This window comes from Bicyclus anynana, chromosome 17 (assembly GCF_947172395.1).
Source record: "Bicyclus anynana chromosome 17, ilBicAnyn1.1, whole genome shotgun sequence".
NCBI classification, from domain to species: Eukaryota; Metazoa; Arthropoda; class Insecta; order Lepidoptera; family Nymphalidae; genus Bicyclus; species Bicyclus anynana.
In genome coordinates this window covers 9,908,002-9,971,294 of record NC_069099.1, presented here as the reverse complement: position 1 = coordinate 9,971,294, position 63,293 = coordinate 9,908,002, and the positions used below count along the sequence as shown (strand labels likewise).

General features: G+C 36.3%; 2 protein-coding genes across 2 annotated transcripts; both read right to left on the bottom strand.

Moving 5' to 3' along the window:
- Nucleotides 1-13,406: 13,406 nt before the first annotated feature.
- Nucleotides 13,407-18,883, bottom strand: LOC112057746 (acyl-CoA Delta-9 desaturase-like). The gene is made up of 5 exons (XM_024098285.2): nucleotides 18,700-18,883; nucleotides 17,288-17,418; nucleotides 15,393-15,598; nucleotides 14,408-14,593; nucleotides 13,407-13,647 (listed from the first exon to the last, which is right to left on the bottom strand). Exons 1-5 carry the CDS (start codon nucleotides 18,881-18,883, stop codon nucleotides 13,407-13,409), a joined length of 948 nt encoding a protein of 315 aa, XP_023954053.1.
- A 5,306-nt stretch (nucleotides 18,884-24,189) lies between these two features.
- LOC112057745 (acyl-CoA Delta-9 desaturase-like) lies at nucleotides 24,190-32,592 on the bottom strand. The gene is made up of 5 exons (XM_024098284.2): nucleotides 32,409-32,592; nucleotides 31,106-31,236; nucleotides 28,750-28,955; nucleotides 25,449-25,634; nucleotides 24,190-24,597 (listed from the first exon to the last, which is right to left on the bottom strand). Exons 1-5 carry the CDS (start codon nucleotides 32,590-32,592, stop codon nucleotides 24,339-24,341), a joined length of 966 nt encoding a protein of 321 aa, XP_023954052.1. The 3' UTR covers nucleotides 24,190-24,338.
- Nucleotides 32,593-63,293: the final 30,701 nt, after the last annotated feature.

The following is a 63,293-nucleotide window of genomic DNA, read 5'->3' as shown; positions in this document are numbered from 1 at the left end:
AAATGTACTTAAAATTCTCTAAGAATTTTTAAGAAAAATAGTCAAATTGTTTTTTTATACAGTCACGAGAGGTTCATCCTCTAAATAATATCTTCAAAAGAAAAGCAAATTAAAAATAACGAATACCGTTGAGCAGAGGCGACGCTAAACATAAATAATAGCTCCTCATTTGCCCTCGAGGCCCGTAAAGACAAGGCTATTTCATAAACCTCCGAGGCATTGTAGAACAAGAGCCTGCGTTAGCCAGACATGCTGCATGTATGCATGTACATATTTTTTGCCTCCGGCCTCCTTGGCGCAGTGGTATGCGCGGTGGATTTACAAAACGGAGGTCCTGGGTTCGATCCCCGGTTGGGTAGATTCTCTTAATCGGTCCTGGTCTACGGCTACGGCCGCGGCTAGTTACCATCCTACCGGCAAAGACGTACCGCCAAGCGATTTAGCGTTCTGGTACGATGCCATGTAGGCACCAAAAGGGGTGTGGATTTTCATCCTCCTCCTAACAGGTTAGCCCGCTTCAATCTTAGACTGCATCATCACTTACCATGAGGCGAGATTGTAGTCAAGGGCTAACTTGTAAATAAATAAAAATGCATTTTACAAAGTCCGTGTTTTTTTCCTACTATAGGTAAGTAGCCAATTATGGGGTTTCTACCTTGGTGGCTTTGAATGGTAGCCGGTTTCAAGGCTACAGATTCTCAATTGTCCATCATTATCATTAACATTCCATATTCGGTTCACTGTTGAGCACGAATCTCCTCTCGGAATGAGAAGGGTTAAGTTAATAGTCCACCACGCAGGCCCGAACCGGCCATGGCATGGCAGACTTCACACACGCATAAAGGAAATTCTCAGATATGCAGGATTCATTACGATGTTTTTCCTTCACCGTTATATATAATTTCTTAAAATGCACTTAACTGAAAAGTTGGAGGTGAATGCCACGAACCGGATTCGAGCGCTTCATAATAAAAAATTTGAAAGTCTGAAACTTGAAATCGTGGTCCAAACTCAATAACTGGTTACCTTATTTACCTATAGAAGGAGTAAACACAAATTTTCAGTGTTATTAAATTAAGTATGTCTGGCTATCGCAGGCCATTGAGCTTGTTGAGCAAAATTCGACAAACAAGCGCTTTGGTTCATTTGAAAATTTTATATAAACATCTTCTCCTAGATTGTATCTCGATGATATATTTTAATCAAGTTCTACCTTATTTCTCTCTATCTATTTTAATATCAGTTTCCTAATCAAAACTTCCCTCCCCCAGATACCGTTCGTGGAAATAAATTTTCACTTAATAATAATTTCAATAAGTTTATAAGTTGATAACATATAATAATTAAGTCTGTAAGTTTTTTGTGAAACTATTTATTTACTAATTAATTATGCTTCTTTCACAAAAAATAACTGTATTTTTTCGATCATCAGGTTTTAGAGTTTGATGATGATGTCATCATCATCAACGAAATTCACCATCACAATAGCCGATCGATATCAACTGCAGAATATTTATAATTTATTCTTACGTAAAATATAATTATTAATTATTTTACGTAAGAATAAGTTATAAATATAAAGTTTGTTTTGAAACATTGTTATTAGGCTAATTTTTTGATCTGTATAAAGGTAATTATTATTATCCACTGCAGAAAAACATATCAACGTCGTCAAGATGAAAAGTCCAGAATTAAAAAAAAAAGGATAATACTTAAATGAGAATAAAAACATCATCCAAGCGATAGAAGATTGTACTAAAATATAATATGATACAGCTACAGCGCTGAACAACAAACTACAGTAGCAAGAAAAGAAAATTTCCTCAGCTCTCTACGTGAAGTTTTCAAATAGTTTTGAATATTCAGATATTTCGAGCAAATTGGATAAATTTTAAACATTCAATAAACAATTTTTTTCCTCTCAGAAGCAAAAATTTTCCCAAATGAAATCCGCTACAAAAAGGTCTTGGCGCGTCGCTTATTAAAATATCTGCAAAGTAGGCAGTTGCCTGAGGCGTGGTGTATATTTTATTATTCAGTTTTCCTTAAAAATACTTATTATTATCGTATCTTTATAAAGTTTACATGTTACTGACATACCAACAGCATTGGATAAATCGTAAATCGCAAATTTTTGGCATCTTTTGCGATCCCCGAACAACGAGAATCTTACTACGCTGGCTGAGTGTCTGGACTGCTCTGTCTACAAGCATTGGCTCTCAGTGCCGGATAGAAAGCAGCAGAACATAAGAGTAATAACTCTAATAGAGTCATATACTCATACTAGTTAGCCAATCAATTGTTTTTAAATTTAAAGACCGAAAACCGAAAACCGAAAGTCACACCCTTTCGGTTTCTACACGACATCGTATTTTCATCCTCTTCCTAACAAGTTAGCCCGCTTCCATCATAGATCGCAGCATCACTTACACTCAGGTGAGATTGTAGTCAAGGACTAACTTGTAAAGAATAAAAAAAAGAATCTTTTCAAAGTTTACCGAATCGAATGACTTTTAGTTCTAACAATTGAGTCGACTTCTTCCTTCGGGTAAATACAATGCAATTTCAATTTGCTGGAGCGTGCAAACAGCTATAGTCCGATTTAATCGAGTTAAACACCATTTAAAAGTATGAAAAGTTTCTTATTGGAATACGATTACTAAATTTCTTGTCCAGTGCTATACAGAATGTTTCCATATTAATTCTCAATAATATTTATTTTTAACGTAAATGCAATGTTTTTGTAGGTTTTGCATTTGACTTAAAGCCTGCGATAGCAGACATACCTATTTTTATTAAATAGAAAGTTTGTTAGCTTATGATCCTTTATTTTGTATAACCTACCAGTGGCGAACGATGGAATTTTTGACGAAGGTAAGCCGTCTAAACAGAAAAGGAAATTCATACCGCTCGATACTACTCCGGTTTCTCATACATCCATACATATGTATTTATTACAATAAAGAGATGAATACACAATAAATAATAGAATATGTATGTATGGATTTTTAAAAGGTAACCCGACGGGTAGTACTTTGTCGGACCTGGGTGACGTTGTCGCATGGGTTCGTCGGTTTTTTTTTTATTCTGTACAACTTAGCCCTTGACTACAATCTCACCTGATGGTAAGTGATGATGCAGTCTAAGATAGAAGTGGCCTAACTTGTTAGGAGGAGGATGAAAATCCACACCCCTTTTGGTTTCTACACGGTATCGTACCGGGAACCGGCATCGTACCGTATTTTCGCGGATGATAGCAAAATAAATAAATTATTATATATTCATGATGAACTTCCGCAAAATAACACCTGCTTATATCCAATACATTATGGAACTTATGCTAACTTAATCTAATAACTATACAAATCATGTCTACGTGGAATGGTGGCAAGAATACTGGCTGCATATCCGCGCTGCCGGCTAATTCACTATCTTTGACTTAAGTTAGTTGACATATAAGTAATTGAGATTATATGTAACAAATGTCATCCGGTGCCTACTGGTGGATATCTTATAGTAGGTAGACATTTCGTCAATTAATTTGATGTTAATTTTAATAAATTGACAATAAAGAACAAAATATTGAATGGGCCAGTTATAAGACATCCAGTATTCTTGTCATGAGAGTTGACATTTATTTTCTCGCGTTCACTAGTCAACAGATAACATATTACAATTACCAGTTACATAGTACACAAGTCCACATAAAAAGGTTTCATACAATTTAGCCTTCAACGTAACTCAGTTAAAAATCAACGTTTTTGCTTTCTGTCCGTTTTGACTATAACCCTTTCTACACCATTGTTTGTAGCGGCAACAAATTCTCTTGTATACGGCACATCAATCACTGTCGACTATTGTGTGATATATGTATAGGCGGAGTAAGAGAAATGGTCCCAAAGGCGATACTCCAAATAGTTCTAACAATACGTGAAAGTCATATAGATACCAATATGCGTAGTGTAAAAACATCTAAGAATGTAGGTCGTATTCAGAGATTTAGCTTTTCACATCTTTTTATCATCATATGTCATCCTCCTTATATAGAAGCCATGGACCAATGAAATTATATCTATACTATTATTATAAAGCTGAAGCGTTTGTTTGTTTGTTTGATTGAACGCGCTAATCTAAGAAACTACTGAAAACCACGCGAGTGAAACGGCGCGGTGTCAGCTAGTACGTTAATAAAATCAGCAGTGGTATTTAGTCTATTTCCCCTATATCAGAAGTGGGATTTAGTCATTCCACGTTATCAGAAGTGGGATTTAGTCATTCCATGTTATATACATATTTTTTATTCAAAGACAAGCTAGCCCTTGACAACGATCTCACTTGATGTTAAGAGACGATGCAGTCTTAGATGGAAACAGGCTAACTTAGAAGAGTTACAAGTTTATTTGACGGTTTCTATGCGGCATCGTACGCTAAATAGGCGGTACGTCTTTGCCGGTACGGTAACTAACCATGGCCTAAGCCTATCATCAGACCAAACCTGAGCCAATTTAGAAAATATCAAATCCTAAACTGAGCTGTGCTAAACACTACCAAATGCGCCGGAAAGGTCATCAACATATTATTATGAGTCCTGTGTACATTTTCCTTTATTCAGTAGAAAACCCCGACCATGCCGACGTTTAACTTTGTGATTAATTGGTTGACAATTTGACTTGTAAATTGTAATTCAAAAGCTGCTGCTCGAACCAATTGAAGGCTTCATAAAATATTTCACAACCTGTAGTGAGTTACAAAAATTTCCAGTTCATTAACATCCGCACTGAACACGCTAATGAGGTTATGATTAATCATTCCACAAATGCGTGTAATTAGAATGTGCGCTTGAATTAGGTTAATTTATGTTACCTTCGCTTTGTGAGTCTATGAGGCTTTGAATGGGTTTCAGTCGTGGTGTGGGCAATAAATTTTTCGAAATATTTAGCTCACTGCTGAACACGAGTCTCCTCTCAGAACGAGAGGGGTTTGGCCAAATAGTCTACCTCGCTGGCCCAATGCAGATTGGCAGACTTCACACACGCAGAGAATCAAGAAAATTCACAGGTATGCAGAATTTTCACGATGTTTTTCCTTCACCGTTTGAAATAGGTGATGTTTAATTTTTCTTATGATGCACAAAACTGAAAAGTAGGAGGTGCATGCCCCGTACCGGATGCTCACCTACAGCCTCCAAAATCGACGGCAGAGGTCATATCCACTGGGCTATCACGGCTCTCATGAATGAAATAAACTAAATCAAACAAAATACAGCTTTTTCTCCAGTGGCAAACTACATACTCATTATCAGCGAGTAATATAAGCTATAGGTAAGTATTTAATTCCAGTTAGGAGTATCTCTGCGTGATCGAATCAGAAAAAAAGCGCAGTGTTGGTCGACCAGGTGGACTGACGACATCAAGTGAGTCGCAGGGATTCGCTGGATGCAGGCGGCATCGTGATGTTTGGAAGTCCCTATCAAAGGCCTATGTCCTGCAGTGTACGTCCATCGGCTGATTTATGATGACTCTTGTTTACATAATCAGACATTACTATCAATCTAAGTTCACTAACCTACATTTGAGAAGCGTGGTGAGTTTAAGCAATGTGATTCTTTTTTGAAGCCTTCGGATTTATAATAGAATAAGCATTATTATAATTACACTACCAGTTATATCATCGTGCAGTAAAACTATTTTCAGAAGATACTTCAAAGATTTCCCGTGTGACCTCATGGTATCAGCTAAACTATTTATTTGGTTGTGCCATATGAATATCAAATGGAAAGAAGTTTTCGCAGAAAAGTTACCAAAGTTCCGAGGGACACGAAAGTTTGGACCTACAATATTCTTGTAAGGGTTTATTCATGGTATGAATTTATGTGAGTTAAATATTTACTAGTTGATGACCACCAATATTAAGGCATACTTTCTTGAGATACTCGACGACATACAAGGTCTGCTCATTAATTTAATAATAACCTATAATGGGCTCACTGTTGAGCACGAGTCTCCTCTCAGAATGAGAGCGGTTAGGCTAATCCATCACGCTGCATGCTGATTAGCAGAATTCACACATGTCACACAATTCTCATGTATGCAAGTTTCTTTAGGATGGTTTTCCTTCCCCGTTTAAAACACGTGATATTTAATTTCTTAGAATGCTCATAACTAAATATTTGGAGGAGCATGGATCGAATTCAAACCTACACCCTCCAAATCGAAGGCAGAGGTCTTACTCACTGGGCTATCGCGGCGCCTTAGCAATCTATCAAGGTATGCTACCTTGTGTTTATCTGCCGCGTTTCAGTGAATCCAATAATTTCCTCTTCTGCTCTTTTTCTAGTAATTAATACATAAAAATACGTTTTTACTTGGGCAATCTGAGGGCCTAGTGGCAGTTTGATACTGTTACTGTCACGTAACGTAAACGCGAATTTCTAAGGAATTGAAACAGCGCCATCTAGTGGCACTACTGCACAACTGTTTCAATTCCATATAAATTTGCGTAAACGTCAACGTGATAGCAACAGTATGAAAATATTGAAAACTCCCACTAGGCACACTGGTCCCCAAAGTGTTATGTGGATGGATGGATGATGTAAGAATACTCTATTAATGAAATAATCAATAATAATAAATTAGAAAGGAAGTATGATGTAATCGGTACATCAATGGAACTAACTTAAATAGTGATAGCACCTATTACAGCCTTTCTTATTATTTCGTTGTATGAATTCATGCTATTGGGAACCCTCTACGATTATATCCAACAGTTATTACCTATGTAGCAAAACCTTTTCTGTGTAATAGCAAGCCAAAATGTACCACGTGCGTTTTATTTTGGGATATAAGAACCTTCAGTCGACCTTTTACCTTTTGGCCCAATAGAACGGAATATTTGTTTACTCATATGCACCCCTTGAAATTCTCTGTAATTTTGAACTTTATGTCCAACTTATACAATACCTGGTACACGTGGTTTGTCGATAGAAATTTCTAACATACATCGCTATTTAAAAATACTTAAAATATAATTCGTCTCTATCTCTCTGTCTGAAGTTGTGTGAAGAAGTGGCAATGGGCGAGGCACATAGTTCGAAGAGTTGATGGACGTTGGGGTCCCAAGGTGCTGGAATGGAGACCTCGCACGATAAAGCGCAGTGTTGGTCGACCCCCACCAGCCCACCAGATTGACTGATGACATCAAGCGAGTCGCAGGGAATCGCTGGATGCAGGCGACTCAGGATCATGATGTTTGGAAGTCCCTACAAAAGGCCATTGTCCTGCAGTGGACGTCCATCGGCTGATATGATGATGATGATCTCTCTGTCTTATACGATAAGTGAAGACATTCGAAGCTCACGAACTAAAAACAACCTTCTGTTTAATGGATGAAAAGTGTTTTATATCAAACTTAGTACTATTTAGGCCAGGAGATTTTTAGGCAACCTGCGCGCAGTATATTTTTTAACTTACTAACTTAGATAAAATACTTTTCATTTAGTAATAAGGCAGACAGAATACAGAATTAAATTTCTAATTCCAATCTCCTACTGTATATAAACATCGTTACATATTACATAACAAAATTATGTTTACCAAAAATAACTACTAAATAATAATTATACAAAATTAAAAAGTATACAAAAATAGAATTGATTAAAATTTGCAGCTTTGAAGCAGTGCATCTACAAACACCGTGACACAAATTTGGAATATATTAGAATCAACTCAAAGTAAAAATCCGTGACCGATAAAATTTACTTATACTGAAAGTTTAGCTTGAGTTTTCTGTAATTAAAGTTTGCGACGTCGCTCGACTCAGCTAATTCTCTCTACAGTTTTGATCAGCGAAGCTTGGGAACAAATTAAATTTAAAATCGTGGAACGTAAGCGTTAAAACTGCATATAAATGATAACGAGCATCTAATTATTCTAGTTCCATAAATGTCAGCATTATTTAGTTCATGGACTGAACACACAAAACGTTTTCATTCAGTGTACAGATCGGTGAAGGTCGTCTTATATTCGGATCCTCTACCAAGAGGTTGATAATAATAAAACGTTGAGGTTTTCCCAGCTCCTCGTGTTTTTATAATCACCGCGTTTAAACATCATTATCGCTTTAATGAATTCGGGTCTCCGTTTCGGTTTGCGTTTTATCTTTGATGTTACAATGTTGCAGCGACTTTGAGATAAAGTAGTAAAACATAATTTAAAGGAGCCACCGCCATTGAATTTGTTATCTACAACAACAACAGTTCGTAATTAATTAGACCAGCTGGTCTTTTCACTATTTAAGTCTTTATTATCAACCTATTGAAGTGGACAACAAAGTATCATCTACATACTATATGATATCCACCGTAAGCACCGGATGACATTTGTAATTTGTATCATAATGTGTGGATGACATTTTGTCAATTGATTTGTTTTTTATTTTGATGAGTTGATAAATAAAACCAAAATAGGAAATAGACCAGCAGATGACCCTCGGGCGGGCAGCTTTCTTGCGTAAAGAATTTCAATCGTAATTCAACGCGGGAATGCTGCCTGCTGCTGCTCATGGACCTAGTGTCTCGACGCCAAACGGGACGAATTTATACTCGGCGCCGAGACAACTGTTTTTCAGGAACTCTTGCCGCTCCACGTCTGCCGCTGCCCCAGCACGTCCGCTGGTCGACTGAATGTAAGACGCTATATTACTATATTACTTGTTATTTAATTTTTAAAGTAAATAAATTATTTCACTGAGTATCACACTAATATTATAAAGGCGAAAGTTTGTGTGTAAGTGTGTTTGTTCCTCTTTCACGCTGTGGTTACTGAAGCGATTTGGCTGAAATTTGGAATGGAAATAGATTTTACTCTGCATTAACATATAGGCTACTTTTTATGCCGGAAAAATCCAGGGTTCCTGCGGGATTTCTGAAAAAATGAATTCCACGCGAACGAAGTCGCGGGCGTCCACTAGTTTAAGGTAACACTTGGTTTTAAAAATTCTTGAATCACATTATATTTTCCTGAAGATTTGTGAACAATTTTTTTAAACTGTAACTCTAAAAATGAAGAACTTTCCATATAAACTTTTAAACCCTATTTCCCTCCTCTGCTATTTTTATTTTAGGGTCAAACAGTACTCTCTGTTTTGCTCCGAAGTCCCATTTACCATTATACCAAAATTCATCTTGATGGGTTAGCCGTTTAGCCGTGAAAAGGTAACAGACAGACATACAGACTTACTTTCGCATTTATAATATTAGTATAGATTGCTTCCCGTTTATCTCGTATAAAGTAAAGGTTAGATGTTAGACCTACCAACATAAACAGATGTTTATATTGGTAGGTCTTAGGTAGGTAGGGAATTTATAATGGGGTTAAAAGGCATAAACATTTAAATAATTCTGCAGTCAGTACCAAATAACTGGAAATTTCGATGGTTTTATTATACGCTTATGAGAGTACTATTGTTAGAAATTATTGATTTATGCGGAGAGAATGTCTCTCGGCTTCCATATCGAATGACTTTCGCAATCTAGATGCCATTCATATTATTCATCGGATCTATTATCTTCAAGTAGGATCTTGAATATTATTATGTTTACTAACAATCGATGAATAATGATTTTGTGATAATATTTATGAGTATAACACTATCAGTTTACTCTTTTCTCAAAACATTATTTATCGAACAGAAAGAAATTCATACATATAACGGAGAATAACTAAATCCCACTTCTGATAACGGAGAAGCCGTGTCCTCATTGAAATAATTACGGGCAGAGTCGCTGACCTGACATTGGTCATCGGCACTGCTGTTTGCTCTAGGTTCACTTCCCATATCCCTACTAATCGCTTACACAATTTACCACCCAAGTCACTCTCCCCGCCTATCCCATAACAACCCATGGTTATTATCCAACAAAAGTATAGACGGATCGAACGCCACGACAAAAATGAGCCTTTTTTTTTTGGTTGAGTAAATGCCGTTGGCACTTAAGGAGAGGAGTGCCTGAATGTGCTCTAAGAGGTGTTTAATTTGGTAGTTTGAGAGCAGTGTGATCGGCGGATGGCCGGACTTGACATACTGAGACTTCCATGTTAATGAGCTCGGGAGGATCGAGAGGAGTGCAATGAACCCTTATGTGATAAATAGCCGTACCGTCCTACCTTTGGGTGATCTGGTCGTTTCTAATCATTAAGTAATTCCCTATTGTGGGATTGCACTAAACAATCAAATAACTCACTCGTGCCAACACAATGACATGTATCATACATCCTCATCGAAAATCAAACTTTGAACAAAATAAAAAATATTTTAGTCTCTTAAAAGTCTTAAGAATATAATTCTTCCATGAGATTCGTATAATACTATGTAATATGGAATATGTATGTATTACAAAAGAAAAATCACATTAGGTACCTTAAATAAAAAATATTTTTTTCTATAAAAATTAGAGTGTAATATATATAAATATCAATACAATAGTATCCAAAAATGGAAAATCACCAGAAGTGAAAAAAAAACTACATACATGAATAACTTTTCAGTATATTTACGCATATTACGTAACTTCCATAAATAAAGATTCAATATGAGAATAAAATAAAATAGCAGATAACAACTGCGACAAATCCATTTGATGTTCAACAACCGAAGTTGATTCCGCAATTCCAACTCGTCACGGACAATAACTCCGTAATGCTGTGTAAATGAGTGGTAAAAATAAATGAAAGCAGATAAAAAGCATTACCGCTATAAAAACCTTCGCAATCGTACTTTATTCCCGTATTTATTTTTTATGTGTATTTTTTTGTACTTTAACAGATAAAAATCGGAAGGCGATATTGTTTAGTTGTGTGTGTTTAAAAGATTTATTTTTAGACAATAGAACCTGTGATGCCGGACCTATGATGCTCAACAAAAATTAAGTTTTATTTTTTGAAAATAATAGGGTATTTGACTACTTTTAAATATATTTATTTTTTGTGATCATCGGTTTTCCGAACACGGAAAACGGATTCGGAAAAAAAACGGTTGTCTGTAAAGTCGGTTTACTGGCGATAGTTAAACGTGACAACTTAAGAAAATACTGATGGAATGGTTACATTTTTAAAAGAAAATGTTCGTTTTTCTAAAATACTGCTTAATAATCTACATTTTCGGCCTCCGTGGCGCAGTGGTATGCGCGGTGGATTTAAAAGACGGAGGTCCTGGGTTCGATCCCCGGTTGGGCAGATTGAGATTTTCTTAATTTGTCCAGGTCTGGATGGTGGGAGGCTTCGGCCGTGGCTAGTTACCACCCTACCGGCAAAGACGTACCGCCAAGCGATTTAGCGTTCAGGTACGATGCCGTGTAGAAACCGAAAGGGGTGTGGATTTTCATCCTCCTCCTAACAAGTTAGCCCGCTTCCATCTTAGACTGCATCATCACTTACCATCAGGTGAGATTGTAGTCAAGGGCTAACTTGTAAAGAATAAAAAAAAAAAAAAAAAAACATTGACCAGAATATAATTTATTTCTTGTAAAAAAGTTGGCAACCCTAGAGCAAGGGGACGACGCATGACGTCATCTTTTTCGAGTGTGCAGCCGGCTCCATCGAATTATAAGACGTTGTCACGTCAAAAACGAATGTTTGCAGCCAGCCTTAGAGGCTTAATTTTTTAGGTTAACAATGATTAGTAAATGTTTGCTTTAGTATGAATTCGCATGACAAAACTCGATGCTCTTCTAAGTCAAAGTCTCTTAACTAGACTCCGAGAATAACAACTACTTCCTCTCTGAATTTGAATTAGCTCGCTTAACTTGTTGAATAAATAAATCATCTCTGTATTAGTTGCACAAACGGCATCAGATATGTCCGCTTCTGATGTATTCACCACACCTAAAGGGATTGGTATGTACTTATGTTATTAGTAACAAGTATGTCTCAATATTTTTAAAAATAAATTAATAGTCTCAATAATTTCACGTTTGTTAAAAATAATTCAAATTCATTTATTTTAAATAGGCTTTGTTTACAAGCACTTTTGGAACTTCAAGGTTGACCTCATTCGCATGAGTTTTTTGTTTTTAACAGTCGTTAAAAAATTGTTCAAATACAACAAATGGCAGGCACATGTTCACACGACAGCATTTTTAAAGCACAACGTTTTTTCGAGCAGAGTTGCGTTTTCAATTGTGGGCGTTGGAAAAAGACCTTAATTTAACTTCATACTATATTTGAACGCTTTTTTAACGTCCGTTAAAAAAACTCTCGTGCGAATGAGGAATACAGACTCTACCACTAATTCAGGAGGCAGATCCTGCTAAAAAGAGCCAATAAGAAACTCAACAGTTGCTTTTTAAAAACAAATCATACAGTATTTATTATAAACTCATCAATTGTGTAGTAACATCGACGCCGTTAGGTAAATGTTAATTAATGTTAATAAAGTTTAAATGTTCGATCGTGGCTCACTTCTAATATTGTTTAAAATCTTTTGGTCGTATAAAAATATGACAATAATTGTTCTTAATAAAAAAAACAACGGCAAAAGAAAACATTGCAAGTTAACTAGACCAGAATTTGACCAATATTCTTTAAATCCTGATCGTTGATAATTATTTCGGCAAACGCTTGTTTAATGTCCATATCATACCTCACCTGTACAGCTCAGAAATAACGGCATAGTGCTCAGAGTTATTTTCTGATATAGCCTTCTAAGCGTTATTCACGTTAGGTCATTTCATATGTAATTTTTGTTCAAGGGCTTGTAGTCTATTGATAGGATGAATTTGGGATGACGAATTGCCGTCCAAACTATACGTAACGCTACAGTCCCCTTGAAAACGTGTGTGAAATTTCATCATGTTCGCTTGTTATGAAATAAATAACGAAAAGAAAATTGTTAATTTGACTGATAAACGATAAACGATTCGATAACAGTTATAATCCGTAATATAACGTAGTATACAAAGTAGTACGATTAATGTTAATAATTCGAAATTAACTGCGAACATAACTGCGTAACTGGTTTAACGAAACGCATTTGTAAAGCCACAAAATTAATTTGCATTAAACTTCGATTCGCTGCTTCAAGCTCTTTGTCGGCAAAATGGTAATGACAGCATGAACTACTGTTATTTAATAAAAATGAAATTATACATCGGCCATTACGAGGGTTTTAAACTATTTGAGGGAAATTATTTTATTTTATTGAATTTTTAATATTGTTTTAATATTAAATGTCAGTATGACCGAGCTATCGGTGATTTTTTTGTAGCACATAGGTAGGTAGATACAACTTTTTGGCAGCATAAAAAGTAACTCAATAATATTTTGTTTAAATGGTCTGTTCTTAGGTGTATATAGTGGATCTTTGAATAGGTCGTTAGGATGTGTTAATGTTGAAAAAAAGTTTATTATCATTTATTGAACTTTTTTATTTCCTAGTCTATCTGCAATACTATTGATTACCGCAGGAGTAGGTTCACGCAGATCATAAGCCCAGCCAATTTTATTCAAAATACGGATGGTTTTTGTAGAAAAATTGAAGAAATCGAAGTGCTCAGCCGCCTTGTAGTCAAAGGGGAACACGTGATGGTAGTTGTGACATCCTTCACCAAAAGTGGCGAATGCTACAAAACGATTTTCTTTGGGTGCGATGTGTCTGAAACAATAATTCATTATTTACATTTGAAAAATTTGCGTAGGAGTTACTGGTCTAGACTAGTATTTGTAAAGAGTGATATAATATTTTATACAGTTTGTTTCCTAATATCTACTTTATCTATACTAATATTATAAAGAGGAAAACTTTGTTTGTATGTTTGTTTGATTGTAATGAATAGGCTCAAAAACTACTGGACCGATTTTAAAAATTCTTTCACCATTCGAAAGCTACATTATCCACAATTAACATAGGCTAAATTTCATTTTGGAAAAAAATAGGGTTCCGTAAGATATTTGGGGTTTTCGGACACAAGGTGTAAAAAGTCAACCAGAAAAGTTACTTATTTTGCTTACGCTGCCTAAACTATAAAAGATAGAACCATAAAATGTTCTAATTATTTGTAGATCTTATAAATATCTACAAAAAAGTCCGCAACAATCATTTTCTTATTTAAAAGTCTTGAATTTTTTATACTACAAGTAAACGCATATTATTTTACTCATGCTATTAATCCTTATCAAAATTAATTATTAGGTAGGTAGGAGTAGGGTAGGGGTAGGGTAGGAATAGGGTAGGGGTAGGATAGGGGTAGTTGCAAGTTTACATCGAGTTTAACGCGGACGAAGTCGCGGGCGTCGGCCAGTCTGAAATAAAGCGTTTATTAAATTTACAGATGTTAAAAACTCCATAAGACCTTGAGCTATCTATCACTTGCTCATAGGCTATTAAACATAATTGATTTCTTAGTAACTCTTACTTGTTATAAGGCTTGTATCCATAGAAATGTGCAAGACTGTTGACTGTCAATTCGACGTGGAACGTGATGAGGAAGCGGAGGAAGAACTGCCACGCTACTACACCCTGCCAAGTCTCTCCCAACAGGTAAAAATTAACAATGAAGGGTATGACGTAGCAAAACAATGTTTTTAACCAGATAAAATTTCTGAAAGTGAAAAAAGTCATAAAATATAGCATACTATTTAATAAATATTTTATATATGTCGTAGAATAATTAAAGTCATTGATAAAAATGTGGACAGAACCTCTGACCTAACCTTGGTCATCGGCTCTGTCATTTACAATAGGTACACTACGTATAACCTCACTAATCGCTTACACAATAGTTAACACACAATATTAAGTTTACTATTTACCCTGGTATTTGTGGCAGAGGAAACACATCGAGCAAGTCCCAGGACTTGTGACAAGGGTGTGGTTTAAAGACATCATGTGGTTTAAATCATAAGATTACTTGATAATAATTAGAATCGTAATAACCAAGAGTAAAAATGATAATTGTTAGTTTTCAAGGTTATTGATTTTTAGGTTAACCTTGCATCCGCGACATATACTATGTTCATAATAATCTAGAAATGGATAATCAGGAAACTTTAATGCTTCTAAATCAAGCCAGAATTCAATATATCACAACACAACTAACGTGTGTTAGAGCCGTGATAAGTCAGTGGGTATGATCTCTGTCTTCGATTCGGAAGGCGTCAGGTTGATATCCGGTCCGGGGCATGCACCTGCAACTTTTGAGTTGTGTGAATTTTAAGAAATTAAATATCACGTGTCTTTGAGACTATGTGTTAATCCAGAGTAAAATCTATTTCCATTCCAAAATTTAGCTAAATCGCTTCAGTAGTAGCGGCGTTAAAGAGTAATAAACATCCAAACATCCATAGAAACTTTCGCGTTTATAATATTAGTAGGAGTAGGATTGTGGCTTTACTACTCACCTGTCAAAGTATCTAAGTAACGGGTCGCCAGTAATGTCAGACATGTCGATGAGTTTCCCGGCTTCAAGCACTTGTTCGTTCTTCTTCAGCATCAACCATCCGATGTGCGAGAAGAACAGGCCGCGGTTGACGTTGTGCGGGTCAGCATCCGTGTCGCTGAATTTGTGGTGAACGCGATGGTCACGCACCCATTGATATAAGGAATTCTGAAACGTGTATTTAGAGCATATTATTATTTTGTTTTTATATATTCATACCCTATAGGATATGACAATTGAATGTCCAACTTTATACTTTTATATCAGATGGTTATTTCGATATCTACAAAAATTTGACTAATTGGATAAGGATTTTTCTTTTCTAGGACTAGACCAGAGAAATTCAAAACAAAACAGATGGTCTTGTTCGTAACGGATTGTAGTTAGTCGATCAAAATTTGTGACTTGACGACTTGACTGTGTCGTTTACATCATCATCTACATCATCATCATCGTCATATCAGCCGATGGAGGTCCACTGCAGGACATAGGCCTTTTCTAGGGACTTCCAAACATCACGATATTGAGCCACCTGCATCCAGCGAACCCCCACTATCTTGATGTCGTCAGTCCACCTGGTGGGGGGACGACCAAAACTGCGCTTTCTAATGCGGGGTCGCCATTCCAGCACTTTGGGAGCCCAACGTTCATCGGCTCTTTGAACTATGTGCTCCGCCAATTAACACTTTAGCTTCGCAACTCGTTGAGCCATGTTGGTGACTTTGTTTCTTCTTCATTTACTTCATCGGTAGATAAAGATAACGACCCAGCTCTCATAAGCTGTCTTTCCTGTTTGTTAAAAGCGGCTTGTGCTTTGGAGTGGGACGTTACAATAGACGAATTGTAATGGCCTCTTATCAGCCTTGTCACAAAAATCATCAAGCGTCTTCATTGCCATCATGTCTTGCAAAACCTCGCGGTTTCAACCGCGTAGTTCCCATTACGGGAATACGGGGATAAAATACAGCCTATGTTACTATTAGCTTATAGTTAAAGAATATATAGGATTTTATTTATTTTGCTATCATCCGCGAAAAGCCGACGAATCCATGCAACAACGTCATCCAGGTCCGACAAAATACTCTCTACGTACGTTTCAACCCCGAAACCGGAGCATCCTCAGGAGATGTTGACTTTACAACGTGCTTTTGCACGAATAATAAATTATTATATATTCATGATGAACTTCCGCAAAGTAACGCCTGCTTCTATCCAATATTTATAGTTAAAGATTTTTTCAAATCGATCTAGTAGTTTTTAAGTTTATTCGTTACATACAAAAATACAAACTTTTCCTTTTTAGGACTACTAATAACCATTGTCAGTGATGACCTATGGTTCCGAGACTTGGTCGCTAACTATGGGCCTCATAGGAATGTTCAGAGTCACACAGCGGGCGATGGAACGAGGTATGTTAGGAGTATCTGTGCGTGATCGAATCAGAAATGAGGAGATCTGCAGAAGAATCAAAGACACCGACATAGCTCAACGAGTTGCGAAGCTGAAGTGGCAATGGTCGGGGCACATAGTTCGAAGAGCCGATGGACGTTGGGGTCTCAAAGTGCTGGAATGGCAACCTCGCACTAGTAAGCGCAGTGTTGGCCGACGTCCCACCAGGTGGACTGACGTCATCAAGCAAGTTGCAGGGATTCGCTGGATGCAGGTGGCTCAGTATCGTGATGCTTGGAAGTCCCTACAAAAAGCCTATGACCTGCAGTGGACGTCCATCGGCTGATATGACGAATAACAATTAGTATAGATAAAGCTAAGCTAAAATCGTATAATAAATCTAATACCAATTTTTGTTTTAATTATTACTTAACTTACATAAACTGTTAAATTACTTTATGAACTAACTTGACCGGTTGTAGCGAAACCCATTAGAAGTAACAGTTGCAAAGGTAATTTTGCTTTGTACGATCTGTGTGACCACAGACGGTGCACCCCGCCCGTGATACCGAATCCAGAGAAGTAGAACATGGATACAGCTTAAACATTAACACAATGTTATTTTATTTTTACAGTAATAATAATATCTGCAAAAAAAAAAACAAATTAATTAAGTAATAATAACTTCATCATTATCACCCATATTCGGCTCACTGCTGAGCTGAAGTCTCCACTCAGAATGAAAGGGGTTAGGCTTTAGTCCACCACGCTGGCCCAATGCGGATTGGCAGACTTCACATACACAGAGAATTAAGAAAATTCTCTGGTATGTAGGTTTCCTCACGATGTTTTTCCTTCACCGTTGGAGACACGTGATATTTTAATTTCTTAAAATGCACACAACTGAAAAGTTGGAGGTGCATGACCCTGGCCGGATAGATCATATCCACTGGGCTATCACAGGTCTCAATAATAATAATAATAATAACTTATACTAACATAATTCATACCATCTGAGGGAAGAGAAAAAGCTATACTACACGCTAGTGTAGATGCAATGCAATGGGCTAGTTGACACTTTTTTCAATGTTCTTAAATAGTTCATTATCGTACTACTACATTGAAATTTTTTTTATATTTTACCGAGACGAGATAACATGAAGGTTTTAAATATGTTTTTGACAATACGAGTCAAAATGCCTGTTGGCCATGATGGTCTATATTTCAATTGTTTCATGACGTCACTATAACAAATCCCTTACAAACGGAGCGTTTGACGACACAAAATAGACGACAGCGTTTTTGACGTTTGGAAAATTAAAAAAAAAACATGATTTTTAAATTATTTTTTTTTGGAAATCCTTAACTAATCTTACTAATTAATCTTACTAATATTATAAACGCGAAAGTTTGGATGTTTGTTACTCTTTAACGCCGCAACTACGGAACCAATTTGTCTGAAAATTGGAATGGAAATAGATTTTACTCTGAATTAACAAATAGGATACTTTTCATCCCGGAAAAATCCATGGTTCCCGCGGGATTTGTGAAAGACTGAGTCCCACGCGGACGAAGTCGCGGGCGTGCGCTAGTAATCAACAATTCCCAATAAAAAAGTACTCCATCTTATTTCTTTAGTTTTTGTAAACAGTTCTAAAATATTTAAATATTTTAAAACTGTTTACGCCATTTTTCTTGAATAATATTGAAAATTACTGATCCGACTATTCGTATATTAGTTCGTGTCGTACTGACTCGAGAATGTATTACTTTTTGATTTTTGTATTTGGAGCGGCTACGACACCGTCGTGTTCCGTACGCTCCATCTGTATATTATTGATTAATCTGTGGGTAGGATGTGCAAATTTTAAAATACTTACCATAAATTACAGTAGCAAGTTTTACTGGAAATGCGTAATGGTAACACCAGTAAACACCGATTACATGATATAGAATTAGAGCAATGGCGATTGACCATTTTATGGGATTCTTAAAACCCAAATATCTTTCAAATTTTTGAAAAATTTCACTGACTGAGGGAAATTTTATGTTCTTTACAGCCATTTATAGCGAATTTTGAAAACAGGATGTGCGGTCTCCAAATGGAGTGTTAAAACTGAAAATTTAAAACATTTAATTTGTGTTTTATAGTAATTATTTGAATAACGTTTATCGGTAAGAAAACCTTGCTTGGAAAGTCTTAAAAAGTGTCCACGTGTTGACCTCAACAACCTATTTGTTTTTTTGATTTAGGGTTGCTCACCAGGTAACAGATATTAATTATACAGAAATGTATATATTTTTTTCGTGTTGAGTAAGTGCCGATGGCTCCATGTGGGACCACTACGGCGTCACCGGGGGGTTTTGGCGAGCGCAGAAGCATCGCCTGATGAGACCCGATGGCTGAAATAAAGATAGAGGACAGAACGACTCTCTAAGGGCGTGTCCTATGGGACTCGGACCTCGGCTTGGAGGGCCATTGGAGAGGGGGTAACCCTGACCTAAGAGTCATGTATATTGTGATGCAACGTTTTTATGTGAACTGAATTAGTTTTGATGTAATTTGGGCGACTAAATGTTCAGTTGACTTTAAAGTGAATCTTCCCCGTTTCAGAGAAAAGCTGCTGAGCAGAGCTGCGGCTCGCGGTGTTACCTGCAAAAATTAAGTCATCATCATCATTATCAACCCATATTCAGCTCACTGATGAGCTCGAGTCTCCTCTCAGAATGAGAGGGGTTAGGCCAATCCACCACGCTGGCACAATGCGGATTGGCAGACTTCACACACTCAGAGAATTAAGAAAATTCTCACGATGAATTTCCTTTACCGTTTGAGACATGTGAATAAACATTTAAATTTTAGAATTTAAACTATCGTGAGTGTTATTCATATTAATTGATTATGAAACACGGCTAAAACTCACGTGATATTAAGTCGGAGTATGCCCGACTAGTTTCGAACCCAGTTTGGATCATGCAGCGATGCAAGAACCAGCTCATGACTAAGGGCCCCGTATGGGTTCGAAACTAGTGAAAAATACTTAACATTTTATGAATAAAATTAACTTTGTGAGATTAAATATCATAAAAAAACATTTAATTCTTTCATTTTATTAATTTTGACAATTAATGTTAACCATTTATCTGTATCGGAAACAGGAAAATATTAATTTATTTTATTAGTAATACTGGTTGTTTTTGGTGCATTTGCTTAAAAAAAACGCACGCACTTCGCTGTGTCTGCAACTGACTAGCGTATCAATATGTGTAATGTGTTATAAAACGTCGTATGACATACGTGCGCTTTGATAATTACAGCCTCTGCTTCCTTACTATAGCTCTCGCCTTTAGCTCGAGCTACAATATAGTACACTTACTACATAATGTACAGTATCTTACCTGGAAATGTGAGAGTGAAATCGCAGGGCGTCTGCTTGTCTTACATATTAATTTTCGATTACGGAACTACCAACCATGTGAACATGTCAGGTACGTAAATGTTTAAATTTATTAACTATGTACATATAAAGTACAGTCTGTATAAGTAATATCATTTATTTATATAAAAGTTAGGCAAACTGTTGAATGTATTGACTAAATTTAAAATTCAAATTCTAATAGTTCACTAACAAAATGTGACTAAAGTTTACCTTTACGTAAAACAGGGTCACAGGCACCCGCCAGTATTTGTTAATATTAACACAACACCGGCTTAGCACCGCCTTCAAACTGATCATCAGTTAGTACATAATATGATATGTAGAACTTGGAATGATACTATTTTTCGCTTTTTAGTTTAGTCAGTATGTTTTATGTTTCTGAAGTCGGTTGAATATTTTTTTTTATTAAAATTTTTCATTAATACTCATAGAATTGTACTTAACTGAAATTAGAATTATAAGATTGGTCGTTACATAGTATAAATTGAAGTCGCTTTCGCTGTCTGCTCGTTGTGATCTATTAAACTATTAGACGGATTTTACTGCAGTTTTCAGCAACAGATAGTGATTCAAGTGGAAGGTTTCATCATCATCACCATTAACAGCCGATGGACGTCCACTGCTGGACATAGGCCTCTTGCATGGACTTCCAAACAAAACGGTCTCGAGCCGTGAGCATCCAGCAGCTCCCTGCAACCCGCTCGACCAACATTGCGCTTTCCGGTGCGGGGTCGCCATTACACCTTAGGACCCCAACGTCCATCGGCTCTTCGAACTATGTGGCCTGCCCATTGCCACTTCAGCTTCGCGACTCGCTGAGCTATATCAGTGACTTTGGTACTTCTGCGGATCTCCTCATTTCTGATTCGATCACGCAGTGAAACCCCAAGCATATGTGGAAGTGGAAGGTTTATATGTTTAAAAAGTACATACATATTAAAGCACTGAAAATATACGAGAGATTTAAAGCGGAGGCACAGTGGCTGCCGGGCTATACGTTTCGTCCCGATAAGCAGCGGCACAGAAAACATATGTACGTTTCGTCCCGATAAGCAGCGGCACAGAAAACATATGTACGTTTCGTCCCGATAAGCAGCGGCACAGAAAATAATGTACGATTCGTCCCGATAAGCAGCGGCACAGAAAACATATGTACGTTTTGTCCCGATAAGCAGCGGCACAGAAAACATATGTACGTTTCGTCCCGATAAGCAGCGGCACAGAAAACATATGTACGTTTCGTCCCGATAAGCAGCGGCACAGAAAACATATGTACGTTTCGTCCCGATAATGGACGATAATTCAATATTCTCCAGTGTAAAATTTGTGATTTTGGTTTTTGCCATTCCTACTTTTGGTTTTGCTACTGTACGTGTACGGTCCAATTATTGTGTTTTCTCCGGGGCGCCTTGCTCCAATTTGACCATTAAAGTCACCCATTACTATTAAGTTTTTATGTGCATAATTTTGAATAGTTCTATGTAGGTCGAGGTAGAATTTGTCTATGGTTTCCAAATCAGACTGTTCTGTAGCCGAATATATTTGTATTACTGACCACAGATCTTTGTATCCTGGTGTCTTCATATTCATCAATGCTATGCGCTCTGATGTTCCAATAAATCCTTTTATATAATTCGCAAGGTGTTTCTTAACAATAAAGCCAACCCCATGAATATTAGTAATAATTAGAAAACGAAGTAGGGGTAGTGTAGGGCTAGGGTAGGGGTAGTTGAAAGTTTACATCGAGTTTCAAGCGGATGAAGTCGCGGGCGTCCGCTAGTAAATAAATAAAAATAAAAACTGTTAATTTGACTGGTAAACGATAAACGATTCGATAACAGTTATAATCAATTTAACGTAGTATAAAAAGTAGTACGATTAATGTTAATAATTCGAAATTAACTGCGAACATAGCTGCGTAACTGGTTTAACGAAACACATTTGTAAAGCCACAAAATTGATTTGCATTAAACTTCGATTCGCTGCTTCAAGCTCTTTGTCGGCAAAATGGTAATGACAGCATGAACTACTGTTATTTAATAAAAAATAAATTACACAACGGCCATATGAAGGAATTAAAACTATTTGAGGTAAACTAATTAATTTAGTTCAATTTTCATTATTGTTTCAATACTAAATATCTGCATGACCGAGATAATATCGGTTATGGTTTTGTAAGATCACATAGGTAGGTAGGTTTTTTTTAGGTAAGTTTTTGGCAGCACAATTACAATATTGCCAACACCGATTACAATATTGCCAACACTTAGCAAGGTCTTTGAAAAAATCATATTAAACCAACTTTTATGTCGTTTTAATTTAAATAACTTGTTTCATCCTGAACAGTATGGTTTTACAAAAGGTCGCAATACAACTGATGCAGGGGCTAAACTTTTAAAACATATTTATGAAGCATGGGAAAGTTCTAAGAATGCTATTGGTGTGTTCTGTGATCTGTCCAAGGCGTTCGATTGTGTTGACCATAACACTCTTTTACTCAAGTTAAGCCACTATGGCATCAAAAGTGTTGCGCTTGATCTCATTGCCTCTTATTTCAGTGATAGAACACAAAAGATATGCATAAATGATATAAAGTCGCACGGTTCCACTACCAAAATGGGCGTCCCACAGGGTTCAATTCTGGGTCCTTTTTTATTCTTAGTGTACATAAACGATTTACCATTCCATGTCAGCGGCATATGTGAGATTGTACTGTTTGCTGATGACACATCCTTAATTTTTAAGACGGACAGAAATAAAGATAACTCTGACGACGTAAACCGTGCCATGTCGCATGTGTCGCATTGGTTCACTGCAAATAATCTACTTTTAAATGCCAAGAAAACTAAATGTATTGAGTTTTCATTGCCAAATGTAATAAAATTAGAAAAGTCTATAATGATCGATGGTGAAACACTGGAAATGGAGAGTTCCGCAGTTTTCCTGGGAGTGACCTTGTAAACTTCAGTGGGGTGCTCATATAGAAAAACTGTCTGGTAAACTCAGCTCAGCGGCATTTGCAGTGAGAAAAATAAGACAGTTCACTGATATTGATATAGCTAGGCTAGTTTATTTTGCGTACTTTCACAGCGTAATGTCTTACGGTATTTTATTGTGGGGCAAGGCTGCCGATATACAATCTATATTTGTACTTCAAAAAAGAGCAATTCGAGCAATATATCAATTAAAATCACGCGAGTCCCTTCGTCAAAAGTTTAAAGAAATAGGTATACTAACAGTAGCCTGTCAATATATATATAACAGTATAGTCTATGTAAGACAAAATATCAATTTGTACAAACGAAAAGGAGATTTAAACCCACTTCTTACTAGACACGGGCATAAGTTAGTTATTTCTGCATATCGTCTCCAAAGAGTAAAAAAATCTTTTGTAGGTTTGGGTGTACTCTTCTATAACAAGATCCCCAAGACTGTGATGGACCTGCCAATGCATAGCTTTAAGCAATGTGTTAAAAAACATTTACTTAGTCGAGGTTACTACAACATTGATGAGTTCCTTAAAGATAAAAGCGCTTGGAGGCCATTGGATCAGCTTCCACCTTCACACAGGAAATAAAACTATAAGAAATTGTAATTGTTATCAATTGTAAATTATAATACTGTATGACTTTTTCAAAAGAGCAACTGTTGAGTTTCTTGCCGGTATCTTCTCAGCAGAATCTGCCTTCCGAACCGGTGGTAGAATCTTTACAAATAGTCAACTGACGTGTCAAAAGTGCTTGTAAACTGAGCCTACTTGAAATAAATGATTTTTGATTGATTGATTGAGCATAAATAGTAGCTCAATAATATTTTGTTTAAACGTGATAGTATGTTATGAGTGTAGGTTGGTTGGTAGGAGTGGGTCTTGAGAAAAAGCCGTTAGGAAGTGATAATTATAAAAAACAGGTTTATTATCATTTATTGCACTTATTTATATTGTATAGAAGCAGGCGTTAATTTGCGGAAGTTCATGATAAATATTTATTAATTTATTTATTTCGCTATGATCCGCGATGTCGCATGGGTTTGTTGGCTTTTCGGGGATCATAGCAAAATAAATAAATTAATATATAAACTTATTTATTTATCGGAAAGAGTACTCGTGTCCCGTCTCCTAGCCTATTTGCAATTCTATTAATCACCATAGGAGAGGCTTCACGCAGATCATAAGCCCAGCCAATTTTATTAAAGAGACGGATTAACTTTGTACTCCAATTCAAGGTATCGAAGTGCTCGGCCGCCTTGTAGTCAAAGGGGAACACGTGATGGTAGTTGTGCCATCCTTCGCCAAAAGTGCAGGTTGCTACAAAATGATTTTCTTTGGGTGCGATGTATCTGAAACAATAATTCGTTATTAACATTAGAAGAATTTGTTTGGGATTTACTAGTCTAGACTAAAGAGGGATATAATATTTTATACTGTTTGTTTCCTAATATTTACTACTAGCGGACGCCCGCGATTTTGTCTGCGTGGAAATCAATGTAAACTTGTGAAATAGGGCTTGAGCTCTATTTCACCACTTTAGAGTTTGAATTTTTAAAAATTTTTGAATCCCATTATATTTCATATTTTTTTATGATTTATGAACAAATTTTTTAACTTGTAACTCTGAAAATGAAGGACTTTCCATACAAACTTTCAACCTCTATTTCAGCCCCTTCTTATTTTATTTTCGCAATAAAAAGTATTCTATTCTACCTTCTCCGTATTATGGTCTTAAACCATGCCAAGTTTCACTTGAATTCATTCAGTAGTTTCAGCGTGATGCCCGAATAACAAAAAAAAACACGGACAGACAGACAGACAAACAGACAAAAATCGAAAAAAAATCGAAAAAATTCGACAGAATGTACAAAATGTACAGAATTCGTGTTAAAAGTATAGATTCTAGATGGCGCTAGTAGTACTCAATACCACGTTAACGTTTGTTGTTACAAATTATATAAGTAAAATCTCAATTTGGTCTCAAACTTTGGTCGAATTCTACACATTTATTAATGTGTAGAATTCGACTAGTTTTGATATAAGTATAGATATCTGAAAAAAAGCAATTCTAAATTAACTGATGTTAAAAACTTCATAAGACCTTGAACTACCAAACTTTCTGCTCATATAAAGTGACAAAGATCTATGTATTATTGGTTCATAGGTTATTAAACATAATTGATTTCTTAATAACTCTTACTTGTTATAAGGACTGTATCCATAGAAATGTGCAAGACTGTTGACTGTCAATTCGACGTGGAACGTGATGAGGAAGCGGAGGAAGAACTGCCACGCTACCACACCCTGCCAAGTCTCTCCCAACAGGTGAACATTAACAATGAACGGTATTACGTAGCAAAACAAAATTTTCAACCAGATGAAATTTCTGAAAGGGAACAAATTCATAAAATATAGATACAATTTAATCAATAAGTATGATACATTTATACCTATCTGGATACGGATAATCAGGAAACTAATGCTTCTAAATCAAGATTGAGTTTTACATATCGTAACACAAGTATCGTGTAAAAATGTAGTATGTCTTAGTTTCGACTATGTTTGACGGCCTACGAGGCGCAGTGGCATGTGCGGTGGACTTACAAGACGGAGGTCCTGGGTTCGATCTCCGGCAGGGCCCATTCAGGTTTTCTTAATTGGTCTATGTTAGGCTGGTGGGAGGCTTCGGCCGTGGCTAGTCACCACCCTACCGGCAAAGCGATTTAGAGATCCGATACGATGTCGTGTTGAAAACAAAAACGTTGAGATGTGCATTTTTATCCTCCTCCTAACAAGTTAGCCAGCTTCAATTTTATATTACATCATCATATAATATCATCCGGTGAGTTTGTAGTCAAAGGCTAACATGTATAGAATAAAAAAAATGTCCAATGTGAATACTTAAAGCATAATAACACACTGGTTTGGAATTCTATGCTCAAGTATCCAAGAAATTTACGCTGACAGAAACGATATCCAAGGCTGGGCTCCCACTACGCCGGACCGGGAAATTTGCCGGACCGGTAAAACTGTCGAAACTGTCGGCTGTACAGTGTACAATTTATATGAAGCTATTCATCCAGGGCCTGGCAAAAACATCGATCCCGGCATTTTTGCCGGACTCTCACCCGTCTTAATTCAACTAACGTATTCGACTAAACGATTTACGTGTTGGATCCGGTATAATGTGAACTCCTCTGTCTGGTATTCAGCAAATCTGCCGGTGCGGCGTAATAGGAATCCGGCTAAATAGACCAAGATCATTGCGTAACTTACATACGAGAAAACATACAGACGAATTGAGAAGCCTCCTTTTTGTTTTTTGAAGTCGGGCAGCATCAACTGCCGAAAGGATTATTTTAGTGGAGCTTTAAACTGTACGACAATAGTTTTGGTCAATGAAAAGTGTCTGACATTTTTATTACTGCTACAGAATATTCTACAAAACACATATAAAAGCTGTGTAAATTTGAGCTTTTTGACGACCTCCGTGGCGCAGTGGTAAGCGTGGTGGATTTACAAGACGGAGGTCCTGGGTTCGATCACCGGCTGGGCCGATTGAGGTTTTCTTAATTGGTTCAGGTCTGGCTGGTGGGAGGCTTAGGCCGTGGCTAGTTACCACCCTACCGACAAAGACGTACCGCCAAGCGATTTACTGTTCCGGTACGATGTCGTGTAGAAACCGAAAGGAGTGTGGATTTTCATCGATGACGTTTCGAAAGAGCTTGTGACGACTCTAAGTCTTACATACTATATAGGTATAATACAAATTATGCATACTTATGAAAAAAAAAAAGAAAGATTTTTATCAAAATAAGCTCAGCACATGAGATTAATGATAAATCACTGGGAAAAATATTATTTGGAAAAATTAAATTATTTTTAGCAGATGACGCCGAGAGCGTGTTTACTACTTTACTGGGAGCATGCGGGCTGACGCCTGTGACGCTTTCAGTATGAATAGCTTGAACAGCTGACTGAATGCTTGATGTATTCTACCCGTGCTTTTCCATCGTATGATGGAAGGATAGTACGAAGTCGGTTATTTGGGCGACCAGTAGGGACTTTTATGGCAAATGATGATGCAGCCAGGAGTGTCTTCTCATGAGGGGAACTCCTTGATGCTTAAGAGCATATATGTGAACCTTTACATAGTTATTGAGTTCTAATGGCATATTGTTTATACACAGGGCCGAGTGGCCTATGGTGTAAAATTTGACTTATGAGTCAAAATGATGATGCAGCCAGGAGTGTCTTCGCATGAAGGAACTCCTTAATGCTTAAGAGCATATATGTGAAACTTTACATACTAATTACCTTCTGATGGCTTATTATTGATACACAGGGCCGAGCGGTCTATGGTGTGAAATCTTTTAGATTTCTTTCGAACGCATTACACTCTCTTGAGAGTAATGGATACTCTGAAAGTTAAGACTGCCAGTATTACACTAGTTATACAGTGATGCCTTGTTCTGCTTGATATAAAGATGATGTTGGAAGCTAGGCCTGTATTTATACGGTGTTAAGGGGGGGGGGGGGTCCTGGTTCTTAAATAAACCTAATCTCACCAAATTCAGGGAGAGGACCACCGTCGTTGTGCGGGAGTTGGAGCCAATGACCATCTTTTATTAAAAAGATGCCACAACTAATCTCACTCGCTCACCCAGTCTCACTCGCTCACCCAAAGCACCATTACCTTCTGTGAGTTTGTTAGAGCTACAGAACCAGCAATGAGAAGTAATACTGACGTTCAGGGTAAACCTGAATGTTGTGTTGCCACTCGCTGTCAATGTGGTTTTATATGATTCACGAAGGCGTAACTATTTAAACGACCTTATCAACGTACTCACAGTTCGTGTTTTGATAAACCACGAAGAGTTCATGTATCGATATATCACGAAGAGTTCGTGTATTGATAAACCACGAAGAGTTCGTGTATCAATTATATTTTAGGGAATCCGTGATACGAGAACTGTTACCTCTGAGACTTTAAAGTATTTGTGTTATTATGGACATAACGTTCATTAATGGGTTCTAATCAATAGACGATCACACATGCCAATTAAAATATTTTAACCTTTGGAAGATTAACACTTCATAAAATGTATGTTTTATGCTGTTATATTTATATGAGGCATTTTGAAACAGTTACAAGCTTGTAAACTAAGCCTATTTGAAATAAATGAATTTTGACTTTGACTTTTAACTTTGACATCCTCCTCCTAATAAGTTAGCCCGTTTCCATCTTAGACTGCATCATCACTTATCATCAGGTGAGATTGTAGTCAAGGGCTAACTTGTAAAGAATAATAAAAAAAAGAGTTACATAGCACTTTTTTGTTGTTAGCTTTCTTACGTACCTGCCGAGGTATCATAGAGCAAGTCTCCACAAATTCGCAGGCATTCAAAGCACATGAGACGCTACTGAAAACCCAAGGTTTCATCTGTGTGAGATTATGATGTGTCAGATCGCTCTGGGCAAAAACATTGTGGCCACTCACTTGTCAAAATATCGAAGTAACGGGTCGCCAGTAATATCAGACATGTCGATGAGTTTCCCGGCTTCAAGCACTTGTTCGTTCTTCTTCAACATCAACCATCCGATGTGTGAGAAGAACAGGCCGCGGTTGGCGTTGTGCGGATCTGCGTCCGTATCGCTGAATTTGTGGTGGACGCGATGGTCACGCACCCATTGGTATATGGAATTCTGAAATATATAATTAGAGCCTATTTTGTTTTCCTAATGCAGTATAGGATATAGCAATGTCCAACTATATACAATGACCATGTATTTAATATGTCTTGCGGCCTTATTTCTAAACATGGATTAGGAGTTAACCCTCAAATTTCTTCAAAGTAAACTTTGAACAGTAGTGATTAGGTCCACTTTTCTTATAAGGAAATTGAGGTTTAAATTTTCATCTGTGTTTATGAACTTGGGGGGAGATTCATATTTCAATATACATAACGAGTTGTCTATTTGGATTAGTCCTTGCCTTTTCAAGACAACAGCAGAAAAAATCAAAACCAAATCTATGGTCTTACTCGTACATTTAATAATAATTACAAACTGTTCACCATAAAAAAGAACAAATTAAATGGAAAAACAAGCGACAGGTTTGAAGTAACGGCGGCCTTATCTTTACAGTGATTTCTTTCAGGCAACAGTTATTAAGGAGTATCAGTTTCCAAAGAGAGGTGGTTGGTGCGCGAATGTAACCTTAAAACAACATAAACTAAGTTACACATTAAAATACATAAATACCAATATGAACATAAACTTAATATAATATAATAAATTCATAAAATATATATAATATATTAAACTTACATAACCTGATATTACATATATAAATATATTACTGCGATAAAAAGTAGTTTTTAACTGACTTCCAAAAAGGACCTCCTCCTTTCTACGTTCGGCTGTATGTATGTTTTTTTTTTAAGACTACTTTTAAATATATAAATCGATTTTGAATGACGAATAACCCGCAGCACGGCATACCATAGTCTAATCGCCTTAACTTATTTAGTTTCTGAGTTCGACTGAATAGCATGGATCGATGATTTTTAAGATGTTAGAACCGCTAAAACCTTTATTTTAAGTACAGAGGAGAATAATAATGATTAAGGATATAATAAAGCAATGAGAGTATGTGAAAATTACGTCGCTGAGATATAGCCCACCATTTTACTTACTCGTAGGCACGAAACTCAGAAATGCGGTATTTTTTTTTTAAATATAAATCCAATAACTAAATTTTGGAGGTGATCTAACTTGTTAAGGAGATATTGTTGCAAGTCATAGTAATAAGAATCGGCATAATCAAGTAATGGAAGAAGAAGCGATTGAGTAAAAGAAATTTTAAATTAAAAGGAAACAAGTTCTTCCACTTTCTCAACCTACCAATCACAGCAAAGTTCTGCAGACTAACAGCAGCAACAACATTCATAATGAGTTGTTTACTGAACTGTTTATATTTAATTTAGTTCCATCTTATAAAAGAAGAGGAAGAAATGAAGTTTTAATTTTCGTTTGTTGACGTAACCCAATCAAAATGGCTTGCAATTTTCTTACATTTACCGCCAATCTATAGGATTGTCTCCAAGTACTGACTGTATTAAAATCAGTATTTAGACTAGCTATTGCATTATGAGCGAGTCAGCAGGTGATGTCACGTAAATTTGCAGATCGTCAGCATATAAATGGAAAGAGAATGAGAGTTGCTCAGAGATAGAATTAATAAAAATAGAGAAGAGTAACGAAGAAAGAAAACCACCCTGAGTCACACTCTCCATTTAAATTGCTCGGAAGAGATAGTTTTTTATCAATCATTATCAATACATTAATTTCTACCATAAAGATAATACCGAAACCAACCCACAGCTTCAGGAGAAATATTAATTGACTTTAGAACTGCTTGGAGTATCTCAAAATCGACTGCGTTAAAAGTTTTCGAGAAGTCATAAGTCATAAGTCATAGAAGTCAAGTCATTATCAAGTAAGGTAACAACACTTAGGCTGGTTATCGATGGCGTGTTTAATGTTGTCACAAATTTTGATAAGGTTTTCGCTGCCATTCTTTTCACAATGAAACATTCTACATTATAACACTCTAGCACTACTTCGTGGTTTAATCCCCTTTGTTCCCATTCCCGTGGAAATACGGGAATATAGAAATTAAGAGTTTTTTCAAATCGATCCAGTAGTTTTTGAGTTAATTTCTTACATACAAAAATATACATCTTTCCTCTTTATAATATCTATAAGTAATACTATACTTTACAATAATACCTATAATCTAGATTCATAAACCATTAATTTAATTATTAATAATAATAAAAAAATAAACTAACTTGACCAGCTGTTGCGAAACCTGTTAGAAGGAACAGTTGCAAAGGTAATTTTGCTTTGTACGATTTGTGTGTCCACAGACGGTGCACTCCGGTCGTGATACAGATTCCAGAGAAGTAGAATAAAAGTACAGCTTAAACATTAAAACGATATTATATTATTTTTACAGACAAAAAATAAAACAAATAACATGTAAAAAAAACTTAATAAGACTTTTAAAATACACGCTTGTGCAGATGTTCACAAATAAAAGCCGATGAAAAACGAGGGATTATACCAGGATCACGATCTTTCGAAATGAATGAATGATAAGTTGAGTTGAAGTTGACAGTAAAATACCTTTATCAGTGACAGTACAGTACACCAGTAACACCTGGCAGGGCTCAACAGAAATACGTCCTAAAATGCACTACTTTGATTCATTCTATGTACCTAAGGCGTTCAAGTTCTAAGCAAGTATATCTTTACTTGCAACCATACCGTTCCCTTTTCCTTTGGTTATGCTATAACTTCAGAACAACAACTCTGCAGAACATTTTCCTTCTGAGCCCCTTGAAAATTGTCCAACAAGATTGCCACTTGGTTTTAAATATCTTTCTTTAGTATTTAGCAAAAATCGGCAGTGAGGTTGTAATATTATTTTTCTATACTAATAATAATAATTAATAATAAGAAACGTGATAGCCTAGTGGATATCATTTCTGCCTTCAGTTCAGAGGGCGAAGGTTCTAACCCATTCCAGGGCATGCACAGCCAACTTTTCAGTTATGTGCAATTTAAAAAATTAAATATCTAGTGTCTCAAACGGTGAAAAAAAAATATCGTGAGGAAACCTGCATACATGAGAATTTTCTTAATTCTCATGTAATAATTTGTGAAGTTTGTCAATAATTTGTGAAGTCTGCCAATCCGGCAATTTGGCCAGCGTGACGGACCTAACCCCTCTCATTCTGAGAGGAGACTCGTGCTCAACAGTGAGCCGAATATGGGTTGTTAATGATGATGATGATGCTAATATTATACAGATGTAAAGTATGTGGTATCGTAGGGGGTAATCTTTTTATAAGCTGAAACGATTTTGAGAATTCTTTAACCATTAGAAAGATACGTTATTGTGTGAGTGCCATGGGCTATATTTTTTAACTGTTTTCTCACGTATGCATAAACAACATTACCGATATTGTAAATTCTAAAATAATCACTATAATTATCAGCCTTTTTAACGGCTCACACAGCCAGGCCTTCCTGCTTATAGGAGAGGGAATATGGAGCTGATTATTGCATATTGTAAAATAAAATACTTACCATAAATTACAGTAGCAAATTTTACTGGAAATGTGTAATAGAAACACCAGTAAACACCAATTACATGATATAGGATTATTGCAATGGCATTTGGCCATTTTATGGGATTCTGAAAACCCATATACTTTTCAAAGTTTTGACAGATTTCTCTGACTGAAGGAAATTTTACGTACTTCATAGCCATTTGTAGTGAATTTCGACAACTGGGTGTGCAGTCTCCAAATGGCGTGCTTAATCTGAAAATTAAAAAAAGGGCATTTGTATTTTATAGTACCTAATTACTTGAATAACGTTTAGGTATAAATTAGACCACCTCGCTTGATAAAAAAGAGTCACGTGTTGACCTCAACTATTTACCAATTTTTTAGGATTTAGAGTTACTCACTAGGTAACAGATATTAACCATATAGAAATATTTTGTGATGCCTCTTTTTTATGTAAGCTGAAGTAGTTTTTATATGATAAATGGGCGACTAAGTGTTATGCTAAATTAAAATATCAATCAATAAAAATTTAATAAAGTGACTCTTTCCCAACAGTGTGAAAGTGTAACATAAAGACAAATAAAAGGTTGTAAAAACAGTACTATTTTATGTTTCTTCAGGTTAAATCCTGCATCTTAATTTTGAAGCAGATATCTTCAACCAATTGTGCTGTTTTTTTTTTAATTTGTTAAATTTGGATGACAATGCATGGATAATTTTGTGATGTCATTCAAAATCCAACATGGCGGCATAATTAAGATGGCGGGCTAGTTATTTTAATGCACTTCTAATGTAGGGTAATAAATGAAAACATTTGCTAAGAATAATTTGAAAAATTAACTGACGTCCAAATCCGACATGGTGGCATATCTAAAACTAGCTGCACCTCGCGGTGTTACACATAATTTAATTTTAACTACAAACTTTAAAAAATAAGAAGGTTCTAGATTCAACACGTACGTTTCTGTAATACGATCCGATATACCTTGTCCCGTAGGAACTCTATAATTTTCCGGAATATCAGCAATCTCGAAGTAATTTCAGCGTAGCCCGAGACTCCGAACTAAACGGGAATTGTGAAATCGCAGGGCGTCTGCTTGTCTTACATATAATAAAAACTAGCGGACGCCCGCGACTTCGTCCGCGTGAAATTTAATTTTCACAAATCCCACGGGAACGATGATTTTTTCCGGGATGAAAAGCCTATGTGTTAATCCGGTGTAAAACCTATTTCCATTCCAAATTTCAGCCAAATCGGTGTAGTTGCGGCGTTGAAGAGTAACAAACATCCAAACATACATCCAAACATCTTTACAAATTATTTATTATTCGAGTTTATAATATTAGTAGGATTATTAAATTTTTGATTACGGAACCCTGCCAATCGTCTGAACAGATCAGTCACGTCATTGTTTTAGTTTATAAAATATGTACATATAAAGTACAGTATCTAATATCTTTATTTATAAAATGATAACTAAATTTATTGACTACATTTAAAATTCAAATTCGAATAATTCACAAACGAAATGTGACTAAAAGTACTGTTACAAATAGTACCTGCTTCCCGCCTATTTCGTATAGATAAGTGTCGCCGCCTAGCGTATAGTAGCGTCATTTCATTTCATACTTTTATGACTTCCGGTTATTATAGTTAAATTTAATTAAGTAACAATGATTATCAATCCGAACAGTGGAGAGGTTATTATTAATTATTGATATAAATATAATTATTTAATTAACATTATATAAATTCATCATTGGTTATTTTACTCGTAACAACTATGACGTCACGTTATGATTTAGTTTGTCTTTAATTTCTCAACTTTGTGTTTCGATATTTTAATATTATTTTACGATCGTTATAAATATCTTTTAATTATTAATGTGTTTTAGTTAGAATTATAACGTTTGGTTAGTATAACAATACTCCGGAACTATTATTAAAACGTACTTGTATTGTTAACATATTCGTGCTACCAACAGTAGACACTAACTTTGCAAATATTATAAAATAGAGGGTTGTTTAGCAGATTCATTGATATACTACCATCAGCGTGTAATATTAACATTATAGCGGAAGCTATGAAATTGTTATCGAATAAATTTGTGTACAGTGAAAATATTATTTTACTTCTCCCACCTTCTGTTACATCTCAGAAGTGGGATAAAACTGTTGGGATCCTACGCTACAGGTCTCGGCAAGAAGAAGAATCGAAGAAAGCAAAAACGGAATTTTTTTTTCTTCTTCTACACCACGCCCTTACCAAGAAATCAACTACATGTGACGCTACTATACGCTAGGCGGCGACACTTATCTATACGAAATAGGCGGGAAGCAAGTACTATTTGTAACACTACTAAAAAAAAAACTAAAGTTTAGCTTTTGTATAGTACCTACTTTATCTATTTGATTTTACGACTTTGTTAACGTTTTTAATGTTCATACTTAAGCTAAGTTACAGCTTATTAGTGGTAATAATAGTATCTGCGCTAAACCACGGACAGACAGACAAACGAGCGCGGACAAACGGACGGATAGAGAGACAGATGGACATGGCGAAACTATAAGGGTTCTTGTGGACTACGGAACCCTAAAAGTACGTACATTATAGCACAGAAACTATTAAGCGGGGGCACAGTGGCTACCGAGCTGTACGTTTCGTCCCGGTTAGCACAGGTCGGCGGGCGTGGGGTGCACCATAAATATATCCTGTAGTATAGACCAATCTTGGCGACCTCCGTGGCGCAGTGGTATGCGCGGTGGATTTACAAGACGGAGGTCCTGGGTTCGATCCCCGGCTGGGCCGATTGAGGTTTTCTTATTTGGTCCAGGTCTGGCTGGTGGGTGGCTTAGGCCGTGGCTAGTTACCACCCTACCGACAAAGACGTACCTCCAAGCGATTTAGCGTTCCGGTACGATGTCGTGTAGAAACCGAAAGGAGTGTGGATTTTCATCCTCCTCCTAACAAGTTAGCCCGTTTCCATCTTAGACTGCATCATCACTTACCATCAGGTGAGATTGTAGTATTGTATAAAAAAAAAAAAACAAATAATATTAGTATCCTTATAGCGCCGGTGCGAAGCCGGGGATGGTCCCTAATCTATACTAATATTTTATAGAGGTAAAGTTTGTGGTATCTGGTTATATCTGGATCTACTGAAACCATTTTGAAAATTCTTCTACCGGTAGAAAGCCACGTCTTCCGTAAGTAAATGGAATAGAACCCGTGCGGGTGAAACCATGAGGCGTCGGTTAGTAAATAATAAATCAAACCTCGCAATATATAATAAATAATGCACCAGGTGATGTTGACAATGGGATCCTTGTTGAGCGCTAATTAAACAGTGATTAAGTAAATACATTCAACAAGTACTATATATCTATTTACTGTACCTGATTGACTAACAATCGTATATTGATATTATTGCAATGCATGTGTAGATATATTTTTGATTTGCACCTATGAATATGTACTCAAGACACGGGCTTACCTAGTTTAAGAGTGTGCAATATGTAATTTGGTGGTTACAAATGGTTCTGGATCTCAGATTCTGGAAAAGTTAGTGTAATGTATTGTAGGTAGTTCAATAATAAATGTATGCAAGCAACTCAATAAAGTCAGTCTGAGTTCAACCACCATTGTGTTTTACTTAACAATTACAGTTAGGAGCCAGAGTTAGGAGAGAATATTTGGGTAAATGATATTTCAAAGTGTTAGCTTCGTTATGACTAGGTATACAAAATACACAATTTGTAAAACTTTTCTCGATATTTTATTTTTTTGAAAAATGCATGTTTTGCTCCCATTTTGCTTTCAATCTCAGGAAAAGCAAACTTATTTTCTTAAATTTTTGTTTTGTATAGAAAATTAGGTAGATATTTTGAACATGGCCATTTTGTGTTTTTCGTTATGTTGTTTAATTTACTTGCAATTAGGTAAAAATGGTTTTGGCACTCACGTCATAAAATTAGCGTCGCGCGTCGTATCGCTCCGTGCTTTTCACTCACGTGAAAGTCATAATTCGGCGTCTCGTTTGCGCTTCGAATTTTATCCATATCGTACCGACGCGCTGCGCGCTCTTAAGGGCCAGGCCACAGTAGATAAGGCCGTCATTCTAATTCTATACTGATTTCAAATAATTTCTTTAATTCATATTAACTAGCGGACGCTCCGTGGATTCAGTAGTTGAGGCAAGAGTAACAAATATCCCACGTGAACCATGAAATTTTCCGAGATTAAAAGTTGTCAATGCAGGATATAATCTATCTCAATTTTAAATTTCAGCTAATTCGGTTCAGTAGTCGCGACGTAAAAGAGTAACAAACATTCATACCAACATAAACACTAGTTTTTCGCAAATCTCGCAAATACCATGGATTTTTTTAGGTTAAAAAGTAGCCTGTCTGTTAATCAAGTTGTTACGAGTACGAGTATCTTTCTTTAGGAATACGGGCGTAGGAATACGCGCGTAGGAATACGGGAATAATATATAGCCTATAGCCTTTCTCGATAAATGGGCTATCTAACACTGAAAGAACTTTACAAATCGGACCAGTACTTCCTGAGATTAGCGCGTTCAAAAAACAAACAAACAAACTCTTCAGCTTCATAATATTAGTATAGATAAATAAAAGAAAGTTAAAAGTCAAAGCGAAGCTTGACTGGAACCGCTTGTATTCTATTTTATCCCTGTATTCTTACGGGAACGGGAACCACGCGGGTGAAACTGAAAATAAAATCTATTAAGCATTTGATTATTATTATTCCCTGTGTATTAAAAACTAAACAGCTTGAACGGCTTTCACTGAATACTGTAATTCCCTCAAAGAAAATAAGTCTTTGATCTGCGAGAAAAATCATGGATAAAACAAAAAGGATAAGATATAAATTACACAAAACCTTGGAAAGGGAAAGAACTTTCCCTTTTTGAGGAAACGAGGATATTTTATAACTTCAAAACGATATGCTTAGAAAGTATTATTTACTCATAGTTGTGAATAAATCTACTAGTATGTACGAGTACATTCATAGTTTTATGCTTTCTTAATTTTTTTTTATTTTTTTTTATAATATGATTAATATTCCCATTCCCCTCCAACTAGTCGGGGAAGACTGTGCAGGAATGGGTACGACAATAGACCAACGGGGTGGGGACCGAACCACCATCCCTCGGTGATGAGTCCAACCGCTCTTACCGTTGAGCTATTGAGGCTATAATATAGTCCTCAGCCGCCAGGCACTTAGTTTTGTAGCCACAGAATAAGAGAGTTGAAAAAAAACGCTTTTTACTTTAATGAATAAAGATTTGTGTGCCTAGTGGGAGTTTTCAATGTTTTCATACTGTTATTATCGCGTTGACGTAAACGCGAATTTATATGAAATTGAAACAGCTGTGCAGTAGTGCCACTAGATGGCGCTGTTTCAATTCCTTAGAAATTCGCGTTTACGTTACGTGACAGTAACAGTATCAAACTGCCACTAGGCCCTCTGATCTTTGATATATATATCGCATTGATCGCATAGCATTCTTTCATTGCTCGATGGTTTGAGTTGACAGTTAAGCCATAATAATTAAATTTTAGAATTTAATAATGTGCGGCATTTCTTAAAAATAAAGGTCTTTCATCCTTTTTTTTCTTTCTATACAACAGTTTTATGAGTTAAAAAAATATGAGTTTGGAAAACTCACATTTTATGTAAAAGTATGTACACGTGAACAAAATAAATAGATAAATAATAAATATATTTGGGAAATACACATATCACTATCTAGACCAGAGTAAACCTAGCCAGAGTTATAGGTTCGAGATAGCTGATTTCATCCTTATCATGACACACACCCAGACAGTGGAAAACACCGCTCAACACACAAATATTGTACACATGTCTATCATGGGAATCGAATCCAAGACCGTAGAATCAGAAAGTAGAGTCAGTAACACAGTACCCACTGCACGACGAGGTCGTCAAACTACAGAATATTTAGAAATACCAGGTAGTTGCATCGCGGTTTAACCCACATAGTTCCAGATCATAAAATGTAGGTTTTTTTAAAGGTAAAAAAAATTGGTATAAGTTTTTTCAAAATCAGTTTAATAAATTCAAAGATTAAATCAAATTAAATCAAAATTCATTTATTTCAAATAGGCTTAGTTTACAAGCTCTTTTGAAGCGTCAGATAATATTAAACTTAAGATAATGGTGATAATAATTGTTCAAAAACTTAAAATTAAAGTTATTATATTAAATTAAGTATACGAGGGTTCCAAACGGGCCTTAGTCCGAGAAGAGCCCACAACAAACTCAGCCAGGTTTTTACCCCCTAAAACCTCACAACCTCAAAAACTTTACCTTTATAATATTAGTATAGACAAAAACGTAATGTAATGTAAAATGTAATGTAAGGCTATAATTGCACTTTTATATCGACATTTACGAAGTTTGCTTTTGTAACGTTATTGTTCCCGAAAAACCAGCTGAGCGACAGTTCCTTTTCTATTCCATAAATGCCGCCTATTTACCCGGACGAGAAAACGACTCCATTTGATCTGAACGTAAAATTACTCTATGTTCGGCCATTTTCTTCTTACCGTTCGTTCGGTGATATCTGTAATAGAAATCTATTCTGTCTACAGCCGGAATTTTGGAGATGTGAATGTGAGGCCAAAATTGAAAATTACGGGAAAAAGAGAAAATAGACATTTAGAATGTTTTTTATGGTAGATAGCCTGCAGTTGCTTGTAGATGTACTGAGATACGAGTGCTACAATGGCTAATTATGTAGCGTGGCAATACTTTTTCTACTACCAAAATAAACGAAATAATATAATTTTAAAAACTTTGTAAATATTATATATTTGGAGTTATAAGGCCTCTTCGATTTTTTATCAGCGTGGTCTCCTAGATTTAGTCTGGGCGTGGCTTCATAGATTTTGTCTCTTATATGGAAGCCTGAATGTGTAAAACCTATGCCATGGAACTATTTGATAATTGAAAAAGGAAATCAATGTCAATATAGTCTTGTGACATGGTTTGAGGTTATATTTTAATGAGTAGATTACGAAATGGGAGTAGAAAAATGCTTTTTCCCCATTTCGCTTGATAATATATTTTTGTTAGGTATTGTAATCGTAACTAACTCTACCGCTGCCCAATCACTATGAACTAAAGATAAGACAGAATTGCGGAAAAGAAATTTCACAGCCACTAAGGGTCAGTTAGGGGAAATATATTAATATATCTCGGGGAAGGACATTAATTTATCAAAGTGATACCAGATCGCTACTGTGGACGGCGTTCTCTATAAGAAGCTTTCTTCCGTCGCAAACTTAAGCCTTTTTGTCATTAATAAATACACAGCTACTTTCTAACTGAAATAAAATATATTTACCTGAATAGAAATATTCATTGATAAAAATAACAAACCGATTTTATATTTCCTTTTGTATAAAACAGCTCAAACAAGTAGAAAATGTTATTTTACATTCATAAATAAAAAATAGCCTTTATGGCTATTTCTTATAAAGATTTCAGCTTAAAGAGAAATATTCGTATTTACGAATAAAATTGTTCGTTTAATATGAAAGGCAGTGTCTATTATTAATTCGTTTATGTATGCCTAATGAATACTTTATTTACAATTTTAATTAATTATTCAGTGATACAATAACAAAATAAATTATAAAACACGATTTATTTTACAGCCGTAAGATCTTGTTTCAACTAAGACACTCAAGTCAATTTTAGTTAGAGAATAAAAAATTTTAACGATCTTTAATTTCAATTCGTTCTAGGAAAATATTCGAAATTTTTTTTGTTCCAAATTAAAACGCACGGTATCTAGTGTCATTTTTGCAAGCAATTAACTGAACGTATAAAAAGTTAATTGTTCCCAGTGCAGATAGGTCAACAATTCTCGGAAGTAAGTTGGACGCAGTCCAATCAATCTTGGAACAAAGCCAAATAAACTTATTTTTTACGAAAAAACAGTTTATAATTGCGTCCTGTCAACATTAATCATGCCGAAGTTATTTAAGTTGCTAAGTTTACAAGTAAAATATACAACTTAACTATAGGTTGTCTGATTAATCGAAGACGTTTGCCTCCAAATTAATCATAATCACACAGACTAAGATTTTGAAATTAGTAAGAACAACTTGAAAATTACGTCTGTATGTCACAGCAGAAACCCGCCAATTTGCATTGGAGCAATTTAGTGGGCTTATAGAAATTGCCTGCTCTAAAAGGAAGGTCTGGTCCAGTTAAAATTGACTGATAATAATTACAAATATGCCAGACTTTGGGATTTCTGAACTTGTTATGATCTTTTTCATTCCGTAGTGAACAAGTAACCCTCATAGTTTCACCATGTTCGTTTGCCCGTCTATCAATCCGAAACAAGAGAGCTGTAACTTTAACATGAATAATTGGTATATTCTAACGTAAAAAAATCTATTTTATCCCACTAGCACAATAGAAAAGGGTTTGTGGTCCCCCCAGACAAGGGCCTGTAGCCGTGTAGCCACGTGGCACGCCAATTCTCTTTCTATAATCGCAAACGCTTCGAAAATAAAAAAATGTATCAAAGGTGATGACAATCGTTATCAACAGGTCACATGATCCAGTTATCGATCGGATCTGTCATTTCCATCACATTTTTATAGTTAGCGTTTGTAGTAAGAGATTCGACATGCCACGTAGCTACAGGCTAGTCCTCATATATTTCTGGTCAGGTTATAATAACCTTTTGTTGAACTAGGAATTCGGGGGCTATGTACTAACGAGGTATATTGCTCGTATTTGAACGCAGCTTCGTGAGATTAAGGCAGTAGGTAACTAGCTGCTATGCTGACCGCAAGCTCTGCGGAATTTCTGAACAATGCCCGGCGTCTGCTGAATTATCTTCGCCTGAGATCGATAACAAGGTATAATGCTTTAGATAATATTTCTATAATAATAAGTTATTGCCCTGCCCCGTGACGTGATAAAGACTATAAGACACGTTATAGTCCAGTGGAAATGACCTTTGCCTTCGATTGCACCTGTAACTTTTCAGTTGTGAGCATTTTACGAAAAATCAGGTGTATCAAACGGTGAAGGAAAAACATCGTAAAGAAACCTGCATACCTGTGAGTTTTCTTAATTCTCTAGGCGTGTGAAGTCTGCCAATCCGCATTGGACCTGCGTGGTGGACTATTGGTCAAACCCTTCTCTTGCTGAGAGGAGATTCTTGTTCAGAACAGTCAGCCGAATATGGGTTGTTAATGATGAATAATAAGTTATTGCCCTGCCCCGTTTGTCCAGTTTGTGGTTTCGGATCCTGGGATCAAGTTATTTTTTTTTTCCGCTGGGAAATGCTTTTACGCATCCCGATCGTAGAGTGGCAGGCAAAACTGGTATTCTATGGAAGGGTATGTGAGACTCACTGAGAACCAGAATACCCACAAAAAACCCAGCGGAGCCACCGGCGTCCTGTTGAGATGCGAAAGGATCGCGAAAGCAGGCACTTTCGCATCCCGACGCACTCGTCTTCGCACTCACTGGTATCTACAAGGGTGGAAGGATGTGCGCATATCGGCGCCTCTTACCACCCGTCCTTCGTCTGCGGAGTGGGTCAGCGTCAGATCTCTCTGATGTTTGCCTCCTTTAAGCCGTTAACGGTCCCACAAAAGGAGGCAACGTGAGACAATCCTTCATCGTTGTCGAGCATGTAGTTCTGGGATCAGTCCTTAGCCGAATTGAAGAAATGTGCTTTTCTTTCTTCTAAGGTATTTACAGTAAAATTTTTCAGGTCCGCTGTTGGGAAGTTGGTGGTGCTAACAGTGCCTCGGTGGTACACCCTTGTGCCTTGTGTACATGGATTTTAGTATTATTTGTATAGAAAGTCATACAAATACGTCCACTGATCAGCAATGTATGGATTGCATCGAACGGATTTTAAAACTATTTGCCATATCTTTTTAAATATTCCCATTCCCCTCTAACTAGTCGTGAAAGACTATATTAGGAGTGGTTACAATAGTTCAACGGGGCGGGGATCGAACCACCGACCCTCGATCAGAGTAAAAGAAATCCTTAGTGATGAGTCCGACCACTTTACCGTTGAGCTATTGAGGCTCTTTTTAAATTAACGCAGTTTTAAGATCCGATTCGCGTACGGTGTCTAAAATAAATGTTTGTTTTTTAAACTTTTAATTTCCCCCACCAATGAAATGATTGAGGCAAATACCTACACAAAAAGGGCTATCCTTTGTAGTCATATTGGAATTTTCATTTTAATTGTTTTCCATTAAAATTCGGAAAACGAATCAAGTGAAATGGATACAGGTTGATCTAAAGCGTGAGATGGACATTGCTAATAAAAAAATATTAATGTAATCATTTTACTGTACATTTTGATGACCTCCGTGGCGCAGTGGATTTACAAGATGGAGGTCCTGCATTCGAAACCCCGGCTGGGCCAATTGAGGTTATCTTAATTGGTTCAGTTCTGGTGGGAAGCTTCGGCCGTGGCTAGTTACCACTCTACCGACAAAGACGTACCGCCAGGCGATTTAGCGTTACGGTACGATGTCGTGTAGAAACCGATAGAGGTCTGGATTTTCGTCCTCCTTCTAACAAGTTAGCCCGTTTTAATCTTAGATTGCATCATCACTTACCATCAGGTGAGATTGTAATCAAGGGTTAACTTGTTAAGAACTGATTATTATTTTTCGTTAAAGAAATTTTGAGAGTTTATATTACGGTTGTAAGACCTGTCGTGCTGTATGGATCAGAATGTTGGGCGGTGTAAGGAACGGATAGTAAACGAATGCATGTGAACGAAATGCGTATGTTGAGATGGATGTGTGGTGTGACAAGTAAAGATAAAATAAGGAATGAGTACCTATATAAGAGGAAGTCTGAAGGTGGCGCCAGTGACAGAAAAATTGAGGAGTAGAAGGTTAGCCTGGTATGGACATGTAATGCGTAGAAAGGAAAATCATATTACTAGAAAAATGTTGAATGTGCAAGTGGAAGGACATAAGAGGAGAGGAAGGCCAAAGAAGAGATGGTTGGATTGTGTGAAAGAGGACATGTGTGTAAAAGGAGTGGATGATGAGTTGACGAGTAATAGAGACGAATGGAAAAGATTGACATATTTTTCCGACCCCACTTAAGTGGCATAAGGGTAAGGAGATGATGATGATATTATGGAAAGTAAACTATGTCGCATGCATATAAAAAATGTATTAGGACACTAAAATATACAGTGTAAATACGTTTCAGCTGAAATTGTTTCACAAACTCATTTTAATGAATCCAAATTATATGATCCCATTACACGGAGATGATCGTTTTGAATGGAATGTCTAAACAAAGCACATTGTAATTATGAAATTCGGCAAACATTTAATAACTGAAAGAAAGGATTTTGTTCATACTTTAATCAGTTTTTTTGTATGTTGAATGAATTAATACATGAATGAACGAAATGTTTATTTACAAAATTAAAAAATATATTTTACCTTTACTGGTGTATGAATGTTGTCTAGTTGTAGTTATTATCTTATCTTTTTGTCATTGCTAAGTTTGTTGTTATATCATTGATATATTATGTAGATTGTTGATCATTGTAATTCTATTTTGACGACCCGCTACAGAGAGCACTTCCTTTTATAGGAGAGGGGATATAGAGCTTAGATCCACCAGGCTCCAATGTGGGTTGGTGACTTTGTTTCATTCTTAAACAATCATTATTAGATTTCAAAGATAAAGACCAAGACCGACCGGTGAAACATCATCAACTTCTCAACTCCTTGAGACTTGACTTGACTTGACCTTCTTTTTTGAAGAAAGAACTCAGTATGACGTGACGGGTAGCAATGACAGTGATTATATCATTATTTTGTAGTAGAGGAACCACCTTGAGCAGTCCCAGGACTTGCAACCTTGGGTGTAGGTTTAAGGGATACCTTTAGAATGTATCAACACTCACCGTCCCTGTCCGAGATAATTTCCATGAAATAAATAATGAAATGTTAATACCCCCGTACTCGAGGAACTTCTAACGGCCTTAATGGCTGACCTAAGGACAACCGCGAAGACGAGGTCTCCGATATCTGACGTCATCCAGAAGTGGGCTTTTTAACTCACGATTTCGGGGGCGCCCGGACTGATCACACTCAGGCCAAAACACCCTTCCCGAACGGCCCTCTAAGTCGAGGTCCGAGTCTCAGAGGCGACGCCCTTAAAGAGCCGTTCCGCACATCTACTCTGCTTCTGCCATCGGGCCCCACCAGGCGATGCTTCTGCGCTCGCCCAAACCTCCCAGTGACGCCGCTGAGGTCCCATAAAGAGCCTACGGCTCTTACACAATCTTATAAAAAAAAAACAGGCAACCTTCATCCAACATTTGACCAACAAGGCAGTTGTTCGTACCTATACACAAAGCAACGACATATATATTCAGTACCTACATAAAAATCTCAAAACCTTTAAAACCTACGTCTTTTTGAAATCCAAAAATAAATAAAAACCCAGACTGTGATATAAAAACTTTTGAATTGCAAATTGATTTTACATTGGAGGTAGGTTGGGTATCCGAGACGATTCGATATTATATTACATCCCTTCACATTGATTATGTAAACCAATGGTAACTAGGTCGCTCCCCCGACACCCTTTGTCTTAGAACTGTCAACTTGTCTTGTGATTTGCGTATTGAAGGATATTGATGAAGCTCGAGAGGCTTAGGAGTTACATACACGGCGTGTTTCTCGTAGCGATAGATACGCCGTGTCTGGGAATTAAATTAACTGTTAGCTGTTTCTCACCGCAATCATCAGTCTATTTGATTGAAGAATACCCATATTATGGTACTTACTTAACAGGATGTGACCTGAATCTTTATATTAAATTAAAATTACAATAGACATTTTATATTATAGTTTTTATAATACAGTACAGTTTTTATAATAAACTGCCACATGAAATCACTGGCATGTCTCTCAATAAGTTCAAAGTTTATATTAAACGTAAGCTTAAGGTGGGTACAGATTGGTGCAATGAAACATGTAATGTAATATTCTGCCTTACATTGCATGTTCCCTGCTGCCTTGGACGTGTGGCGCGCGCGGTACGCGCATTGACTACGAATCAGTCGGCTCAGTCCTGCGCACACTGTGCGCCCCTTTGTGTTCGTACCAAAAACCGACAAATCTCGGATCGAACCGCGCACGAGTTGTAACGCTCGGAGCGTGCGCGACCCAGGCGCAGTTCGTGCGCGCGAGGCGTCCAAACCACGAGCATTCGTGATACATTGCAGCAATGTGGACGTCAAATTCTTGCATTGCTTGTTGGATTACATGTTGCATTGCACCAATCTGTACTCACCTTTATAGAAAAGTCATATTATAGTGTCAATGATTACGTAAATGACAAAATTACTTGGAAATGAAATGTAAATGTATTACATGACAGGCTACTTATACCTTTTGTTAAATGGTGATAAACTAAAAAACGATAAACCTGGCTGAGTTTGTTGTGGGCTATTCTCGGACCAAGGCGCGTTTTTTTTAAGTTTTCGAATAATTATTATCACCATTATCTTAAGTTTAATATTATTACCTGACGTTTCGAAAGAGCTTGTAAACTAAGCCTATTTGAAATAAATGAATTTTGACTTTTTTTAACTTTTTGACATAGTCAGTAGGAAGAACCATTATTATAGACGGTGCGATGGTACTAAAAGCAGTTTTAGATTACGAGTGAGATACCTACAATAAAAATCCGTAGAAATACTAATGTTATGTAATCATCGTCAGTAAAAACGCATATTTAGGTCTACACTCTACATGAGTCTCCTCTCAGAATGAGAGGGGTTAAGCCTTTGTCCACCATGCTGGCCAATGTGGATTGGCAGACTACACACACGTTAAATTGGCAGACTACACACACGTTAAATTAAGAAAATTTCTGACGATGTTTTTTCTTCACCGTTTGTGACAATTGATATTTATGTTTTTAATGCACATAACTAAAAAGTTGGAGGTGACCGGATTCAAACCTACGTATTCCGAATCGAAGGCAGAGGTCATATCCACTGGGCTATCTCGTCTCAAATGTTATGTACATGCTGTTTATTCACAAAATGGTAACGCTAAACTCTCTCGCTTACTCGTAATTTCAGGTTTGAAATTTAATTTACAAATTGTTAGCGTTTAGTTGTTTAGCTGAAAATAGAAAATTATAGTACAATGGGTACTGTAATTATCACCTGCATTATAATTTTATATTTAGTACTTTAAGCCTTTCAAAACTCCGCACGTATTACAAGACAGTTTAATTTCTTTTAGTTTTGTATCGCTCGTATTAGCATTATGTTAAAGAAATATGAAATTGTTTATAAATTTTGGTGTTATTTTAAGTTTTTGCTTTTCAAAAATAGCGCATAAGTTTGATACACAGCGTATGTTTAAGTAATCGGCGTTGTGGAAACTTGTGACATGTCTTTTTTTTACTTTATTTCTTTTCAATTGGTTTAAATATAATCCAGCTATTTCTTACTTCTAAGCACAGATTAAAGAATAATAGGCAGATAGAGCGTACAGACACGGCACGGATGCAGCTATTCCGAATACAAATTCAATAACGTATATATTCTCGGTTCAGTAGCGTCGTAAGAGAATTAAGAAAATTATCTGGTGTGCAGGTTTTCTCACAATGTTTCCTTCACCGTTTGAGACACGTGATATTTAACTTCTTAAAATGCACACCACTGAAAAGTTGAAGGTGTATGCCCCGGACCAGATTCGAACCTATACCCTCCAGAATCGGAGGCAGAGATCAAAGAGGGCTACACTACTCACTTCTGGTGTAGTCAGATATAAATAGAGAAATTATTCCCTACTTAAATAAGTTGTATAAAGCATAAACTTTTACACATTACTTGGAACAGCGCTTCCTTCTGCAAGTACTAATCCTGTTTATTCTATTACCGTTATAGAACCTTTGTATCTGTCTATCTTCTGTCTTGTGCCGCTGGGAAAGGGATTTCCTTTAAACCCATGTCTCTGTGCATTACCTACAATCCATGTTACGTCGTAGACGTATTCTGATGAATAAATTTTCCTATTACCACCAATGATATTAAATACTGTTAGATGTGTTACTAGCGCATGAAAAATGAGGCGCTCAAAAGAGGAAATTTATACACAACTCAATGTTTGTTGAGGTCAAACCAAACAAATAATAAATATCGTCTATAATGTCAAGTTGTGTGTTTAGGAAGAGTAAAAACTACATAGACATAAATCCTACTAATATTATAAACGCGAAAGTTTGTATGGATGTTTGGATGTTTGTTACTCTATAACGCCGCTACTACTGAAGCGATTTAGCTGAAATTTGGAATGGAAATAGATTTTACTCTGAATTAACACATAGACTACTTTTTAACCCGGAAAAAAAAGGGATTTGTGAAAAACTAAATTCCACGCGGTCGAAGTCGCGGGCGTCCGCAAGTATATAATGGAATTAAAGACAAAATTTTGCATGTGTGCGCTCAGTGTTGTAGCATATTATTCGGATCACTTTTTGCGATGATTTTGTAGGGGCGTAACTAATCTATAGCATAAAATTATCATTGATTACCACTATTTTGGAGTTTAAAAATTAAGTCTTTAATACATACTAGCGGACGCCCGCGACTTCGTCCGCGTGAAAGTCGTTGTAAACTTTCAACTACCCCTATCCTACCCTACCCTACCTCTACCCTACCCTATCCCAACCCTACCCCTACCCTACCACTACCCTACCCCCACCCTTCCCTACGCCTACCCTACTCTACCCTACCCTACCCTACCCTACTCATTAAGGCTGCACTTCTTTATTTATTCCCCCCCCCCGCGAGTCGCATCGAGCGCGGCAACCGTTACACAAAAATAATCCTTAAAGCATGAATTCACGCGCGATGGCTTAGCGTATTTCATGTATAACTTTGGTGTTTCTTTACCGATTTTTATGATTCTTTATTTATTGAATAGGTAATAATGTTAACTTTTTTAGTTAGGGATGAGTGATGAGTGCTATAAACATAAGAGTAGACAAATGTAATTAGAAAGCTCCGAACTGCTAAGCTATCGGGAGTTACACGTGTTATTGTGAGTCAACCATAAAAGATAGACATATATATGCTGTTGGGTTTTTATAGATAATTTTAAGGAAAACATTTCCGTAATACATGATTTCCATGTAGCTTTAACCATTAAGGCTGTACACGCGACGGAAGCTTAAAAAATTGAGTAACTTCTCCCGTTTTCTCAACATTTCTCTTCACTGCTCTGCTCCTATTGATCGTAGCGTAATGAAAAGTATACTATAACCTGCCCAGGAGTATGTAAAATAATTGTACCAAGTTTCGTTAAAATCAGTCCAGTACTTTTTGTTTCTATAAAGAACATACAGACAGACAGACAGACTGACAGACAGACAGACAGACAAAAATTTTACTGATTGCATTTTTGGCATCAGTATCGATCACTAATCACCCCCTGATAGTTAATTTGGAAATATATTTCATGTACAGAATTGACCTCTCTACAGATTTATTATAAGTATAGATAAATAAAATTGATTTTATTTATATGAGTGATTTCAGGATAACTATTTTATCTAGATGTAAGGTACTTTTTATTAAAAGGTAAAAAACTGAGCATCACGCGTATGACTTGTACTTATTCCCGTTATATTGTAACGTGGTTCCCGTTCCCGTAGAAATACGGGTATAATATATAACCTATAGCCTTCCTCAATAAATCTAAAACTGAGGTTACTACAACATTGATGAGTTCCTTAAAGATAAAAGCGCTTGGAGGCCATTGGATCAGCTTCCACCTTCGCACAGGAAATAAAACTATAAGAAATTGTAATTGTTATCAATTGTAAATTATAATACTGTATGACTTTTCAAAAGAGCAACTGTTGAGTTTCTTGCCGGTATCTTCTCAGCAGAACCTGCCTTCCGAACCGGTGGTAGAATCTTTACAAATAGTCAACTGACGTGTCAAAAGTGCTTGTAAACTGAGCCTACTTGAAATAAATGATTTTTGATTTGATTTTGATTTTCTGAAAGAATTTTTCAAATCGGACCAGTAGTTCCCGAGATAAGCGCGTTCAATCAAACAAACAAACAAACTCTTCAGCTTTATAATATTAGTATACATTAATTAATTCATGAGCTACCCGACATACAGACGACTATCATCGTACCTAATACAAAACTCAAAGGTTACTTAAACAATAGCATTTACATAAAAAAAGCATAGCAAAAAACAAAGTCAAGCGCTAAACTGGAATAAACTAAATAAACTAAACTAAACTAAATAATTTCCGGTAGCGGATTTTTTTATACTATGTATATTCGCTTGACTACATTATTGTTAGCGACATTCTTATTATATTATTATTATTATTATTATTTTTTAACATTTTATTATTAGGACACCAACAGATTACAATTAAAAAATAAACATAATATAATAACGAGATAGTATAATAATTGTAGAATTACTTAGTCTATGAACACTAAATGATAACACCACCACCAACAATGATAATGTGAAATTATGTTTCTTATTATTTCTATACATGTGTGTAGACATAGATATCAGATTTGTGCAACAATTTTAAATACTAACCGACTTTTTCGCTATCTGCCAAAGAGTCTCGTTACGTATACGTTTCGTTATAAGCCATTTTTTAACAAGTTTTTACCTGAATTTGTATTAAGCTTTACAACAATCATTTTGTACTTTGGGAAGCCTTCAGTTTCACAAGATACCGCCAAGCGATTTAGCGTTTCGGTACGATGTCGTGTAGAGACCAGAAGGGGTGTGGATTTCATCCTACTCCTAACAAGTTAGCCAGTTTCTGTCATCATCACTTGCTATCAGGTGAAATTTTAGCCAAGGGCTAACTTGTACATAACAAAAATACCTAATACTGATTCAGATTTAAATTATTTGCGGTGTCATAACAAGTTTAAGTGTGAACTATGAATTCCAAAAATTAAAAAAAAAAACGATAAAACTATGAAGAAGACACGCTGGAACTATTTTATCTCATAACGAGTTTCCTCCACGCTGCCTTCAAAAGACAGTTGCTCGAACTTTGTACGCAGAAGTTTTAACATTAGGGATCTGTACGGCTGGTTCGACGCTTTTCACTCTTTTATCATGAAACGGAAACTTTCTTTTTATGTATTTGAGGAGGAACACTGCCAAACATTCTGTTGTTAGTTTTCTATTATCACAATATTTTGCTGCTTGTAAACTTGAAAAATTCTAACATTAAATTGAAAAAGACTTTGTTGTATATACTTGTCTATACTAATATTATAAAGAGGTAGAGTTTGTGAGCTTGTAGGGGCCAATCTCTGGATATACTGAACCGGTTTTGCTGCTATTCATTTCTTTAGGTCGTTTGTTATTGTTCATTACCACATGGGTAAACCGTGCCACAATTATTATTTTTTTAATTTTTAAATAGGTATTAATTTTTAAATGCCTAAACCTATATATTAATATTTTTAGGAACCAGTTGGGGAATTTATTAAAAAATACGACATACAAATAATTTATTTACACACATATGTACTTTGTAATAAGAAATTAAAAAAAATCAAAGGTCTTACTCATTAATAATTTTAGCTGAGTATTACAACAAATTATAACAAATTCTCAAACTAAAATGGAGTTTTGACCTTACTTGTTCTCGCTATACGAAAATTGAGTCGAATGAAGCGCGTAGCGACTAAAATGCGCCTTGTCGGCAGACTACCACCACCATCCCTACTTTGATGATGTCATCTCGGAATTCTCCTAACAATATATTATTTACCAAGTTTTGTTAATTCTTTTATTTATTTCATCATGTTTGTAGAAAAAGTATTATATACACGTGCTAAGTGTTAATGCTGCTTGCAAAAATCACTCGTGCTACAATGACTCGCATTACATGACAATGGCATAAATAACTATTAGCAATAGAACTATTAGCATTAGCAATAGTATTCCCATGGGAACGGGAACTACGCGGGTGACACCGAGGGGCATTGGCTACCAATATGTAAAATTGGAAAATATTAGTAACACACTTTTACAGTCAAAAACCAACAATTCAAAACAAGGTTTCCAAATTTTCATACAACAAAATTCATTGCGTGCTCAATTTCGCTATATTATGTAGGGCCTATGTGTTGCATAGAAGTAAGAGATAATCGCATTTGTGGTGATATTTTGATGAAACGGTTCCACGACCGACTGTGTTAGCAGCTAAGTGTACTTTGAATTTCTAAACTGAATTCTAAAACAATTCGTCAGTTTAAATTAAATTTGTTTTACGCGGTGAAAACGAGTGAATAATTTAAACTTTAGAAAGTGTCACACTGAATATTTGAATTTTCCAGGTTCTAGTTAGCGCTTTAACGCTAAAACGTGGTACCTGAGTTTTGTATTCAAACTTTATGTATAATGAGTATTTGGTATGTGGGCTTAAAATATCTCGTTAGAATTCACATTTTCATTACCACATTAATATTAAATTGCGATAGCTGTTGATTATAATTCTTACATAAGGTTTGTTTAGGATTTCTTTATTAATTTTTCTTTCTTTCTTTAGCTATATTCTATCCTCGTATTTTCAAAGGAACCGGAACTACGCGGTTAAAACCGCAGGTAATCCTACTAATATTATAATCGCGAAAGTTTGTATGGACGTTTATTTGGTTGTTTGTTACTCTAACGCCGCTACTACTGAACCGATTTGTCTGAAATTTGGAAATAGATTTTACTGTAAATTAACGCATAAAGTAGCCTACTTTTCATCCCTGAAAAATCCATGGTTCCCGCATGATTTTGTAAAAAACTTAATTCCACGGAAATGAAGTCGCGGGCGTCCGCTAGTATATTTATACTTGGCACAATTAGCAACGCCAACCCGCATTAGCGCAGCATGGTAGGTCTAAGTTCTATTTACTCTCATATAAATAGGGTACCTAGCCCTATGGTATGAAATAGGCATGGCTAAAACTCGCGAGGTACAATGTCGAAGTATGCCCGACTAGTTTCAAACCCATACGGGGATCTTAATTGTGATATGGTTCTTGCAACGCGGCGTAAGTCAAACTGAAACACAATTTTATAATTGACTAGCTGACGCCGTTCCCGTAAAAAAGAGGGATAATATATAGCCTATAGCCTTCCTCGATAATCTAACACTGTAAGAATTTTTCAAATCGAACCAGTAGTTCCTGAGATTTAGCGCGTCCAATCCAGAATTACAAAAAAAGAACAAACTCTTCAGCTTTATATATATTAGGATAGATTATTTTTTAATTAAGTTGGTACCTAAAATGCTTCAAAAATGTTCGTAAATCACAATCAGATAATTTAAGTTTATTTATTTGTATACATTAAATATTTTGCATGAAATGAACAATTCGGATTGTTAAAATCGGATTATTAACTAGCATCCGCAACTTCGTCAGGCTGAAATTCAGTTTTTTCGAAATCAGATTTTTTCCATACGGGAAAGTCCGATCTTAATGAAACAAAGCCTGTCAGTCTGACAAAAATTTAAAAATCCTTTTGATGTTCATTTCCCCTTCTCCCAATTTTTGGTAACAATATTAAAAACTAGAGGACGCCCGCGACTTCGTCCGCGTGGAATTTAGTTTTTCACAAATCCCTCGGGAACCATGGATTTTTCCAGGATAAAAGTAGCCTATGTGTTATAAACAGATATATGTACATCTTAAATAGTCTACACTCACGACTTCATCCGCCGTCTGTCCAGAAAACAATGTAAAAATATAATACCTACGAATAATCCTTCCTGTTTGAATCACTCTATCTATTTTTAAGATCGAAGCGTAGAGACAAAAAAGTGACATTTGGTACAGGTTATATAGATCACTAGCCGACGCCCGCGACTTCGTCCGCGTTGAAATCAATGTAAACTTTCAATCCCTATTTCACCACTTTATGGGTTGAATTTAAAAAAATCTTGAATCACATTATATTTTGTATTTTTTTATAATTTATGAACAAATTTTTATAACTATCTAAGAATAAGGGACTTTCCATACAAACTTTCAACCCCTATTTCACCCCTACCTATTTTTATTTTAGAGTCAAAAAGTACCCTATGTTTTGCTCCAAGGTCCCATTTACTATTATACTAAAATTCATCTTGATCGGTTTAGCCGTTTAGCCGGGAAAAGGTAACAGACAGACAGACTTACTTTCGCATTTATAATATTATAGTATAGAAATATAGACCATTCCAGTAATCACGGCCTAGATTATGTACTAACATAATCTGTTTAGATAGTCACTGTAAAATCCATGCCTGAAATTCACCGTCGCATAATATTTAATAGAACAAATTGAGCATCATCTAAGGCGAGGCGGAGAACATAATCTTTAATCAGAGTCTCGTTTAGTTACAGATAAGCTTCGAGCTTCGACACTCACAGAATATTTGCGTCAACCATATTTATAATTAAAATGTATATTTACTTAATACAGCATGTAATTAAGTGACGGCAAATGTATAGAATCTTTTAAATGAATTTTAATCTATACTAATCCTAGTGAAAGTAACTCTGTCTGTCTGTCTGTTACCTCGCTATCCATCCATCCACCATCGCTACTTAGCGATAAGGCCGCCTTTATACTTCTTAATATGTTTTTATTTCACTTCTATTTGTCTTTGTGATGTGCAAATAAAAAATATCTATCTATCTATCTAAAACCATTTCAATAAATTAATAAGGAGTATGCGTAGAATTTTCAGTGGTTAAAATAGTAAAGTGAAGAAACCAAACAAAACAACTATTTACTCAAATGAAATGAATGGTGAGCAATAGCGCTTTGTTTCTGTTAGTTAAATTATCTGATAGTGTAATGTAATTAGTTCAGACTAAACTGTTACTCGTATTAGCATTTCGCGTAAATAGAATAGATACGTATTTATTAGTTAAAGAGAACTTGATTACGCTGTTTAAATTACTGTGAGGTATTTAATTGGAAAGTTAATTACAACTGCAAATTGAGAATTCGTAAATAAACTTCTGTTTATTTGAATCCAGGACTGCGTTTAAGGTGCTCTTAGGTTTTTCCAGCAAAAGGTAGCATTTGGTTTTTGGCGATCGCGACCCGCGACCCACAACCGCGACCTGCTAAAGCGACCGGGTCGTACGACCCACTGCTTAGTATGAATTTATATGGATCACTAAATAAACCCGGTCGCGCGACGCGGTATCAGTATTTCGTAGGTCGCGGTTACTGGTCGCAGTCGCCAAGAACCGAATACTACCTTTAGTGTCCTTACAAATGTCAGGATTTTTTTTTCAAAATCGGTTACCTAATAAATGACGAAGTTATTAGGTAACAAACAATTAAAAATACGTGTCGTACTTTAATAAGAATAGGATTATCGGTTTTTTTTCTTTCCTTTTCCTCCTCTTCTTAATTTTTTCTTTTGAAACTGCCTTTGAATTCTCTTTTCTGATACTCTCTGCGATAGCAAGATAAGAGAAAATATACATATATCTATTACAAAATATTAATTTCCAACATTTTTGTAATCAAAACTAGCGGACCAGGTCAAGCTTCGCTTTGACTTTTGTGCACTTCTTCCATACCCTTACCTACCTTACTCCAACCCTACACCTACCCTACGTCTACCCTATCCCTACCCTACCCTACCCCTACCTTACCCCTACCCTACCTCTACCCTATAACCCACCCTACCCCTACCCTACTCCTACCCTTCCCGTACCCCTAGAACTTTAACGAACATTTAAAAAAAAAATTGCCCAAATTGGTCCAGGTGTTGTTGAGTTATACGCTTACCAACGCATTTTGCGATCCATTTTTTTAAGATTATAACTTTCTTATGAAATCCATTAAAACAATGTTAATGCAAAGATACTGTCGTTTAAAGAATTCTTTAATCCAGCCTACGTTCAGTACAGCATGGCTCGAATGAACGAGCTGATATTCCAATATAGTTGCATTCATTTCTACTTTTTGCCTATTCGAATACTGAAGCTTTCAGCACAACGAGTATTTGATCGAGTTTAATGAGAATTCAGTATTGAGAGCAGAGCCAAGTAGAAGTTTTTAAAACGACTGTGTTAATTTTACACGACATCGATTTTTTCATACGTGCTATTTTAACCGTAGGTAGTCACAATAATTATCAACCTATTTGTATGACCCACTATTTGCCCACTAAAATGTCATGCCTTCCTCTTTAAAGGAGATATTATACCTTACCTTACCTTATCAGCCGATAGACGTCCACTTCTGGACATAGGCCTCTTGCATGGACCTCCACGCATAACGGTCTCGAGCCGCCAGCATCCAGCGGCTCCCTGCAACCCGCTTTATATTCTCGGTCCACCTAGTGGGGGGTCGACCAACACTGCGCTTTGCGGTGCGGGGTCGCCATTCCTTCCTTCATTCCTCAGCACCTTGGGACCCCAATGGACATCGGCTCTTCGAACTATGTAGCCTGCCCATTGCCACTTCAGCTTCGCGACTCGCTGAGGTATATCAGTGACTTTGACTCTTCTAATATGGCCCATTGTCATAGTAAAGTAATTATGATTAGGAACATAGACTACCACGCTCCAAAGTAAAGTAAAGTTGGCAAGCTTAAGGTGATTATGTTTGAAACTGGGCCGATCAATATCAGATGTCAATGATATTGATTGTATTTGCTAACTGAGAATTTCTTGGAAGAAAACAAATCTCACTGTTTTACTGCCCAATCCAGGACTTGAATGAAGGACCTCAAGAGGTAAGGCCTCCTTGGCTAATTACCTACTAAACAAACGAGGCGTTTGTGGGCATTTTCTAGTTTTTCAGATTTGACATCAGAGTGACAGTTGACCCTTCTATATTTACGAACTATTAGCAAATGAAAAAGATAACAGCCGTGGATACCGGATATAACCTCTGACTCCAAATCTGGAGGGTGTAGATTCAAATCCGGTCCGGGGCATGCACCTCTAACATTTCAGTAGATAAGTGCATTTTAAGAAATTAAATTTCACGTGTCTCTAACGGTGAAGTAAAAACATCGTGAAGAAACCTGCATACTTGAGAATTTTCTTAATTCACTGCATGTGTGAAGTCTGCCAGTACGCATTGGGCCAGTGTGGTGGACTAACCCCTCTCATTCTGAGAGGAGACTTGAGCTCAGCAGTGAGCCGAACATGGGTAGTTAATGATGATGATGATGATGAACAAATGAAAACGTAAAGTGACGATTTATTTAAAAATTTAATTGTTTTTAACCGACTTCAAAAAGGAGGAGGTTCTCAATTCGGTCGGTATTTTTTGTTTTTTTTTTTTTTTTTTATGTATGTACACCGATTACTCAAAGACGCCTGGACCGATTTCAAAAATTCTTTTTTTGTTTGAAACGGTATAGTCTCCATTTGGTCCCATTGCCATCATGACAAGATCTGATGATGGAATCCTGGAGAAATTGAGGGGAACTTTCGAAAATTATATGGGTGTCTAGTGTGTTCGTGAACTTTTCCATTTAGTGCCTTTCAGAAATACAAAATTATGAAGGTTTAAAATCGATCTGATGATGGAGTCATAAAACAGACGAGGGAACTCCTTGGCGATTTACAGCAGTTACCTTGTGTTTGGGCTTGATTAATTTGTCTTAATGAGAACTTTCCACATAGATAGGTTGTGACTGTCATTTCGGGGTTTGGTGATGAAGACCAAGGACAATTAAGGGAACTCCTTAACAGTTAACCGTAACTACCTTGTGTTTGGTCTTGATTAATTCGTATTGCTGAGAACTTTCTACCTAGATGAGTTGTGTCTGTTATTAGGGGTCTGATGATGAAGACCAAGGTCAATGAAGGGAACCCCTTGACGGTTTACGGTAGCTACCTTGTGCTTGGGCTTGATTAATTTGTATTGCTGAGTATTTTGTACCAAGATGGGTTGTGACTGTCATTAGGGGTCTGATGTATTCGTTTGAGATGAAATTTTACACTAAAAATTGAAAAATAATAAAAATTTTAATAAAAAAAATACAACCGACTTCAAAACCTAAAAACGTACCCACTAAACTAAAAAGCGAAAAATAACATCATAATATGTTCTACCTGCTGATCTGTATGAAGTCGGTGCTTAGCCGGTGTTGTCTTAATTTAAGCCATTTCTGACAGGACCACATGAAACGACATTGTCTGCAAAATCTAAATCTATAAGATATGCTCACATGGCTTGAATTAATACATCACCGGCTTAGCACCGCCTTCATACTGATCAGCAGGTAGAACATATTATGATGTTATTTTTCGCTTTTTAGTTTAGTGGGTACGTTTTTAGGTTTTGAAGTCGGTTGTATTTTTTTTATTAAAATTTTTATTATTTAATAACAATTAATATTTTTAATACCAATATATTACATTTCTGCTTCCATGTTATGTAATTTCTTAGGCGTTGAAACGTGAACATGAAAGCCTGATTCATTCAACGGTTTACCTTTGATTCTATTAGTATTTTAATATCGGTCGGAGCGAGGTCGGTCCGTCGCTCAAAATGAATTTTCCGAAGATCCGACTTTGACTAATCGATTTAGGCGATGCGCAAACTTATAGCCAGTTTCAATATACCTCATACCGGAACGCTACAACTTGGTGATAAGACACGGTCAATGCGGTATGCATAGACCAGACCATCTGGGCTGATTTAGAAAATATAATATCATAAATTAACCCGGACGGCCAAACACACTACCAACACAGTATTACCAATTGTTCTAGCAGACTAATCTTTGACGTCTCCTAGTTGACATATTTGACTCCGTGGCACAGTGGTATGCGCGGTAGATATACCAGACGGAGGTCCTGGGTTCGATTCCCGGTTGGACCGGTTGAGGTTTTCTTAATTGGTCTAGGTTTGGCTGGTGGGAGGCTTCGGCCGTGGCTAGTTACCACCCTACCGACAAAGACATACCGCCAAGCGATTTAGATTTCCGGTACGATGTCGTGTAGAAACCGAAAGGAGTGTGGGTTTAATCTTACTCTTAACTAGTAAACCCGCTTCTATCTTAGATTGCATCATCAATTACCTTTAGGTGAGATTGTAGTCAAGGGCTAACTTGTAGAGAATTATAAAAAAAAGAAGATTCTATGTAATGAATGTCATCCGGTGCTTAATGGTGGATAACATATAGTATGTAGATGACATTTTGTCAATTGGCTTGATGTTTATTTTAATAGGTTGATAATAAATACCTAAATAGTGAATGGGCCAACAGAAAGAGATGTTCAAAGTTGTTATCTTCAAATAACTACAGTTTATACGCTAGTGAAACTGCGGGGTAAAGCTAGTTATTATTAATTAAAATATATTTTATCTTCAAAATAAGCTTCAAATGTATACAGACTGCGAACGTCAGGCATACAGTTTTGAAATTAAGTTACATTTGAACTAAATATTTGTACAGTAAAATATGTTTTTCCATCGCAGTGGTATTTTTCCAACACAAACATAATTCATGTTTATTCTGTTAACTAAAATATGAGCATTATTTATTCTAATTGCTTTTATGTTATTAAATTTTGTCAGTGAATTCAAAATAAAAGTTAAAGTTCAGTTTATAACCTACGAACGGCCTCCGACCTCCGAACGGCCTACGGCCTCCGAACTTTTAACACGGCGGGGTGTTAAAAGTTTCACGTGTCTGTTTGTGTGTGTGCCTCTGTGGCGTCATAGCTCCCGAACGCATAAATCAATTTTGATCTTGTTAGAAAGATGAATGAATTGGAAGTGCTTATAATGTTTGATGAAAATCGGTCTAAGATGGCTTCTGTTACAAGATTGTGTGTATTTTTTTAACTCTCTTTTATATATATGGGTATGAAATAAAAAGACTCAACTAGAAGAATACACTATAATTTTAAATCCAAGATGGCCGCCACTAAAATTCAGGAAGAAGGGGAGATCGGGGGATTTTTTTAGTTTTCAGTTTTCAATTACACAATCATACCTATTTATGTAAACCAGTGTTTCTATTTTACCCCGATCGTGTCTATTTGTGGTATCGTAATATCTAAAATTTCTTAAATTACAAAGATTACGGCTTTAGGCTATCACGGCTTTACGAAATAAAAAGATTTTATTATTATGCTACACAACACAAAAGTAGCACATTTGAAATCAATTGCATTTATTCCTAGTTTTTATACTATAATTCATATCTTAGGCGAAGAATAAACACACGTGTATTGTTTATAACTAAAGAATAATTTGTTTATTTCCAGCAAAATAAATAACAGCTTAAGAAAAACATATAAACGCTTTCTAGGTTAATGTTAAGTGCGCATTCATCCCGAGTGAGCACTGACCTCGTTTGAAGGTCTGTGCGTTTTATTTCTACGCTCAGGTATTCTCTTTTGATGTTTATATTTTAGGCCTCAGTAATTAATTATTAAAATTATATACGTAATTAAGTCACTAGTATTTTATTCCAGCGCTTGGTTGCATGCAATCAACGATATACCTACTATTAGATTACGTGCCAAGAAAATCACCACAAAAATTGATCTGAATTTAGCTCTACTGAGTTCGCACATGCAACATTAGGCCTCAGTAATTAATTATTAAAATTATATACGTAATTAAGTCACTAGTATTTTTTTTCCAACGCTTGGTTGAATGCAATCAACGATATACTAGTAGATATGTTACGTGCCAACAAAGTCACCACAAAAATTGATCTGAATTAGCTACTCTACTGAGCGCGCACATGCAAAATGTTGCATGTACATTATATGCAAATAATGTAAGTATTTGCATATTGAGTAAATATCAAATAGTTACATTGTTTGCATTATTTAGGTATATATAGTTTTTACACTTTCTGAACACAACACTCGACACTGTAGACAATAACTTTCGTTGCTAAATGCGACTAAATTAAATTAAGACTATCACCTTTGTTCGCCTCAGTTTCGATGAACTAGTGACGTGTCTAATAGTATGAAATCTTTGGCAATCATACATAGAGGTGAAATATGTTGAGGTTATATAGCAACATATAGGCTAATTTCATCCCGGAATTACCATGGTTCTCACGGGATTAGTGAAAAACTGAATTTGACGAAAACGAAGTTTCGGGCATTCGCTAGTTGGTAATTAAGATTTTATTTGTTATCAAACCCATATTCGGCTCACTGCTGAGCTCGAGTCTCCTCTCAGAATGAGAGGGGTTATACCAATAGTCCACCACGCTGGTCCAATGCGGATTGGCAGACTTCACACACGTAGAGAATTAATAAAATTCTCTGGTACATTTAGGTTTCCTCACGATGTTTTCCTTCACCGTTTGAGATACGTTATTTTCTTAAAATGCACACAACTGAAAAGTTGGAGGTCCTTTAGCATGCCCCGGACCGGATTTGAACCCACACTCTCCGGAATCGGAGGCAGAGGTCATATTATATCCACTTGGCTAATATTTAGATATTTATTTTAAATTATTGGTTTTGTTCTAAATTAGGATGGAAAGCGTAAAGACGGAAAGCAAAATAAAACAATTATTATACAATTCGATTTAATAATCATTCTCTTTGATAAGCTAACTGTAAAATTGGCGACGAGATTATTCGACTCAGGAACATGTAATTGGCACGTATTCATGAATATGGTAATTAACTAAATTGAATTATTGCTCATGTATATTACATATTTATGCCTAATTAAATCCTTCATTTAGAGCCCGTGCACATAGAAAGAGTTCTGCATTATGAGATTTGCGTTCTGAGTTTTAAGTTCTGAGTGTTGCGTTCTTTGTTTTGTGTTCTGAGTGCTGCGTTCTTTATATTTTGTGTTCTGAGTGCTGCGTTCTGTGTTTTGCGTTTTAAGTGCTGCGTTCTGTGTCTGGCGTTCTGAGTTTTGCGCGGTAAACTGCGGTAGGCAGAGTAATTGAGTATCTCGGTGTACGATTCAAAACACGTGTCAGTATTTTGTTTACCTTACGCGCAGGGCCTTAGTTATTCATGTATAAGAGAGACGAATGTCTAAGCATTCCATTGATGCACCGTGCGGGTGCTGGGTTCATTGTATGGCAGAAAGAAAATGCCGCGCAGAGCCCTGGACTTGTGACTAATTGGCCTAGAATTGGCCTAGGGTTTAGGATATCCTTCACAGTATACTAACACTGCCTTTCTCTGATCGTGTTGTTCTCCTTGCTTAGCCAAATTTGATAAGATTCTAGAAGAGTCTTGACTCTTCAGATTATTTACATAAATTAAAAACGAAATGCTAATTAAATTGTTGAACAATAAAATTATTATTTATTTTCGTTTCATAAAGGATACCTACAAAAAGCCATAAACAGTAATAATTTTGTCAACATCGCTTATATTATGAATTATTTATTACTTTGCGTAGTAGATAAAGTTGCGTGAATATTTCAAATTGAAACAAGATTTAAAATACAACTTAATAAGTAAAATATAAATTACTTAAATACTTAACCAAAGCTCTCAGCGTCTTAATAAAGGGTCCCCAAAGTTTTGTAAGCAATTTTCCAAAAGTAAGAAGGCATTATTCTTTATTGAAAACGTTTAGACAGTTTTACAGTGAATAAATTATTTCGCTCAATTAGACTCTGCTTTATTTCAACTGTTTTATTAGCAACAAGTTTTGACAAAGTTTATTAGGTGCTTTTTACTGTCCTGCTGCTTTAAAGTATTATTTTAAACTAGCTAACGTTGCGCGGTTTCACCCGCGTGGTTCTCGTTCCCGTAGGAGTACGGGGATAATATATAGCCCATAGCTTTCATCGATAAATGGGCTTTCTAACACTGAAAGAATTTTTTTAATTCTGACTATCCTATTATTTTTTATTCTGCGAATCTACAAGTATTTTCTTAATGATACGTACTTTTTAACCGACTTCAAAAAAGGAGGAGGTTAAATTCGAGGCGTATGTTTTATCGGCACAATACTTATGTGTTAAAATGAAAATTACGAAATTTCCCGACCTGTGTAGGTACACTATCGTTTATCAAGCAAGGACACACTAAAAACAAAAAAAATAACCGACTTCAAAATCACAAAAATAAACTAAAAAGCGAAAAATAACATCATATATGCTACCATCTGATCACTTTGAAGGCGGTGCCAACACATTATGCATTAACTGCTGATTAAATCATAAAGTTTTAGAATCCAAAGACAGTCCTCTCCCGTGGTACTTTCAGAAACGGCTCTAATTTATACGTTACTGGCTTGGCACCGCATTCAAAATCATCAGGATCAAGGATCAAATGTTATTTGTCGCCGTTTATTTCTGTTACCGGATTCAAACCCACACCCCCTGAAATCGGAGGCAGAGGTCATACCACTGGGCTATCACGGCTCTCTAATTTTTTAATTGTGTTCTCAACATAATTTGATAAATAGTACGAAGCTGTGAAGGCCATAGTCCATAAAGCTCTTCTTAAAAATAGCTCTTTACCTTATAGCCTCAGTTACTCAACGGTAAGAGAGGTAGGACTCATCACCGAAGGGTGGTGGTTCAATCCTCCCGTTGGCCTATTGTCCTACCCACTCCTAGCACAGTCTTTCCCGACTAGTTGGAGGGGAATGGGAATATTGGTCATATTTTGACGGCCTCCGTGGCGCAGTGGTATGCGCGGTGGATTTACAAGACGGAGGTCCTGGGTTCGATCCCCGGCTGGGCAGATTGAGATTTTCTTAATTTGTCCAGGTCTGGCTGGTGGGAGGCTTCGGCCGTGGCTAGTTACCACCCTACCGGCAAAGACGTACCGCCAAGCGATTTAGCGTTCCGGTACGATGCCG

What these genes read in the sequence shown, in the direction of transcription:
- LOC112057745 (XM_024098284.2), bottom strand. Translation starts at nt 32,592, where the DNA reads ATGGCTATGAAGTACGTAAAATTTCCTTCAGTCAGAGAAATCTGTCAA. An exon ending in TTACTTCGATATTTTGACAA is followed by an intron (nt 25,635 to 28,749) that starts GTGAGTGGCCAC and finishes GTTCCCTTTCAG; the next exon opens with AAATTTCATCTGGTTGAAAA. An exon ending in GGATACAGTCCTTATAACAA is followed by an intron (nt 24,598 to 25,448) that starts GTAAGAGTTATT and finishes TTATTGTTTCAG; the next exon opens with ATACATCGCACCCAAAGAAA.
- LOC112057746 (XM_024098285.2), bottom strand. Translation starts at nt 18,883, where the DNA reads ATGGCTGTAAAGAACATAAAATTTCCCTCAGTCAGTGAAATTTTTCAA. An exon ending in GTTTCGCTACAACCGGTCAA is followed by an intron (nt 15,599 to 17,287) that starts GTTAGTTCATAA and finishes TACACGTTTCAG; the next exon opens with AATTCCTTATATCAATGGGT. An exon ending in GGATACAAGCCTTATAACAA is followed by an intron (nt 13,648 to 14,407) that starts GTAAGAGTTACT and finishes TTATTGTTTCAG; the next exon opens with ACACATCGCACCCAAAGAAA.